General features: G+C 39.9%; 5 protein-coding genes across 5 annotated transcripts; all 5 read right to left on the bottom strand.

Moving 5' to 3' along the window:
- Window positions 1-6,658: 6,658 nt before the first annotated feature.
- LOC137093744 (uncharacterized) lies at window positions 6,659-7,414 on the bottom strand. Its single transcript, XM_067458590.1, has one exon. It carries the CDS (start codon window positions 7,412-7,414, stop codon window positions 6,659-6,661), a length of 756 nt encoding a protein of 251 aa, XP_067314691.1.
- Window positions 7,415-38,076: 30,662 nt separating this feature from the next.
- LOC137093479 (uncharacterized) lies at window positions 38,077-39,273 on the bottom strand. Its single transcript, XM_067458288.1, has one exon. The coding sequence runs from the start codon at window positions 39,254-39,256 to the stop codon at window positions 38,498-38,500; it is 759 nt and encodes a 252-aa protein (XP_067314389.1). The 5' UTR covers window positions 39,257-39,273; the 3' UTR covers window positions 38,077-38,497.
- A 6,083-nt stretch (window positions 39,274-45,356) lies between these two features.
- Window positions 45,357-46,141, bottom strand: LOC137093770 (uncharacterized). The gene has a single exon (XM_067458615.1). The coding sequence runs from the start codon at window positions 46,139-46,141 to the stop codon at window positions 45,374-45,376; it is 768 nt and encodes a 255-aa protein (XP_067314716.1). The 3' UTR covers window positions 45,357-45,373.
- Window positions 46,142-48,921: 2,780 nt separating this feature from the next.
- LOC137093769 (uncharacterized) lies at window positions 48,922-51,004 on the bottom strand. Its single transcript, XM_067458613.1, has 2 exons — window positions 50,934-51,004; window positions 48,922-49,516 (listed from the first exon to the last, which is right to left on the bottom strand). Exons 1-2 carry the CDS (start codon window positions 51,002-51,004, stop codon window positions 48,922-48,924), a joined length of 666 nt encoding a protein of 221 aa, XP_067314714.1.
- A 7,337-nt stretch (window positions 51,005-58,341) lies between these two features.
- LOC137093768 (uncharacterized) lies at window positions 58,342-59,288 on the bottom strand. The gene has a single exon (XM_067458612.1). It carries the CDS (start codon window positions 59,286-59,288, stop codon window positions 58,521-58,523), a length of 768 nt encoding a protein of 255 aa, XP_067314713.1. The 3' UTR covers window positions 58,342-58,520.
- Window positions 59,289-71,673: the final 12,385 nt, after the last annotated feature.

Genomic DNA, 71,673 nt, shown 5'->3' with positions numbered 1-71,673 from the left:
CATTGGAATAAAAAGTATATTCTCTGGCGAGTGGGTGTTGTAGCCTCCAACCATCACCAAGACCAAAATCACTCATGAACTGTTTTATTGTTTTGGAGGATTGCCAGAATTTTCCTATATGTTTTGACCTGTCCAATGGTGGATTGATTACAGTGTTATAGTCTCCCCCTATAATTATTGGGCAGCTGGAAAGGTTTGAAAGAGAGGAAAAGAAATTTGAAAAGAAGGAGGGGTCATCAGAGTTTGGTCCATAAATGTTGCCAATTGTGATTGGATTATTGTCGATTGAAATGTTAATAATGATAAAACGGCCTTCAGGATCTGAAATGGTTGTATGGTGGTTAAATTGTATTTTTTTTGTTAATTAAGATGCATACTCCTCTTTGTTTTGAGTTATAGTAGGAGGAAAAACAGTGGTTAAAGTATGTAGTTTTTAAGCAGTTTTGTGTTGATTGTGAGAAGTGAGTTTCCTGTAATAAACATATATCAGCTTGCATATTTTTTAGGTAATTTAGGACTTTGTTTTTTTTTGCTTGTGAGGCAACTCCACGAATATTCCAAGTTAAAAATTTTAATTGCATGGCCCTATAGTGTGTACCTCATAATTATGCTGTGTGAGTATAAGTCTCTCTCTCTGTGTGTGTGTGTGTGTGTGTGTGTGTGTGTGTGTGTGTGTGTGTGTGTGTGTGTGTGTGTGTGTGTGTGTGTGTGTGTGTGTGGATCTACAATACCAAATGATATACAAAACAGCACAAACATAAAAACCTGTAACCGACAACGAAACATATAAACAGTGAGCAAGAAGACTAATTTGGTGCATTTAATGTGTGTGTGCGTGGTGCAGGTAGTTTAATGTGAGAATATACATTGATGAGGGAGGGAGGGAGAGATAGAGAAAGAAAGAAAGAAAAAAAGAAAAAAAGAAAGAAAGAAAGAAAGAAAGAAAGAAAGAAAGAAAGAAAGAAAGAAAGAAAGAAAGAAAGAAAAAAAGAAAAGAAAAAAAAGAAAGAAATGTGTGGATGATACAGTTAGAATGAGAGAGGAGCATGAGTGGGTCTATTGTCTATACATCTTTTACAGTTTCTAGAATTAGTAAAGCCATGGAGTAGTGTCCTTGTCTCTGAATAGTTGTCCATCAATATATAGTTTGTCTACTGTAATGATTGCTTTTTTACCTTGACTGATCATTGTCTTGCGGATGGGGAAGAGTACCTTACGTCTGCGGATGATCTCTTGTGGAAATTGTGTTCGTTGAGTCCGTAATGAGTCCCTTTTAGCTGCCGGCCTTGTCGCTGAACCAGTACTTTCTGTTTGAAATGTTCAAATTTGACGATGATGGGCCGGGGTCGGGTAGAGTTGTGGAGTTTCTGTCCTAAACGATGTACGTGGTGGAATGTGATGTGCTCGACAGTCCCTGGTGTAAGTTTGAGCTGGTTAACCATGAAGTCCTTAACAGATGTTTCGGGATCTTCGGTGGATGATTCGGGAATGCCGGAGAAGATTAGATTGTCTCTCATACTGCGTGACTGTAGATCCAGGATGGTTTCTTGCATAGCTTTGTTTTCGGCGGTGACGGAGGTGAGTTGAGTGGTTACAGTCGAAAGTTTAGCGGTGAGTGAGTCCACGGAGCTTTTAAATGATTTGTTTTCTTCTGTAAGTGAATCGACTTGTTGTTGACTGTATTCCAGGCTATGGCGAAGATTTTGGAATTCCTTGTGAAGAACTTCGATTAGTGAGAGTCTGGAATCCAGGTTTGATAAGCGCTCGTTGATTGATAAAAGTATTTCGGAACAACAGTTTGTTTTGGTAGGAGTGGATGTTGGTGAAGATGAAGAATCGGTTAAACTGGGAGAGTCCGAACTGCGCGGTTTTTTGGCTTTGCGTGATGGGCTCATTGTACATAGTCTATTGAAGCATTTGTCAGTGTAATCCTCCAGGTGGTCCAGGTCTGAGTCGTAATCCAGGTTTTAATCGGGTGATGTCGTAGCGGGGAAGAAGAAGAAGAGAGAGAGAGAAAAAAAAAAAAAAAAAAAACTAACAGAAAGAAAACAGTCGAGAAAAAAAGCCGAGAAAAGTTTGTAGTCTTTCTAGCAGCGCGCTGCCATGTTAGATCACGCACCCCTCACAACACGCCAAGTCACATGATCATCACGTACCTCACATGATCATCACCCCGTGAAAGCGTTAATGTTTCTCCGTCTGATGCTAGTTTCTTCAGGGAGGCCATTGTGCATGGCTCGTCTGTATAAAACTCTTACGCAGCCTTTCAAGCAGCATAGCTACTGGATTCGTTTTCCAAGACATAAATACATAATGATACATTATAGATACAGATTAATATAGGTGTGGGACACTTACTTTTTCGGCGTTTTCTCTGTTTCGGTGTTTTCTGTTCTCTGTGATACGGTGCAAACTCCGTGTGCACCGCATCACGAGCCTCAGCCTACTCTGAGAAAGGTTTAGGCGCGTTATTAAAGCGTCAAGTTATTTATCGTTATAAAACAATATGTCCTAAAAAACATGTTGCAAATTAGGCAAAAAGACTTACTTTCGGTGTTTCCTATGGGTGTTTCCCTTATACAAGCAACCCTCCACATAGTCCGCTCCGTATCGCGAGTCAAAAGATGCAGCATGTGAGAAAAGTTGGCTCGTTTAAACGTGCAGAGCATTCAGACATCGCTTTAAATCAATATGTTATAAAATACAGATTGTAAATTAGGTAAACACTTACTTACGGCGTTTCCATGTTAAAAATCAACCGCGTCAGGTCTGCTCCGAATCACACATCTACGAAAATGCCTGTATGAGAGCTGTTTAGCCGGGCACAGCACATACATAGGTATAAAACAATATGATTGTTGTGTTCACGTAATACACACAGTATATACACAGTTCTAGTTCTGCTATTCAGGATGCTTGTTTTACGTTGCGCATTCTGACACTGTGAGGCCACCGTAGGTGCGTGCTGTGTTTGAGAGTTCCGGAAAATAAACGAGTCAGTTGATGCATTAAAAGTTGTAATTTTTTCATCAATATAACATTGGCGACGAGGATGGCTGATGCCCCAGTTTTTTCTCTTCCACCTCCGGACTATTTTCTGCCCCTCCCTGGCGAACCTGTCATTCCATGGACTCAGTGGAAAACGCGTTTGAACTGTACATTTTAGCCATTGGATTGGATGATGCCTCTAGCCAGAGGAAGCGCGCTATCCTACTGCACTTGCTAGGAGCGGAGGGGAACAGGATTTTCAACACACACGATGGCACTTTAGACACTTATGATGCTGTAAATACAGCTTTGAATGGACATTTTGTGAAGTCACAGAACATCCTCTTTCAGCGGCTGGAGTTCAGACAAAGATGTCAGCGCCCTGGTGAGTCTGCTAGGCAGTTTGTAGCAGATTTAAAAGCCTTAGCACAGCGCTGTAATTTCAGCGTCATGAGAGATGAACTTATTCGAGATCAGCTCATTGAAAAAACGTCTAATCCCAGAGTCCAGGAGGAGTTGTTACTCAAAGATGCAACACTGTCACTTGAGGATGCATTAACATTTGCCTTACAAGTGGAGGCAGCAACTCAATGTGCTGCTAAAATAGCAGAAAGCAGGTCTCATACTGCCGTTATTGAACAGCCAGTGCAACAGCAATCAAACTCAGATAACCTGGCTGACCCTGCTGCTATACAGATCGCTCGCCCCCAGCAAACATGCCAGCAGAGACGCTGTGGGAACTGTGGCTCCACCCGTCATGCCACAAGGGCTCAGGACTGCCCTGCTAGGGGTCAAACATGCAGACGCTGTCGGAAACCTAATCACTTTGCTAAATGGTGCCGGTCTGCTCCGGCTGACTACTCTGAACAGTCACATGACCCGGTGGTGCCAGTGCGCACCATAGGCCCCCACCCAGGGACTTTCTCCAGGTGCCCTGTATACCTGGATAGCCGCTGTGTTCCTCTTCTCCTTGACACTGGGGCCAAGGTGTCACTGCTGAACGGCGACACCTGTAACCTACTCTTCCCAAATAGACAGCTGCAGGCCCCATCCACTGCTCTCTGTGGCTATGGCCGCAGCAAAATTGATGTTGTTGGCCTACTTTACCTCCCAGTTCGCTACAACTCTACAACCGTGGACCGCTTCCCATTCCACATTACACGCCACGGTGAGAACATCATGGGCCTTGACCTCTTCCTCAGCCTTGGTTTTACCCTACAGGACAACAACGGAACACGAATATTACAAGTGGGTTCCCCTTGGCAACAAAGCCGGCCTGAACTGTTCAATGGCCTTGGGTGTCTCACCGCATTCACACACAAACCACTCCTGGACCACAGCGTGCCTCCCGTGGTCCAGCCCCTTCGACGTGTTCCTCTGGCTCTGCGGGACGGCGTTACACAAGAGCTCCAACGCCTCCAGGCTGATGGCATCATAGAACCGATTGACGCCTCTCCGTGGGTGTCCAACCTGGTCATTGCCAGAAAAAAGTCAGGTGGACTTAGAGTTTGCGTCGACCTTCGCCAGGTAAATAAGCCAGTGGTGCATGACAAGTACCCTCTTCCGACGACAGAAGAGCTCACAACCCACTTCTACGGCTCTCGGGTCTTTTCTAAGTTGGACTTACATCAGGGCTACTTGCAAATCCCTCTGCACCCGGAGAGTCGGAACCTGACGGCTTTTATCACACATACTGGCCTGTATCGATAAACAAGGATGCCTTTTGGGCTAAGTTCAGCACCAAGCTGTTTCCAGAAGATCATGTCCACAATCCTCGCCAGCTGCCCCGGTACTGTAGCCTTTTTGGATGATATTGTGGTACACGGGCCAGATGTTGGCCAGATGTTGGGCCACGCTAGCTGCCTGCACAGAGTGCCCTCCCCTTTTTACCACTCTCACCTGGCAGGGGTGGAGCAGAGCCACCCAGCAACTGAGCCGACCCCTCATGTGCTGGATTCCATTGCGTCGCCTCTCGCCCAAGCTGTACCAGCCACTCAGAACACACCTCCTGCTCCAGCTTCGCTGCCGGGGCCCCTTGTTCCTGAACCCCGCCCGGTCAGGGTTCGTACACGCCCTGGGCACTTCAAAGACTTTGTTGCTACTTTTCACGTTTGAACATTCGGGGGGGGGGGGGATGTTGTGTTCACGTTGTTGTGTTCACGTAATACACACAGTATATACACAGTTCTAGTTCTGCTATTCAGGATGCTTGTTTTACGTTGCGCATTCTGACACTGTGAGGCCACCGTAGGTGCGCGCTGTGTATGAAAGTTCTGGAAAATAAACGAGTCAGTTGATGAATTAAAAGTTGTCATTTTTTCATCAATATAACAATGATGTAATAAAATACATATGTAAATACGATGAAACCGCATAAAACACGCAATATCAGCGTTATCCCTCCTCGTGTGGTTCGCATCGCGAGTCAAAAAAAGTTTCAGCTTGTGTCGCCGAAATGCCCCGGATGTAATTTTACTCTCTCTCTCTGTGTTGAGATTTAACTCTACATATGTTCACCGGCCAGAGAGTGCGGTTTACACATGCAGTGTTAATTCAACACCAGAAATGTAACACTTTACTCTGAGAGTCCTTAACACCAGGATTTTAACACTGGAGATTTTGCTGTGTACATAAAGCATTATTTTCAAGTTACAACCCATATTATTGATGCGTCATCAGATTTTTCGCACCTTTTACACAGCACCCCTGCTCACCTCACCCCAGAATATACATTATATCCGAGTCCTGATCGGGATGTAACGTCCGATTCCAATCGAGTCTGAAATCACGTGACCGGGCCCGATTTCCAATCACGTGATCGGATCGGAACATCCCTAGTGAGAACCTCATATAAATAGCCCCAGTGATGAGTGCAGCAGGTGTCCGTGATCAGAGTGAGAGTAATCAGAAACCACGCCTCCAACAAACCCACACACACAGAAAAGGTGAGACGTTGCATTCACCCAACGTGACAGTCTGCCACAGATTCAGTATTTCAGAAAGCAGGTTATGACATACTAGTTACTCTAGTAAATGGATAACGTCTTCTTTCAGTTGCAAACACAGAGGTAACTTTCAGGCAGCATAGTGTCATATGAATTAAAACACATTTTTCATCTTTATTAAATTGTATTAATATGAAAGAAATTAATAAAAGCAACCATATGTCAAATAAAAGTATAGGCATACAGAATAAATCATATGTTTTCACACATTTTTCTTTACATAATCAATCACTGACAATGATTAGTTATATGTTACGTTTGATTAGTTACATTTTAGATGATTAGTTACATTTTGACTATACTTTAAAAAAATATAATTTTAAAATGACATGTTAGATATTAAACTGAACACTATTTTAATTTTACAATGCAAAGGATAATTTTCTGGTTCTGAATAATTAATTGAAAAGCAGATTAATCATCATTCATCTTATCAATATTACAATTGAGAAAAAAAATCAACCTTTCTTTACCATTGAGAATAGATTTTCAATGTGATTTAAGGCAGTGCACATTTTTAAAGGTAGAATAAATCAAATAGTTTCAACAACGATGAGATTTATAATTATGTACCTTATGTATAAAATGAACAATAATTACAACAATCCTCATAATCATCTGAGGAAAATCAATATAGAGGCAATCAGCTGGTTCTGATTCCTCTCTCACACCTCTTTCAGCAGAATCCCATAAGGACGAATGGACTTCTCCACGATCTCCTTCTCTTCAGCAGCAGAGGTGCCCTCAGGAATCTCAATCAGCCAGTAGTCCTTTCTTTGGCACACTGTCCTCATGTTTGGATTGATCCTGTTCTGCATCAGGACTCTGTATCTCTTCCCGGTCTTTTTAGATGTAAATTCCGTGCTGTAGCCAGAAGCCTGATCTATGTCGTATGTTGAATAGATTCCTCTCCCGTAGAGTTGTCTAGGTCCTGCTTTGTAATGGGTTGTGACGATACCTGTAGCACCCTGAACGCTGGTTCCATGATAGGACACGGGCCACTCGCCAGCCACTGAGTGACTCCTCCATCCGTCCGTGCCCAGCCAGGCGTTTCCATCAGGGTACTTGTCCAGAACTTTGAGAGCAAAGCGGTACCATCCGCATGGACGTGTATATAGCTCATTACCCCGCATGCATACTGACTCGTCACTTAAATGTCTGAAATCATAATCAAAGCGAGGTTCGAAGAATTCATCCATGTCCACAAACATCTCATTGATTAAACCCGTGCTCCTCACACCACTTCTGGGACCTGGCAGATTCAGTAACTCTAGAAACAACATGACATTAGCGATAAAATTGTATATATTGAGTTCAGGATCAGACTTTAGTGACCCCGTTAAGCCAGTGTAAGGCTTCAGGGTAGAACCTGTGAGAGCCGAGAGGGCCTCCAGAAGAACTTCTCCGTCTATCATAGACATGGTTCAGGCAGGTTGCACACAATGGAATAAGTTACAAAAATTCTTCTATTTATATGAACATTTTTACTTTCTGTTTGTATCAATACAGGTCAAACATGTTTCAAATGAATGCTGTTTTTCCTGGCAGATCAAAACATAGTAGATGGAGACACCCCTGAAAATATGCAAACATGCATAAAATGGAGACACACCCTATGTGCTGAATTAAATCTACACCTTAATGAGTTCCTATAAGGAAAGAGCTAATTTAGGCTAGATCTTTATAAATGAAAGCAAACAGGGCCCAAGGTTATTCTTTTTAACATATTTTTATGCAATTCAATTCCTTAAAGGGGTGGTAAAACACATTCTTTTGAAGGCTTGATTGTGTTTCTGGGGTGCAATGTAAAGTGTTCATGCTTTGTTTTTGTTTTTTTAAATTGCATTATTTTTCATATATTTTACCTTTATTCTACACTGCCCTGTCCCTCCTTGTAAAAACGGTCTTTCTGGGTTCTATGAAGCCGGTCCCTCAAAAATATGCAATGGACTCAGATTGGTTAGCTGGCCCAGTGTGCTGTGATTCACTAACCGCCTAGTGCACATGTTTCGGAAAACCCTTACCTTTATCGGCCGTAGACACTGCGGAACTATAGTGATTGCTACTGAATGGCCCTTTTTGTATTTTTAGAACGATTATAGCCAAATATCTGTCACAAGAACTGTCACAGGTCGAGAGTACGTATACACAGCTTTTAGCAGGCTCTTTACTGGACTCTGACAGGGATGAGGGTACGTATATTTCATAGCTTTTAGCAGGTTCTTTGTTGAACTCAGATGCTCACAACGGGGAGAAACCAAGGAGCATTTAATGTCCAAAGCCTCAACCAAAACTAAATTAGAATGAAATTCCAGGATTCAAACACCACTATATAAATCCATATAAAATCCTATACAAGCATACTGAATGTTTGCATATATTATGTTTAAATAAACTTACATATATAAATTCGACATATATTGTTTACATATATGGCATTAATATACAGCACCATATAAAAAGTAATCATATAAATAATTTTCATATATGTATATATAATAATTCTTCTATGGGTATTTCATACATGGTATACACCTATATCTCCATATATCGTGAGAATGTATATATGTGCTGATAATGTATTGCTTTATATAAAACATATATGACATCACTACTCGGATATAGGGACATATATGTATATATTTTACATTTCCGTATGGGGAGGCTGAGGGTACGTATACTTCACAGCTGTAGGCAGGCTCTTCACTGGACTCTGACAGGGAGGAGGGTACATATACTTCACAGCTTTTAGCACTTTCTGCAGCTGGGTGCAACAGAGAGAAAGGTGATTAATTTCAACCACAGCAACCGACATTCACAGTTTTAAGCGTCTTCTACAAACTGGTTCAAACAGAGAAAACGAGGAATACTTTCAACCACATTAACGGGTATTCACAGCTTTTAGCATGTCCTGTAGCTGGGTGCAGCAAAAAGAAAGGTGAGTAATTTCGGCCACAGCAATGGGCATTCACAGCTTATAGCGTCTTCTGCAACTGGGCTTAAACAGAGAGAACAAGAAATACCTTCAACCACATTAACGGTCGTTCAAAGTTTGTAGCGTTTCCTGCAGCTGGGTGCAACAGAGAGAAAGATGAGTAATTTCGGATAGAACCCCCACTTCTGCAATTCAATCCCACACTCGTCTACACTGCAACCCACAAAAAATAACCACATGTGACTATGTATATAATTAGCACCGCAAATCTCATAACTCACAGAAAAGGCATATGCTTGGGGTCTCATCCACCACTCGCTGATGTTGAATTAAATGGGAAAGCAGCTGTACAGCGCAGATCACTCAATTCAGTCACAGTCCTCCCCAAACAACTTTCACTCATCCTCCAATTCCATACACTTCATCAAGGCGTCAATTGTTCCATAATCCACCATGAATTTGACACTTATCTCACCTCTGGTGCTACCCTCACATCAATCTCTCACTCTCTCCTTCAGCCCATCCTCTTTCCTTGACCGGATTCAACTCGTTTTTCTGCTTCCACACAAATGAATTCCCCTCTCCTTCGAACTCAATCACAATGCTCCTTTTATATTCCCCTACTGCCGTACATGCCCCAATCACCACCCTGTTCCTTCGGCTGCCGCACCTGATGATAATTCCCATCATCAGTCCAATCATCTACACCAGTGTTTCTCAAACTTTTTCAGCCCAAGGACCACTATATCTTCCAATTATTTTTCTGAGGATCACCTACAGAATCCCACTCTAACACGCCCCCAAAAAACAACAAAATAGGAAGGATAAGCTAAATTTAAGTTTAATATGCAACTGTTTCAAGTCAAAAACGAATTATTCAAACACAAATCCAATGATATGATGAGAAATTATTATATACATTTTTATTTAATTTGAAAAAGTAAATGTGAAATGAGTTGCAGCTTAATATGAACAACAAACTGCACATGTGGAAGAAAAAAAACTGCAAATTTTAATAATAATAATAATAATAATAATAATAATAATAATAATAAGCGAATAATCCGCACGATAGTTTTATTTTTTGGTCAGCTGTTTGTGTAATGAGCGCTTCCACACCGAACGCGAATGTGTTGCGGTGAAAAAACGGCATTTATTTTTTTCGTTTGTTTCAATTTTTTTTTTTACTCTAACGGCGTCAAAAACTGCTTCAACCAATCACATACAAGGAAACAAAGGTGACGAAATCTCAAGTTGATGTCATGAGCTATTCACTCAACATTAACCATTGCCAGGTATGGCATATCTCATGAGATTACAGCTGTAGGTCTAGTCAAAGCTGTGCATCTGCAGCTTTGTTTACTACTGTGTTTACAGACAGCAATAACCTAAGTTAACCTTTTATATATCATTTTTTTTTTTTAAACCTTATGTCCGCGATTATGGAAAGTGAATGTGTTGCCATCAGTATGTCTGTGGCACTTAAATGGTTACATTGTGACTGAACTGGAAACAGACCGGATGGATTGGTTCCTGAAGAGCGCGGTTTGTCTCGTCAGATGCGCTGCTGTCTCGGTATGAGATCCTCAAATTGTCCCACAGACTTTAGAAAGTACTAAGTGCAGAACCGGCCATGATAAAGATTTAGCTCCTGTACATGATTAGCTTACTCCCCTTCAGACTCACTGTCCTTCAAGACTGGGTTGCACCCGACACCGTCTTTTAAATAAAATGAAAAGCTCATCTTCACTGTCCGTGTTTTCTCAGCTGACGTAGCAAATGTTTTGGAATGTTGGAGCTCTGAGCTTTGCAAATTCGTGTCGCGGCAGATGTGAATGGTTTTGACGCGAAGTATTCGCATGTGAAATATTCGCTTATTCGTTTCGCTTTTTCGTTACGCGTCCGGTGTGAAAGGGCCTTTAATGTCCAATATCACTGAAATTACTGGGATTTTACACGTGAAACAAAAACTACTACATACAAAACTAATAGATCTGTGGATTTAAGATTCATTTTTACGTTATTAAAACAGAATGGCAAGAACTGTTTCGCAAGTACATTAAAAATCTACTTAAATAAGTGACGATTTTATAAACACTTGCCTAGTTTAGGTCATCTTTTCGCGGACCACTAGGGGTCGATGGCGGACCACACTTTAAGAATTACTGATCTACACTTACACCCAGAATTGGCAGCATCTTCGGTCCCCCACCGGATGTGCTCCCCACAGAAACTCTGGCTCCATTTTGAGTTCCCTCCTGCTCGAAATTCATCACCCGTGACATCCTCTAGTCCCATTCTAGTCCCTAGATCCTGTGCATCGCGGCCCAATCGCCATACCTTTCAGGGGGCCGTCCCTGGGTGTCCTGCTGGGATTGTCTGGGTGGTGCTAGAGGGGCTACTCTCTGAGCCCCTACTTCAGGGTTTTCTGGAACCACTGCCCACCCCATCATGGGGCCCCACGAGATACAGAAACTGCCTCCCCAGTTTGCATTGGATAGGAAGGACAAGGCCGAAGCAAATTCTGATGGAGTACCCGCTCTGGGCCCAACCTCCCCTCGGGGCAGACGGTGTAAACAGGCAAGTTAGGCCCTTGTTGGTGTTCTACTACATAAGGCGTGGTCTCCCATTGGTCACTGAGCTTACCCTGAGCTACTGAGCTCCCTTGACATCGACTGTCCCTTACCAGGACCCACTCTCCAGGCAATAAGGGAGCTTCTCGAGCCGTCAGATCGTACAATTGTTTGTTCATAGCCGCGGCTGCACTTAAATGGTCCGCAAACCGCCCAAAAGCTCTGCCTGTAGTTTCTGCTTCCAGTCAGTCCCCTCCAAGGGAGTGGGCACACACACCCTTCTAGCCGCCATACAGACCGGCGAATCAGCTGTCTCCATCTGGTCACCCTCCAAGACCAAAGCCTCTTGTTGAAGATCTTTGATTGACAACGTGGGTTCCTGACGAAGCTGCAACTGTAAACTCTGGCAAACAGGCCCATCACAGAACCCTAAGACAAATTGATCTCGTAATATCGTATCTTAATCTCCTAAACCATGATCATGGCATCCCTTCAATGAACTTCTCTTTTGGCCTCACCCTCTAGTGACCCCAGCACGAACAGCACTTTCTGCTGTTTACTCAATACTTGTAAGTCCGCCTGATATTTTGTCTTTCAGTCCTGGAGACTTAGTTCCAACCCGGGACCCCCATACCTTTGCGCCCAAGGGGTCCCCATAAAGACTGGTGTGACTTGAGGTCGAACCACTAATACCTGGTTGTTTTGCCCTTTGTGAACTTATGGCTGCTCTAACTCGCGGTGGTAAAGGACCCTGCCGACTACGCCACTTTTGTCACAATGACAGCGCTACGTAAACAGTGACCATACCTGGTCAGAGGCGGGCAGAATATATATAGGCTCTTGCTGGCGTTTAAGCATGCGAACATGACAGAGAGTGATGACATAATGAGTGAGGACATAACATTTAGTCAAATTGAGACCCCTAGTGGCTTGCTATTATGGCTACAGGTCATCATAAGTCCCGCTCAAATACAGTTTCTCCAAACGTGCGTAATATTTTAGGTAGTTATTATCATGATGATCCATGATCCATGAGTCAATTTCCTCAAGTTTTTATTTGTTACTTATTTGACACGATGCTATAAACACACACAGACCTCCTCAAGCTTTTATTTTGGCACTTCCGGTTTTTGGCATTTTGAATTTGCATATTGGTTAAATATTTAGGTTTAATTGAAACAATTAGATTAAAGATTTAGATTTAACATTTAGATTTAGATTGAAATTAAGATTTAGATTTAACATTTAGATTTAACAATTAGATTTAACATTTAGATTTAGAATTCTTTTAAAATACAAAAAGTATTTATTATAAAGTTACATAAAATGTCCTTTGTTAGTTTTCATATATACAGTATTAAGGAATTAAAAGTTTTTACCTTTGCATGTTTTTTTATTTATTACAATAACACAACACAGGGGTACTTGTATCTCACAACAGCACATACAGCCATATAAGCTATATCTTACAATCTTTTTAGACTTGTTCACACGAGGACATATAAATTGCAAATTAAATAATAAGAAATAACAATAATAATAATAATAATAACAATAATAATAATAATACAGCAGGACATGTCATGTTAAGTAAATGAGGGGGCAATTTTATAGTCCAATATTTACGAGGATATATCAATCACTGAACATCTTTCAGAAAGTTCCACAGAGAAGACCAAGTGGGCCAGAAAGCATCTGATCTCTGATGCAGATCATACGTTAGTTTTTCCAGAGATAAAAGAGTGCTCGTGGATAGATTCGTCGAGACTGTTTTCCAAGATGGCGCCTGTCCGTGAACGCGTAATGCGCTCTGTTTATAAAGTATCTTCTTAATTAACTGTTTGTACACTTACAACTTTCTCAATGCTTCGGTTTGCATGTAGGGACCCTCATTATGCTACCGTGTTAGTGTGAGGCTATTTTGAGCCTTGTTAGTGGTATTAACTAGCGATTTAATTTTACTACCCTGTGTCTACCCTCTGCCCCATAGACAAGCGCTATAAGCTAATCTGTTTTTAGAGATAAAACTCTTTACATTCGATTTTCATGAAAACGCATCCCAGAGAACGATCTACTCGGTAACCATCTGTTAATTACCCCTAGGTTCATTTCTCACCGGAGTTGTCCTTTAAAGGATATCTTATTCGGAATAGCTAAATATTTCTTAATGTCCTAAGAGTCCACACCAAAAGAGTATTTGACACAGTAAAAATATTAGTCATGGATGCAATTTTTTGTATATTATAGATAAATGGCAGAGAGCATAGCATTCTAGGAAAGCATCTTGAATATTCAATCCCAGTCCATCGTGAATCAGATCTGTTAAAAAAAAAACAACTTAACATGTGTTTAATTTGTGCAGGCCAAAAATATAACTGAAAATTAGGGAGCGAAACCCCACCTAATTCCCTCGGTTTCATCAAAACAGAGAGTTTGAGTCTAGGTTTTTTACGATTCCAAATGTACTTAGAAATTGAAGAATTAATCCTTTTAAAAAAAAAACTACTTAAGTAACATGGCAAATTTTGAAACAAAACATTTAATTTAGGAAGAATGTTCATTCTTATAACATTGATCCTACCAAGAAAAGATTTTGGAAGAATCGACCAATCAGATTGATTTTTGTAATTAACTTGGGATATAGTTAGCCTTATACAAATCGATCAAATTGGGTGTGACATTGATTCCCAGATAATGAAATCCAGAAAGAGCTAAATTAAAAGGGGATTTTGTCATGGCTTCAGGGGGAACATGCAAATACAGAGCTTGAGATTTGTCCAAATTGATCTTATATCCTGAGAAATTACTATATTTTTCAAATTCGGCAAGTAATGCATCAATAGAGGTCTCAGGATATTTACAATAGAGCAGAACATCATCTGCATAAAGGGATAAACGATTTTCCTCTAGGCCTATTTTAATACCATGTATTAGTGTTAGTTCTCACAGCAATAGCCAGTGGTTCAATAACCAAAGAGAATAACAATGGCAAGAGTGGGCAGCCTTGACGAAAGCCTCTACCTACTGAAAATCTGTCAGACAACACTCTATTAGTATTAACTTGAGCTATAGGGTTGTAATAAAAAAGTTTAACTAAACCGATAAAATTAGATCCTAGATCTATTTTTTCTAATACCGCAAAAAGAAAAGGCCATTCCACCCTGTCGAATGCCTTTTCGGCATCGAGGGATACAATGAAGGCAGGTTCCTTTCGTTCTGCTCTTTTTTTAAAATGATATGCCAAAAGGCAACTTGGCTTGTTGCCAAACTCATAATAACATTTAGTAATAATTTACTGAATAGTAATAAAAAACAGTAATAATTTACTGAAAAATAGTAGAAAAAACATGTTCTGTATGATCTAGATTAAGCTTGGCTCTTGCATTGTTTAACAGAATCCAATTAGCTTGATTTGGGATTATTTGATGTTATTTAAAAAATATATATATATATTTCAGCTTCTAATACGACAATTTACCATGACGTCACAGCAGCAATAAATGTTCGGTCAGGGTCGGATCAGATGGCACAGACATGAGCTTCTGACAGTCAAAAGGATATTGTGCTGTAGACTAGCGGTACTCCGCTAACGTTAGGCATTCACTCAAACTAAACTTGCGGTGATGAAGAAGCCAATGTGGTACACGCATTAATCATCCATCAGCCTAAAACTATGTTTTGCTTTTCCTATTTCTTCCATTGACATTCGATCAGTAGCCTACATGACACTAGAAGTTTAGTCTCTTCCTACTTTTGCTTCAGGCAGTGCCTGGCAATGAGTTCAATCTTTAAAAGAGATCTAAAGTTTACTAATGTTGGTCTTGAATTTCCCCAGCTGAAGATAATTATGCTCTGCTGTGATTTTGTAGACAGACCGTTTTGAGAATACTTCTCTGTAGCGCCTTTTTTGACGAAGTCCACTCGCTTTAGCCTCCTCACCCACAGGTTTTGCTGGATATATTTACTTTTTTCTGAAGGATATCGATACAATCCTACACCTTTTTGCTGTATATCTGACGGCGCAACCCCAAACACAACACGTTTTTGTCATAGTTTCAACTTTATTCAACAACAATGTTCTTAACTATGTATCTGTTTACAGTAGTCGGCTGGATCTCTTCAGTTTGTCAGTAGAAACCACTCGCGTTCTGCCACCCGGAAGTATCTAGGTGCTGATTGTTTACAAAAATTTCTCAAATGCCGTATTGTTTCCTTTTTTGGGTTCTAAGTTTCTTCATCATCTGAAACCATCCAGTTATTCACGATTCACTCGCCCATGCATCCTATTATCTTGGGGCTTCCATGACTGGAGAGACATGACCCCCAAATCTCCTGGTCTGAAGGGAGGATTTCCCGGTGGTCCGCAAGCTGTCAGAGCGACTGCATGGTCGCTGTCCAAGGGTACTGAACCGCACAGCGCTTCCCTCAAGGCAAGGGAGTTGAGTTTCAGAAAATTCCCCCCGAATACCATGACTAGCTCTGGCTTTCAGTGAGACTGAGGCTTCTCATCTTTCCGCTCACCGGGCTGGCGACTGTGCTATTAATCTTTTGCCTGGAACGGTACCTCCATGCGGAAGGGTTTACCCGTTGTCACAACTTGAAACAGAGACCATAAGGGCGTACATTGACGAACAGCTGGCTAAAGATTTCATCACTACCTCTACATCTCCGGCCTCTGCCAGATTCTTTTTTTGTCAAAAAGAAGGATGGGGGTCTTCGGCTGTGTATTGATTATTGTAGCCTGAATGAAGTGACGGTGAAATATCGCTATCCTCTCCCGTTAGTTCCTGCAGCCCTGGAGATGCTCCGCACTGCCCACTACTTCACCAAGCTGGACTTAAGGAACGTATACAACCTGATTCGCTCACGGAGGGGTCATGAGTGGAAAACTGCGTTCTCCACTACATCTGGGCACTACAAATATCGGGTAATGCCGTTCGGCCTTTCCAATAGTCTGTCAGTTTTTCAAGCTTTTGTAAATGAGGTTTTCCGGGACATGTTACAGTAGAAAGTGATTGTCTATATTGATGATATTCTGATTTTTTTCTGATTCCCTCGAGGAGCATGTACAGGATGTCCGGGCGGTCCTCACGCGCCTGATTGAGAACCAGCTTTATGCTAAGCTCTCCAAATGTGAGTTTCACCAGACACGGATCTCCTTCCTGGGCTACATCATCAGTGCGAACGGCGTCCTGATGGATGACAGCAAGGCCAAAGCCGTGGTGAATTGGCCCCCACCCACCTCTGTGAAAGAGCTGCAACGCTTTTTGGGCTTTGCCAATTTTTACCGCAGATTTATCCGCAACTTCAGCGTAATTGTAGCACCTCTCACATCTCTGCTTCATGGAGGGGAAAAATATTTTAAATGGACAGCGGATTGCACTGCGTCTTTTGCCCAGCTCAAGGAGAGATTCCCTTCTGCTCCCATTCTCTGTCACCCGGACCCTGAGAGGGAGTTCATCATTGAAGTGGATGCGTCTAACACAGGAGTGTTAAACCTGCGGTGTGGTAAACCTGCAAAAATGTTCCCATGTGCCTTTTATTCTCGCAAGCTTACCTCTGCAGAACGCAACTATGATGTGGGGGATCACGAACTGCAGGCCATGAAGACCGCCTCTGAGGAGTGGAGGCATTGGCTGGAGGGAGCTCATCAGCCTTTTACGGTACTCACCGATCACAGAAATCTAGAGTTTATTAGGTCAGCGCCTTAACGCTCGTTGGTCTATATTTTTCTCCAGATTCGACTTTAAAGGTCCCATGGCATGGATTGTTTTATTATTTTATAATGTTTCCTGAGGTGTACTTATATTGATAGTATTGTTTTCACATCAAAAAATGTCATAATTTAGAAATAAAAGGCAATTTTTCTATACTGATATTAGCCCTCTGTTTAGAATGCTCTGTTTCAAGAGGCGTGTCTGCTGTGAGTCGTCAGTGAAAACACCCACTGTTGTGATTGGCTGACATCTTTGCATTTAAAATTAGATAACGTAGGGATGGGGGCGTGGTTTAGCTGGAGCAGCTGGCAGTCGAGAGAGACAGACAGAAACAGAGCTGGGGAAAGATTGCTGAGGAAGTGTTATTGTACCGAGTTTTTGAGAGCGCAAGTTTATTTTGTTTGTATCTGAGAGCTCTGAATAAAGACGAGTGAACTTTGCAACGTTATTTCTCTCACAAAATGCTTTCACCACAGCTAACAGCAAACATGACATCGACATGAATATAGTAAGAGCTTCTGTTGAGCATAATGAGCAGCATCATTCAAACGGCAGTTTGGGCAAGTGTGCACTGCAGATAAACACGTGACAGACCGATCCGAACATTATAAAGAGTGTTCTTTGATTGCTCTCTGTAGTTAAATCATTTAAATAACAGATTTGTTTCATGCTGCTAACAGAATCGACGTGAAGTTGATGGTTTTAGTCACTGGCTTGATTCACTGATGCATCAAGACGGCCAGCTGCAGGACTGACAGTTTTAAATGATTTAGAAAGAAAGTCTGTGTGAACTTGAATGATTAGCTACACATCAGAACTCACTGATCCCAGATCAGGCATTAATGAACACTGTTACTCACTGTTAGTGGTGGTGCTGTTGAATTCATATGGTAAAGCCTGAGCTGACATCGCGACTGATAAACGGACTCCTTTGTCTACTAATTCTCTGGGCGGGCAAAGCAGAGGAAGGGGCGGTAACCTTTCCTGGTATGACGTAATAACCGGAGAATTCAAGATCAGCTCATCTGAGCTCTCAGTTTCTCAAAGGCAGAGAAAGAAAGCCTGAACTCGTTTTATACTGATCAAAATTTCTAGAGACTTGGGGACAACATTCAGGCTAGGGGAACTCATATTAATTTTGAAAAACCTCATAAAATAAAAATGTCATGCCATGGGACCTTTAAGATCACCTACAGGCCAGGCTCTAAGAACGCCAAAGCTGACGCCCTGTCCCGATAGTTTGACGTGTTCACTTTTCAGCGTGTTCATGTGTTTACTCGCAGACACCGTGGCAAAATAAACTAGAGTAGATTTCCATGTCAAAGAAGCGGGAGCCTCAGAGCCACGCCTACCTGTCAGCACGGATTCGAGGTGTCTACTAGTCAGTGAACTTTTCTAGAAAGTTTGCTTTGGCACGCTCTTGCCAACTTTAGAAACAAATTACAAACAAACTTTGTTTTGGCGTAATTTAGTTCGTAATGACGTCACACCATGATTCTTTGATTTCAATATTGAGGCCTTTAAAATAAGTTAAAATGGCTCAAAATCAAGGTATAAGCCGGATTCATGTTTCTTATTTTAAATTGTCACCTATTGTACACTTATTGTGTGGCCAAAATCGCATAGTCTGAGCAGGTACTACATTTGAAAAATGTAAACAAAAGTAGTCTGTGTTCTGTATCGTAGGCTATGAATGTGTGTAGTATTAATGTAATCCAGACATACTACATCATGTTGTCATTATCATGGGACCTACCGGCGTCAGTTGCATCACTTCACTTCCATTCACAAACCCTCTCATGTGACCTCTTGGGATAGTAAAGTGTCGATCAATTGCGCACTTCAAATTCTCGCTGGAGGTAGTAGGTCATCCGGGGACTTTTCGCTTACTTTCTAATATGTATTTGTTACGACTTTATTGGTGTGCTTTTTTTCGCATACTGTATAGTAGGGACATTTTGGATTTTGAATGCAATGTATGCAACTTTTGGCACTCTAGCGGTTAATAAACTAAACTGGGTGTGTCTTGCTGAAATGCGCTCTCTGTTTATGTAAATGACGAGTCCACAACAGTTGTCATCTTGCTCTGTCTAAATATAAACACTTATTATAGGCATAACGTTACCGTAGTGATTTAGGATAAGATAAAAACACGATTCGGAAGATGGATTCATGATGTACGCATATGATTGTTGTATATGAACTTTTTCACACACAAAAAAAATTACATAATGTACCTTTAACAATTAAATGGATAACTAAAAGAGACGTGGTTCTCACTTAACATGATGTCAGTCAGACGGTGCTCTGTCTATATGGGTGGTTCTTGGCCAGAATTAGCTGACATATCCTCTCTGCCCCTCGCAGCCAATGGCGCTGCTGTGTTTTCTCCTTCTGCTGTCCCCCGAGAGACCTCCTATGGTACAGGTGGGCGTCATTTGAACCGCAGCCATTGGAAGAGTGGCAGTGCTTCTCCAGTTTCAGTTGGAGGTCAGGGCCCAAAACCCATTGTCACCATCACTAATGGACGGGATCCTCGCAGAGCACTGAAGAGATGAGAAAAAGGGAAAGTGTTATTTGTATTTATTTTTAAATGTTTTTTTTAATTTTATTTTTATAATTGAGCTTTTTTTGTTGTTGTTTTAGTTGATTGGTTACGATTTGATTAATGGATAAATTCTGGATTGATGTTATTTTGCAGAACAAAGTAGTGTTCAATAAAGCTACCTAAAATCATTGTCATGTTTGTGTATTCATATAAGTTTGGGCCATTAATAGATGTTGGAATTCTCAGATATTACACTAGATGCGCTTTGAATGTCAATCATCTAGCAAAGACTTTTTCACAAATGGATAGCACAACTTTCTGTATTAAGAGCCAGAATTTTCAGGATAAAACTAAGGCGAGGCTGACCTCTAGGGGTGAGATGGTGTAGCTGTAGGTTTAGATATTCAATTGAGGCTCTAATTGTGATGTTAATTTCCTTGTGTACAATAATATATAATTTATTTATTTATTTTTTTACCCAAAGAAATACACATCTATAAGTGCTTATGCCAGCTACTGGTGTTTTGCATTAAAATTGCATTGCATGAAATGTCAAGTCCTAGACCTAGAGTGTTTATAAATTAAAAGATAAAACTTCATGGAGCGGCCTGTTGCCCAAAGCTGGTTTCAGTTGCTACCCAGGTAAGTTCAAGATTAGTTTAAGCAAACTCTGGTTTTTCGGGCTCAAGAAGGTGTATTGTTTTTTAGTGGCGGTTATCACCATGGTAACTTACACTACTCAGCTAGCCTGCTCTGGAGCAGGTTTTATTCTGGGTTAGCAATACCAAACCCAAACTGCAGTTTATAGTGAAAAAACCTTTAGAGACAAAACTGCTCATCCTATGGCACTAATTATGATATTTATAATTATACGAATTATAATTACTTTGAATTAATATAATATATTCATATAATTATATTAATTGACAAGTAGACAAATAATAATATAAATATAAAACATGCATTATTTTAAACCATGTGTATTTGAGCTCTTTGTGAACCTATAATAATTAGGCATATTTCTTTGATTCACATCATGCATATAACAGTAACTTATCTTACAGTAAATGTAAACTATATTTAAAATTTTATAAACACTTAAATCTGAAATTGCATTGCAGAATGTCATAAACTAATGGCCAGAATTATTAGCACCCTTGGTAAATATATGTATATATATATATATATATATATATATATATATATATATATATATATATATATATATATATATATATATATATATATATATATATATATATATATATATATAAACTTTTTTTTTTAAATCACAAAAACCTAAAAATTAAAAACCGTAAAATGATTGAAAATGGATGGAAAATCTTATTATGAGATACTTGTTTTTCCTCTAATACACATTGGACACAATTAATGGCATATTTTTATTTAATACTTTTTGCCAGCCCCTTTTGCCAAGATAACAGCCCTGAGTCTTCTCCTAATGCCTGATGAGTTTGGAGAACACATGACAACAGATCAGAGACCATTCATCCATAAAGCTTCATGTTGATATGCTCTCTTCTTCAGTTTTCTGTATAGGGTTCAGGTCATGGGATTGGGATGGTTATGGCAGAACCCTTTTATCCTTTTATGCTCAAAGACCCATGTTGTTGAGTTTGTTGTTTTGGATCGTTTTCCTGATGAAAGATCCAGCCACGGCCCATAATAGTTGAAGCAGAGGCTGCCCAAATTTGGTTGTTGGTCTGTTGGTATTTGATAGAATCCATAATATTTGAACAAGATGTCTAGGACCTCTGATATAAAAAAAGGCTCACAATATTAAAGTGCCCCTATTATGCACATTTAAAGTTTTCTAATTTTGTTTTAAAGATTTCGTACAACAGGTTTACATGCATTAAAGGACAAAAAACACTTTAATTTTCTCATAAAATACATTGCATGACCACATTTTTCAGTGATTCTTAAAAGACCCCTTTCCGCAAGCTACTGTGCTCTGATTGGACAGATGGCCCACATCGTTATGATTGGTCTACCACTTGGAAGCTAAACGGCCATTACCATAACTGAACTTCTACAACTACTGCAGTATCGTATCAGTGCATTGTAGTATCCCTAAGGAATGTGTATGTAAAATTCTGGCCAAAACTGGTACTGCAATAGCTATCCCCTCTTCCCCTCCCGTCTGACTCGATAGGCTGCAGGATCCAGCAGGAACCTTTGTAGCTGCACCTATGGTAACTAGAGCAGATCTGGCAACCCGGATGCAGAAACACTACTGACTTCGTTATTGGTAGATAGGTGGAGGGCGGAGCTTCAGGCCAAAACACAACATGTCAACATCAACATCAGTTGAGGGCTAAACAACAACTTTTAAATGACAATATCCTGGCCGGACTACTGTTGTCAGTGATATAAGTATTTGAATTTAACATGATTTCTTAATGTCTAGTGACATATCAGGGTCATTTTATGATTAATTGAAATATATTTCTTACATACAGCTCCTTAAATTCATTCATTGCTATAGGAGAGGAAGAATTGCCTAAACTCGTTTAATAATCTAAATCAATGACATGTATGCTCAACAATACCGGCTAAGCGACTAAAAAATGCTACCAGAGGTCTCTTCTTAATTTCCTTAATTTCCTTTGTCAATAGGATAGCCAACCGAAAACTTTTAAGCTGGCTATGATTAAACCGTTTTTTTAAAAAAACACAACTTAATCCCACAAAATTAGTGTCTTGAATTTGTCTAACTTTGTTCCTTTTTTAGAAAGAAATGGAGCAAGGATATCTGCAAGGATTTCCAGTCAGGATTTAGACCTTATATTATAGTAGTCTGCATTATTTACATTACAGTCTGCTCTCATTAGAGTTACAAATGATTTACTCTTATCATCCGACCCTGGATGTATCTCTCCTGGATGTATGACTCAATCTTAGTGCTGCATTTTTTAATTTTTTAATTTGAAATAACAACAACATACAAAACTAAAATAGCAGCAAAAATACTGAAAAAAGGACATAAATACAGTAAAAAAAAGAAAAGAAAAAAGGGTAATGTAAATCGAACATACAATAGACCATAGCATCAAATTATCACATAGTCCAACTTCAGTTTAAAACAATTCTTTTAAGGCTTGGGCTGTTTTACTCCAATAGGTAACTATGTAAAAACGGAGGCATTTTAATACGATGACGCATTTTTAGCCATGTGATGCAGTCATATGACCAATTCAGCCAAGATGGTGAACGCCATTGTACAGCAGTTGTTTTGTATGTTTTCTGTTTTGACAGCCTTGTTAAATATGTCAGTTTGTACATACTGTTAAAAAACTCAGTGCCTTTTCTCGACATTGCCGCAAAATGTCAAAGAGTAAATAAACGAGTAGCGGAAATGACGCATGTAAGCGTTTTCAGTGTAGATGAACATATTTTGGAAAACGTTTGAAAATGATAGTGTGGACATGGAGCGTTTTTAGACGAAAACTCCGTTTTTAAATTTATCCGGATAAGTGTGGACGTAGCCTAAAATACAAAACCATGTATGTTGAACATCCGGTAGAAATATATATACAGTAATAATTATTCATACTTTCAGGTTGTGATTGAGGAGCAAGCTGGTCCAAATAAACTGGCACTGACCCATCTTTCAAAAGCAAGCATTTTGTGAATCCCGCGTTGAGATTTGAGAAGCAAGCATCATTAAAATGACATTTGAGGACGGGTTAAGTGGTTTGGGCAGATAACATACAAAATAGGCAGGCATGCAAATGTCTTTTCTAGTGACGTAGAACCACCAAGTCGGATTTAAATTACAGACAACTCTTTTAGGTGGTTCAGAGTCGATTCTTTCTTTTTGGAGACAATAACTTTATTTATCGTGCACTTTCGACTTTACAAGTTTGCAGACCGTTTACTTTAATAAACAGTTATAATATACATGAAAGGGAATATTCAAATGTTAATTTGTGAGTCCATAAATGTCTTGGGCAGTGTTGGGTAAAGTTACTTTCAAAAATAGAGGAGAGCGGGGGACAACCTAACGCTTTTACACTGTCTCAGTTATTGTAAATCCACTTGGGGTTTAGAGTATTTATTTTTTTCTCACATTAAAGGTGGGGAAAGTTAGCCTAGAAATCTAGACGCACCCTAGCGGCAGCAAATCTAATCTGCCTGCGAGTGTCGTCTAGCAACTCTCAATACCCTTCTGAGCTGTATTCCCCAAACTCTTGCCGGGCCAATCACATCGTTCATGTATAGACTCGGTGGGCGGGGCCATAATGACGGCGGCCGAGTTGCGTTTGCGTGCTTCTAGTAAACACAGAATCTGGCGAACGGCGGTCTTTCAAATCAGCTTTGACCGTGACTCTAGAGTTAAGCTTTTCTCTGAGAAAAAAGCAAAGAACGGCACTGAAGTCATTCTTAAAAAGGGAAGATGTGTTCGGAGTTTTGCCGACCGGATACGGCGAAAGTTGAATCTATCAACAAGCTCTGCTTCACCTTCGTTGCTCTGATTGTTGTAGCGCTATCCTATCGAGTGCAGAGGGAGTTTGAAAGACAACCGTTTATCCCGCCCCTCGGATTGAGCCCTGTCAATGGTGAGTTTCCAGACCAAACATCTTGATGTGGGTCTGGCTTGTCAGGCTTAGGGGTAAGTGCTATCTAACCGTTGTTGGTATTTCAAATCACCAAAACAATCACGCCCCTACCCCAAAAAGGGTCTCGCCCCTATTTTGATAGTGCCGCCCCACACATACGTAACCCAGAGGCATCAACGGCTATGGCAGAATCTCTGTGTATCTAATCCAAGGGGGTAATCTAGCACTCGGAAAGCGTTCCACCCATAGGGGCGGCCATTGCTAACCAAGCCATCACCTGCTGTTAGCATCCCATTGACTCCCAATCATTTTTGAGTCACTTTGACAGTGAATAACTTTACATCTGAGGCGTTTAAAGACTCCATTTGTCCATTGTTTATTTCTAAAGAAACACGACAATGCATAAAAGGCTTCATTACCTTGTATCTTACACTATCGCCCCATAGAAGCTGTTTTTGTAAAAATAGGCTAACGATTGCGTCATAACCAACGCGACCCTGTCGCACAGTTGAGGAATTACCGTATAGACAGGAGGAGACGCTCGGAAACAATCTTTTACTGTCTATGCAGTCGGGGGGACGTGGAAACATAAAGTCCGATAAAGTCAAGGGAGAAGAATGGGGAGAAGCCGATAGTGAGCCAAAAGCAACGGGAGAAAATATTTAAACGTGATTCAGATTTCACTTTCCACAACTACTAGAAGACCTACAACTGTCAGACAGGTTGCTTACGTCACATCTACGTCGTCAAGCTCAGTCTGAGCCTGCGCAGTTCGCTCAGCCATCAGGAAGTGAGTGCCTCTGATTGGCCTCATTTTTGCCGTTGAAGTCAATGGGATAGCTCTTTCCATTTCTTTTACTGTCTATGATCTAATCCAGGTCGAATATTCAATGAAAAAGTCATCCCTTCTATAACAAAAACACAAACCGTTTTTGTGAACAACTCAACACGAGCAAGACAGTCCAACAAACGACATATTACAATTATGACAAGATTAGAGTTACAGCAATCACAAAAACACACACACAAAGCGTTCTCATGAACAACTCGATACAATTATGACAAGATTAGAGTCATAGCGATCACAAAATCACAAACTGTTCTCATGAACTATAGCACGAGCCGACAGTCCAACTAACGTCATATTACAATTATCACAAGAGATAGCGATCAAACTGTTCTCATGAACAACTCCATAAAAAACAAGCACGACAGTCCAGCTAACGACATATTACAATTGTGACTGGATAAGGGTTATATAGATCATGAAAAGAGTAAGCAAACATATATGTATCTTACTTGTCGGAGACATTGTGTGAGCTGATGCGAGTAGTAGCTGCAGACTCGGAGCCTGCATCCACAGTCCCGCACTCAGAGTCCCGCATTTTTAAGACCCCTCGTTTGTAAGAAACAGCGCCTTCTGCTGTTCTGAAGACCGCACAACACCCTTATCCAAATAAGATATATTATTACGGTGTCGTTTCAATTAAAGTTTTCCAAAGAAATCTAAGCAAGTTAGCCTAACGATTTTGCAAACATCTTTGCATTCCCTAAAAATGTCATTGTTTTCTCTGACTAACAAAGTACCCAGTAGTTTTTTGTTTTTGTTTATTTAAATAAAAGAAAATTACTGATGGAAGATATACAATTACAGATTGAACTATCCTTTGAAAAATGTTATGTGATATTATATTGCTACAATGTTTTTTTAATTCCAATTCCAATGTTTCTTTTAGGTCAACCTATGCTAATGGTCTAATTAACATATTATACATTGCTAGCATTAAAACACCTGTTGATATCTGGAATCCAAAGCAAAACTCAAACAAGAATAGACAAAACACCAATAATAAACAAATCTGTACAATTCAAAAATGGTATTACTAATTGTAAACTGTATTATTTACAGTAGTTATTATTTTACCTTATGCAATTGAAGATACAAAGCAAAGTCACTAACACGATTCTTTCTTCCTTTTTTCTTTGCTTTGTCCTGTTTATCGCAATATGATGTTTAGGTGATAGTTAAAGTACAGACTCGTTCATTATTGGTGTTTTGTCTATTCTTGTGTGAGTTATGCTTAGCATTCCAGATATAAAAAAATATGGTTTTGTAATGTTAGCATTGCGTATAACAATATGTTAATTAGACAATTAGCATGTGAACCTGAAAGAAATATTGAACAAAAAAAAAAAGAATTTTAGCGATATATCACATAATATTTTTCAGAGGATAGTTCAATCTGTAATTTGATTGAGTATTCATCAGTATTTTTCTTTCAATTACCCACACTTTTTATTAAATAAATAAATAAATCTACTGCGTACTTAGTCAGAGAAAACAATGACATTTTTTGGGAATGCAAAGATGTTTGCAAAAGCGTTATTTTGTGTACATTTATTTTTAAATGAAAACTTTAAATGAAACGATAACGTAATATTGCATCTTATTTGGATAAGGGTGTTGTGCGGTCTTCAGAACAGCAGGAGGCGCTGTTTCTTAAAAACGAGGGGTCTGAGAATGCGGGACTCTGAGTGCGGGACTGTGGATGCAGGCTCCGAGTCTGCAGCTTCATAATGTTGAGCCTGATGGCCTGGGGGAAGAAGCTCTTCCTGAGTCTCATGGTTTTTGCCATCAGACTACGAAAGCGCTTACCAGATGGTATAAAGTGAAAAGATGTTTACTGGGGTGGATGGAACCTTTGATGATTTTAATAGCTCTGCTTTTGCAGCGTTTGAGGTAAATGTCCTGTAGAGAGCGGAGAGCCGACCCTGAGATGCGCTCAGCTAAGCGCACAGTCTTTATTTGATCTGTTCCCATACCACACTGAGATACACTGAGTCAATACACTCTCTATGGCCTCTGAATAGAACGTTTTCAGGATTGCTGGTGAGACCCGGAATTTCCTCAGCTGTCGCAGATGGTACAGTCTTTGCCTGGCTTTCTTAACTTGTGTTTGAATATGGGTAGTCCAAGTCAGGTCCTCAGAGATGTTTACACCACGGTACTTGAGGCTGCTCATGCATACTGAGCTTTTTACACTGTTAAAGACTTGGATTCCCATCCTAAACATAGACAAAGTTTCAAAAACTAATGTTGGACGTTTGATGGAGTATTTCTGTGTCAAAAATACTCCTTCCGGTTTCTCACAAGTTTCTGAGAGTTTTTTTCGAGTATGGGTCTGCTGACTCGACAGAGCAGAAGGTCCTTGTATGGGCCGTACGGGCTCTTCTCCCGGTAGGGTGCGCGCGCGCGTGAGGCGAGAGAGGAAATGCGCGCCCATAAACACTGCTCTCAGGTGCAGATCCAATCGTCCGTGCAAAACTTCTGTTGCGCCGCCCGGGTTGTCTAGCAACTCACCGTTGGCTTGCGAGCTGAAAAAACAAATTCTGACAGGCCAATCACATCGTGTATAGAGTCGGTGGGCAGGATTAACATAATGACGGCAGAGACGTTTCCGCGTGTTACTTGAAAACTAAGAAGCTGGCGAACATCGGTCTTTCAAATCGGATTTGGCTGCGACTCTGGCTTGTCAGGCTACTCCAAGATCCCATTTTTCCTTGATTTACGCTTCCTGTTTACATCTCTGCCTCTCCATCTCCAAGTTTGCCTCTCTGTTTCTACATCAAATATGACCTGGACAGCCTTGCCCCACTCCTCCACTCTCAGTCAAAGTTTGGATCAGTCCACATTTATGTGCTAACATTGCAGCCATTTCCACATTTTTATCAGACAAAATGCGTCACCAACCTGTTTTTATGACGTATGTTCATTTTACACCCATGATGCAACGTACAGTCATACAGCCATTAACCTACAGTCATTTCAAAAAGCCTTTTTTCCTTTTCATTTCACTGTAAATGATTATTTGTTGTTTCCAAATGATATTGCTGCTGTATTTCCAACAGTGTCTGACTGCAGGGACGGTAACACTTTACAGTTAGGTTTCATTTTTTTAGTTAGTTGATATTAACTAACAATAAATAATCAACCGCATTTATTAATCTTAATATCAGCATTTACTAACACATTTTGAAGATCAAATGTATCTGATAACATGATACCTTCACATAAAATCATCTGGGTAATACTCTGAGAACAGGTGACTGTTGCAATGCAAAATATTTTAGTGTAAATGTTGTTTGTAAGCACTGTAAGTGAAGATCATCTTAAAGCTATCCCCCTTTAGTTACTCAAATGAACCAGCAAACATTTAGTTTAGTTTGATCTGGTTCTGGTTCTCCATGGACTAATGCTCACATTGTCCTCTGGTGAAAAACATATTCAGACAGCCTTAAGAAGCTTGTGATTGTCTGATTTACTGTGGCTTATGTAACAATAAGGTTTCTTTCTTTGAATACAGTCCAAAGGTACTGTTACTACCTCTATTTTTGCAACAATAGAAGAAAATCATTACAACATTATATTATTATAAGCTTTTAAGTTTGAGGCAGTTTCACATTGTGCTAGCCTCCCTGTTTTATTTTCATCTCTATGACCAAATAGACCTGGATCAAGTTAAACTTTCGTGAGTTGTGCTGTTTTTATTTTCTCCATCAACATGCAACACTTTACTTAAAGCTTTTATAATGCATCATATATAATGTACATTATAATGCACTATATCTTGTGGTAAATATATTATAACCAAAGTTAAAGTGCATTATTATATTTGCAGATTCCTGAAACTGGTTATAGTAATTCCTGAGATCCAAAGCTTGGCGTCCGAGATGACCGTCTGGATCAAGTCAGGCAATGTACAGCAAGTGTGGGTAGCTCTCTACTTAACTTCTTTATATATAATGCATTATACAAGTATTTGAATACATGAATAATAATACATGCATGCCCCTGCTGGTAGATGCTGTAACTACACTGTTCGTGGGATAAAAGCATCTTCATCCATTGATGGACATTAAATTTTGACTCTAAGGGATTTTCTGCAAGCTGTATAGTTTACAATATGGGCTTTGAGACTGTGTGTGATGCCAACAGTGTTGCCACGATGTATAATTTTGCTGAGATTCATGCGATTGCTCATTGACAGCTCTCAGGTATTTCTACCAGTCTTGACACACACACACACACACACACACACACACACACACACACACACACACACACACACACACACACACACACACACACACACACACACACACACACACAGCTTTAAGCTTATACTGCCATCTGCAGTCAGGCCAGGAGCCCATGTGGAGACCAGCACTAACCAGACACAATTCAACACTGAATCACGATTATATTCATGTGCATTTACATATAGTCACTCAGGTTAATGAATATGTTTTTTTGTTGGCTCATATATTGTCATGAAATTATTCTATTTTAAAGCTTTAAGGGTAATAATACAAACATCATATTGGTCTTTCTATAGTTAGAGGGTTTCTATAGAAGGGTTCTATAGAGGGTTTCTATTAACTTAAAAATGTAAGTAACCTGGTTGCCTTAAAAATGTGAGTGTATTGAAATATAAAATTTGAGTTGATATAATGAAGGAAATTAGTTTAATAAATAGAAACTCAAAATATTATTGTATCTGAACCACATAAAAAATGTGATAAATCATGAAAATAGCACAATTTGTTTCACTGCGTCATCAGAAATAAAACAAACACAATTACCCAATATGCTTACAATTTTTTTTTATAATATTTGAATACAATTTGTAGATTCTCAAAAATCTTCATTGTATTAACTCAAATTTTTAATTTCAATGAACTAAAAATTATGGCAACCAGGTAACTTATTTTTTTAAATAAATTTTTACAGTGTAGAGTTTTAGCCGGCGACGGTGAATTGCACGGTGGATTGTGTTCACCGTTTTCTGGAAGTATTCCTGAGCCCATGTTGTGATTTCCATTACAGTAGCATTCCTGTGATGCAGTGCCGTCTAAGGGCCGAAGATCACGAGCATCCAGTATGCTTTTCCGGCCTTGACCCATACACACAGAGATTGTTCCAGATTCTCTGAATTTTTGGATGATTTCATGCACTGTAGATGATGATAACTTCAAACTCTTTGCAATTTTCCTCTGAGAAACTCCTTTCTGATATGGCTCCACTATTTTTCACCGCATCATTGGGGGAATTGGTGATCCTCTGCCCATCTTGACTTCTTGAGAAACACTGCCACTTTTATACCCAATCATGTTGCCAAATTGACCTAAAAAGTTGCACTGATCTTGAGCTCATCTGAAGGCCACATGAAAGTTTGGAGGTCTGTAGCTATTGACTCTGCAGAAAGTTGGTGATTTCTGTGCTCTGTGACCCTCAGCATGTGCTGACCCTGCTCTGTGATTTTACGTGGCCTACCTCTTCATGGCTGAGTTGCTGTTGTTCCCGATTGCTTCCACTTTGTTGTAACACCACTCATAGTTGACTGTGGAATATTTAGTATTGAGGAAATTTCATGGATGGACTTATTTCACAGTTGGAAACCTATCACGGAACCACACTTGAGTTCACTGAGCTCCTGAGAGCGACCCATTCTTTCACAAATGTTTGTAGAAGCGTCTGCATGCCTAGTGCTTAATTTATACATCTGTGGCCATAAAGTGATTAAACACCTGAATTCAAAGATCTGGAGGGGCGTCCCAATACTTTTGGCAATATAGTGTAATTATCAATTAACTCTCATTAGAGTATTAATAGACCGTTAGGGTTAGTAGAATAAGTTGACATATAGTTGCAATGTTATAGTTATTAGAATGTCTAAAGTATACAGGTCCTTCTCAAAAAATTAGCATATTGTGATAAAGTTCATTATTTTCCATAATGTAATGATAAAAATTAAACTTTCATATATTTTAGATTCATTGCACACCAACTGAAATATTTCAGGTCTTTTGTTTTAATACTGATGATTTTGGCATACAGCTCATGAAAACCAAGGCATACAGCTCTCAAAAAATTTACATATTTCATCCGACCAATAAAAGAAAAGTGTTTTTAATACAAAAAAGGTCAACCTTCAGATAATTATGCCCAGTTAGTTTAAAATCATCTTTAATTTAAAATCATCTTTACAAAACAATGAGATGGGTCTCCCTCAAGGGTCAATTTTAGGTCCACTGTTGTTTTCCTTGTATGTTAATGATTTTCCAAATTGTTGTACAGAAACTAAATGTCAGTTATATGCAGATGACACAGTCATTTATGTATCAGCACAGACTCCTCGCTTAGCTGCAGATATATTAACAAATGAAATGACTGGTGTGTCACAGTGGCTGCAAAACAACTGTTTGACCTTGAATTGTTCAAAAACTGTCTCAATGTGTTTTTCAATTAGAAGGAAGGAAATTAACGGTTTTATAGTTAAGATCAATCAAAAGGCAATAGAGAGAGTTAATGATTTTAAATATTTAGGTGTTATTTTAGATTCTCAATTAAAATTTGATGTGCATGTAAAAAGGTTGTGTAGAACCATCAGAACAAATCTGAATTGTTTTTATATGATTAGGCCGTATATACCCCTAAAAGCAGCCAAGTTATATATGCATGCAATGGTATTCTCCCATTTATCTTATTGTGTGACCGTCTGGAGTCAGGTTTCTCAGTCGACTATTAAACCTGTTAGATCTTTATATAAACGAACATTAAAAATATTGGACAAGAAACCAGTCAGATGGCATCATTGTAACATTTTACAAAAGTATAATTTGCTTAGCTTTGAACATTTCATTAATTTTTCTCTTATTAAAATGGTTTTTAGATGTATAAACAATCTTGCTCCAGCTATCATATGCCAATTAATAACAAAACAACGCAGTAAGGGAATGACTACAAGAGGTACAACTAATCAGAATTGCACAATACCGAAAAGGAAAACTACATTTGCACAATCCACATTTTCAGTTCAAGGTACACTGCTTTGGAACAGCCTGCCAGTTGAACTAAAAATGCAAACAGAGTTAAAACTCTTTCAAATAAATCTAAAAAAGTGGTTCAAACAAAAGCAGGTTTGTGAACATTGATGGTCATACAGTCTTAGTTTTCTTTTCTTTTTTTTTTCTTCTTTTTTTTCTTTTTCATTTTCTTTTGTGTGTGTGTGTGTGTGTGTGTGTGTGTGTGTGTGTGTGTGTGTGTGTGTGTGTGTGTGTGTGTGTGTGTGTGTGTGTGATGTTTTCTTGTTGTTTTAAAAGCCTAACCAGGGACTGGGGCTGCAAATTAGCCTTTGGCTATAAGCCTATATGTGGAGCATCGGCAGCATGAAATTGTAGCAATGTTTTTTTTCTGCATTGTCCCTGTCAAATAAATAAATACATACATACAAGTAAAGTAAACATCATTTAAATGTGTCTTATCTATGAAGGGCCTGAATCAGGAAGAGTCATGAATCTTTCAACTTTAAGTATGCAGACTTTTTTATTTACACCGGGTAAAGGTGAGGAGGGAGTGAGGGACGGTGAACTGCTTTAAGAGGAGTTGTAGATGCGGTTGTGTTTGTTGATCCACAAGTGCTTTAGACACGGATCGTTCATGTACCGATCAAGCAGCAACTCTTTTTCTCTTTGCTCCTTCTCCTTGATTATTTTCTTCTCTTTCTTTTTCTGGGCCTTCTTCTCTGCCCAGGTGAACAGAGAAAATGGCACTTTTCTTTTTCTCTTTGTCTGGAGATTCATATTGTTCTCGGTCTCGTTCATGGGACCGTCAGGAGAGGCTTCACAGAAGAGCTTCCTCATGAACTCTGCGATCTGAGGGTCATCATCCGAAGGGCCTTCTATGGCCTCAGAGTCTCCCATTTCACTGGGGTCATAGTCCTCTTCCTCAAATGCCCGGACCACTTCAATTGACCATGCATCCTCCTGCACCTCGTCCTCGTCCTTGTCCACCTCCAACCAAGCAAGCACCTTTCTCTGCCTGATTTCAGCCTCCGGCGTTTGGGGGCGTTCAGACTTGTGTAAGTCACTGGCCCAGAAGGTCTTCCCCGTGTACTCCACATACTCGCTCTCCTCATCCTCTATGTCGATCAGCATGAGTTCTGGAGGGGGCTCAAACTGGGAAGAAGGGAACGGCTGAGGCTTCCGGCTGGGAGGGCGTCCCAGAGCAACGGCTTCATCGGGTGCAGGAGTGGGGCTCGGAGGAAGTCGTTTGGGATGACGCACTTGGGATGAAGAGATGGAAAAGCGTTCATCAGGTTCTGGATCTGAATTCTGAGGACGCTCAGGTTTTGTCACTGGCGGCAGGGGTTTGAGGTGAGCGGCTGGTAGAGCGTGGTGTCCGGAGACACTTCGGAGCATTGGTAGTTCTCCCTCTATTGGCTTTAAGGGACATCGGATGGTTGAAGGGAGAGGTTTGACCTCCACAAGAAGCGGCATTGGTTCTGTGACCTTTCGCTGCTTCCGTTTTCTCTTCTTCCTTTTCTTTTCTCCATCTTCCCTAAGCTCACTTCCTCCCTCCATCAACTTTTCCAGACTGTGCATCTCTCGTTTTTTCTGCTGTGCACATCCTCTCTTCTTTATCTTGTCGGGTGTTATTTCAGCCTCATCTTCATGACGGCCTCCCTTATTGACCTTCACCTCTCTTTCCTCCTCTCTCTCTCCAAGCGGGTACTTCTCAGGCACCTTGCGGCGTCTCTTCCTGGACTTCTTGTCATTGGCAGTGTAGTCGAAGGCCTCACACTGCTCTGGAAGTTTCTCTGCCGCAGGTTCTGACTGCTGTGCTCGTGTCTCCCTTCTTAGCAAGAAGTGAGCAAAACGGTCAAAAAGTCGAGATACACTGCAAAACAACGCCATTATAGACACTGAATGCTGCGAGTGACTTCAGTATCTGTCGTGGATATCTGCTGAAAGTGTCGAAATTCTTTCGATCTATTCGCTCTTCAAACACCGACAGCGAACGAGAGTCAGATTTGCAGCTTTGTGCTGAACGGAATCTCCACTATGATGTCACAACAGTGAGCTCACTGATGATCAAATCAAATCAAATCAAATCAACATTTATTTATATAGCACGTTTAAAAACAACACAAGTTGACCAAAGTGCTTTACAGGCTCCACAGTTAAGTAGCGTTTAACAGACATCCATAGACACAAAGCATTCAAACCACCTATAACTAAGGACAACTGAAAGCAACTGAAAAAAGATGTCACAACAGTGAGCTCAGCCACACTGAGAAAAGTCTAGCATTGCTGTTGTTCGTTTAATGTGTATTTTCTCATTGAAATAGCTTACAATTATTATTTTATTCCTTTAAAGTTAAGTTTTAGTTTATATTTATGGCTGAATCCATTTCTTTACATGGATACAATATAAATTGGCAGAGGTACATTAAGTTCAATTTTTATTTATTTGCCACATACACAATTATATAGGCATATATAACCAGCAGTGAAATGTGAGTCAGGTCCGTTCCATGGACAGTGCAATTATAAAAAATAAATAAAAAAATAAAAAAATAAAAAAATACAACACAGCACAGCTGAAAATATACATAAATATAGAAATAAAAAAAATAAAAAAAATTATCTAAACAATAAGACTATGTAAAAAACATTATGTATACTGTAGAATTAAATATAGGAAATATGGAAATAATTAGCATGAGACTAAACTACAGTCCTAAATAATAAGATACCCAGGCATATACAAGAGGCAATCTGCATATGTGCATTACTCTTAAATATTAAGATACACGGGCATGTACAAAAGGTAAAAGTGCAAACAGGTGACACTGTCAGAATGTCAAAGTGAGGTAGTGAAAGATGGAGATCTTACTGACTAAGTGGAGACATAAAAATGTTAAGGGGCTAGTTTTGAGTTTAGGAGCCTGATGAGTAGTATGAAGCTGCAGACTCGGAGCCTGCACCCACAGTCCCGCACTCAGAGTCCGGCATTCTCAGACCCCTCGTTTGTAAGAAACAGCGCCTCCTGCTGTTCTGAAGACCGCACAACACCCTTATCCAAATAAGATATATTATTACGGTGTCGTTTCAATTAAAGTTTTCCAAAAAAAATCTAAGCAAATTAGCCTAACGATTTTGCAAACATCTTTGCATTCCCTAAAAATGTCATTGTTTTCTCTGACTAACAAAGTACCCAGTAGTTTTTTGTTTTTGTTTATTTAAATAAAAGAAAATTACTGATGGAAGATATACAATTACAGATTGAACTATCCTTTGAAAAATGTTATGTGATATTATATTGCTACAATGTTTTTTTAATTCCAATTCCAATGTTTCTTTTAGGTCAACCTATGCTAATGGTCTAATTAACATATTATACATTGCTAGCATTAAAAAACCTGTTGATATCTGGAATCCAAAGCAAAACTCAAACAAGAATAGACAAAACACCAATAATAAACAAATCTGTACAATTCAAAAATGGTATTACTAATTGTAAACTGTATTATTTACAGTAGTTATTATTTTACCTTATGCAATTGAAGATACAAAGCAAGTCACTAACACGATTCTTTCTTCCTTTTTTCTTTGCTTTGTCCTGTTTACCACAATATGATGTTTAGGTGATAGTTAAAGTACAGACTCGTTCATTATTGGTGTTTTGTCTATTCGAATTGGAAACGAATCCAAATGCGATAAACTCATTTATTCGACAGAACTGCACAATGTTTACAAAGTCCGAAGACCACAAGGAAACTCAGAACACGGCAGGAAAGGTGCAGAGCGATCAGGCAGTCCCAGAAGACGGAGAATGACGGTGAGCTGGTCAGCGGCTCGTGACGCAGGGGAAGCAGTGGGCAGATGAACATCAGGAATCCTGGAATCCGGAACAGAGGCGATCTCCCGGGAGAAACAAGGCTGACACCAAGGACCACAGAAGCCTGCAAAGATCTGACAATGAGTGCAGTCAGTGACACGTATAAGAAGGCAGCGGTGATGAGTGCAGCAGATGATGTTCAGGCAATAATCAGAAACCACACAACACAAAGTGAATGAGACGATAGATTGATGAACCGTGACACAATCAGCCTGTGGCACTGCTGAGGTGTTATTGAGGCCCAGGATGCTTTGATAGCGGCGTTAGCTCATCCAGAGTGTTGGGTCTTGCGTCTCTCAACTTTCTCTTCACAATATCCCGCAGATTCTTCAATGGGGTTCAGGTAAGGAGAGTTGGCAGGCCAATTGAGCACAGTAATACCATGGTCAGTAAACCATTTACCAGTGGTTCTGGCACTGTGAGCAGGTGCCAGGTCGTGCTGAAATACGAAATCTTCATCTCCATAAAGTGCTCCAAAATCTCCTGATAGCTGCATTGACCCTGCCCTTGATAAAACACAGTGGACCAACACCAGCAGCTGACATGGCACCCCAGACCATCACTGACTGTGGGTACTTGACACTGGACTTCAGGCATTTTGGCATTTCCTTCTCCCCAGTCTTCCTCCAGACTCTGGCACCTTGATTTCCGAATGACATGCAAAATTTGTTTTCATCCGAAAAAAGTACTTTGGACCACTGAGCAACAGTCGAGTGCTGCTTCTCTGTAGCCCAAAGTGGCTTGACCTGGGGAATGCGGCACCTGTAGCCCATTTCCTGCACACGCCTGTGCACAGTGGCTCTGGATGTTTCTACTCCAGACTCAGTCCACTGCTTCAGCAGGTCCCCCAAGGTCTGGAATCGGTCCTTCTCCACAATCTTCCTCAGGGTCCGGTCACCTCTTCTCGTTGTGCAGCGTTTTTTGCCACACTTTTTCCTTCCCACAGACTTCCCACTGAGGTGCCTTGATACAGCACTCTGGGAACAGCCTATTCGTTCAGCAATTTCTTTCTGTGTCTTACCCTCTTGCTTGAGGGTATCAATGATGGCCTTCTGGACATTTGGGTTTTCATGAGCTATAAGCCAAAATCATCAGTATTAAAACAATAAAAGACCTGAAATATTTCAGTTGGTGTGCAATGAATCTAAAATATATGAAAGTTTAGTTTTTATCATTACATTATGGAAAATAATGAACTTTATGACAATATGCTAATTTTTGGAGAAGGACCTGTATAGGAGAAGAAAGATTAATTAAACCAAAAAATGAAAATTAATTTTAGCTTATGATTTAACTGAATCAAAGGTCAGCAGCAAGTACATTGGTTTTTATAGTATTCTGATTTTGCATTTTAATGGTTTTATTTATTTTGAGAAATACTGAATATTTTTTGTTCAAGTGATATTAGTAAATTATTTAGTACAATATCCATCATGTTTACACACAATGCCTCTTCACTTCTAGCTTTCTCAACAATGGGACAAGAGAGCTGTCAGTCAATAAATGGAAAAACAAAGTAACTTGCATTACTTCTTTGAAAAATTAACTCAACATTTTAATGTACAATTTAAAAGTAATGTGCTACTTTACTCATTACTTGAAAATGTAATCTGATTATGTAACTCAAGTTACTTGTAATATGTTACCCCCAACACTGGGCTTGCAGAGCATTCGCAGCTTATGGACCGCACACCTCTGTACAGTCGATTTTATTTCTTAGTTTAAAATTGAGCAGCTGGGCAGGCTTTGGCTTCAAGATTACTTCCTTTCATAAGCAGGGCCATTCTTATCAGCAGTGATTGTGATCAGGCACTGAGAGCAATCGCTCAACATTGAAATCTCAACATTATGCTGAATGCCATCATGAAAATAAAATGATCATCTTAAATGTTATCAACATAGGAAACATATTTAATTTAGACAAACTGTTCAAACGTATAATTTGGATGTATGTCCAAAAGTATACATAAAGAAAAGCTGTTCACATACGTGTGTTTACCTGCATTGATCATTACTGATGATTAATCATATGCATCTTAATTATACTTTGACTCATTTGAATGCAACACTTGAAAACAGAATGCAGAAGCAAATTCAACAAGGATAACAGTCACATTTCCCCTAATTACATTAAGTGCTAACAATGTATATTAATGTAAGTTAATCATTACTGGTTCTGATTAATTGATTGAAAAAATGTTTGTAAGTTGTAATACAGCCTTTCAATACTATTGATGATACATATCAGAGCAGAGCAAATTTAAAGAGTATACCATTTGATAAAAAACTGTTCTGTTCCAACACTTATGTACTTTAGAAATTAAAAATAATAAACATCATAATGAAGATATGAAGTCAGTAAAATGAAGTCAGTCTGTTCTGGTCAGCTGGTTCTGACTCCTCTCTCACACCTCTTTCAGCAGAATCCCATAAGGACGAATGGACTTCTCCACGATCTCCTTCTCTTTAGCAGCAGAGGTGCTGTCAGGAATCTCAATCAGCCAGTAGTCCGTTCTTTGGCACACTGTCCTCATGTTTGGATTGATCCTGTTCTGCATCAGGACTCTGTATCTCTTCCCGGTCTTTTTAGATGTAAATTCCTTGCTGTAGCCAGAAGCCTGATCTATGTCGTATGTTGAATAGATTCCTCTCCCGTAGAGTTGTCTAGGTCCTGCTTTGTAATGGGTTTTGACGATACCTGTAGCACCCTGAACACTGGTTCCATGATAGGACATGGGCCACTCGCCAGCCACTGAGTGACTCCTCCATCCGTCCGTGCCCAGCCAGGCGTTTCCATCAGGGTACTTGTCCAGGACTTTGAGAGCAAAGCGGTACCATCCGCATGGACGTGTATATGGCTCATTACCCCGCATGCATACTGACTTGTCACGTAAATGTGTGAAATCATAATCAAAGCGAGGTTCGAAGAATTCATCCATGTCCACAAACATCTCCTTACATACATTTAAGTTGAAACCTGCCACTGTTGCTAGTTGCAGATCTAATACATCTGCAATATGTTTGACCAGTACATTTGACAGATAATTACATATATTGAGCTCATTAGGATTCATCTTTCCTAATAATCCATTGTAAGGCTTCACAGTTGTTTCGAGGAGGGCAGACAGCACCTCCAGAACAACTTCCCTGTCCACTGTAGACATAATCCCGATTTGCAATCTTTCTGCTTATACAAACTGGTCTAGCTCTTCCTCTGCTCTGCTATAAATATGGACTTGACTATGACAAAAAGGAAGGGGTGTTTCTTTTTTACTTTCGGTTATGACGTATCGGGGTCTACAAAAGTTCAAGTGTCTGCCATGAACAACATAGTCGTTACATTTTTTAGTTTCACTATTTGAATAACTTAAAAATTTGACAAATAATTAATAAAAAAGGTAATAAATAAAGAAATACATAGCATATTAGTAGAGCATAAATTACATATATGTTGTGATTGATCTCTTATTTAATGGTCATAGGAAATTATTGTACTTAGACAATATTTTGTTTTGTACCAGGCCCAGAAATCAGTAATGCCCCAGATGCATTTTAAATTCTGCAGATAAAAGACAGTATAGCTCTAGTCAGAGGGTTGTTAAAAGTGATGTTTTCTGCCAGTGTGACTAACTTTGAAAGACAATGGACCCTATTTAAATGATTTGAGCGCATTGCTGATTGCAAATAATGAAATAACACTCATTTCTTGATCTCCGTTGTGTTTGAAGAGTGCATGTGTTGATATAATCAAATGTTTATTTTAAACCACTGGATCATTATTGAATCGCGATTCATCCGATTCTTAGCATTTAAAATCGAGTATCGGCCGAAATTTATGATTCATGATTCAAAATACATGTTTCAAGATTGATGCATATGCCTTGTCAGGATTTTTAATCGATACATCGAGAAAACGAGTGAATCGTTACAGCCCTAGTCTGTAATTCTCCAGCGAGGCATGTCCATCAAAACCCAGCGTTTTGGAGAGAGCCTCAAAAACAGTGTAGAAAATAGCCTATTACATATTAGTTATGATGTTTTTGATTGTAAAAACCATGCAAATGTCATAAGTTGACCTCAGACAACAGTATAAAAAAATAAAAAAATCCAGTTCATGACAACTTAAAAAAAAAAAAATCAAATCAAATCAAAAGATCAACTAAATACCCCATTTTTTTTTACAGTTTCCCAGTTTGTGTGTGTGTGTGTGTGTGTGTGTGTGTGTGTGCGTGCGTGCGTGCGTGTGTGTGTGTAATTTTTGTGGTTCATCAGCATTCAACATTTTGCCTGAAACAACCTTTCATTTTCTACAGAGTCAAATAAAGTCATATGGGTTTGGAATCATCCATTCAAGGGCGCAGGATTTCCTTTACGGCTGTTTACGTCCTGTCACAGGATGTCTGTGCTCAATCAACACAGTCTCCACATGTAGTGTACAACCACCAAACTGAATGTAGTGAATCATTATAATGTGCTTTGTAACATTGACGTGTCGTTTCTTGATATCTTTCAAAAGTTCACACTTACATCCAGGGGTGTAGCCATCTTTTCAGAAGTGAGGGGGACAGAAATGTCGTAATTTATTGCATCTCTTGCTTTCGGTAAGATATTAAATACACTGCTGAACAATAACCACTAAGACATATAATATTTTATGCCAATTTTATGATTGGTTTATGTACTCCAAACACTTGTGCATTAAGTCTCCATAGATTTTATGCAATGGAAAAAAATGTATCATCATTACTCCAGTGTTCAGTGTTACATGATCCTTCACTAGTCACTCATATGAGGATTTGATGCTTAACAAACATTTATGATTATTATCAGTGTTGAAAACAGTTGTGCTGCTCATGTGGCTTCATTTTTGTGGAAACCACCATACCATTCAAACATTTGTGGTAAAAATTAAAAAAGAGAGAATTTAATACTTTTATTGATCCGACGTGCATTAAATTGATCACAAGTGATATTTGTAATATTACAAAAGATAATAATTTATTTAATAAATGCAAATAAATGCTGTCCATTTAACGTTCTATCCATCAAAGAATCCTGAAAAGTAAAATGTATCATGGTTTCCACAACATTTTTAAGCAGCACAACGGTTTTAAACACAGATAATAATCATAAATGTTTCTTGATTATAAAATCCTCATATGAGAATGATTAGTAAAGGATCATGTGACACTGAAGACTGCGTAATGATGATAAATTCAGCTTTGATCACAGAAATAAATTACACTTTACTTTATATTCACATATATAGTATGCTGTTTTAACTGTATTTTTGATCAAATAAATGCAGCCTTGGTGAGCAGTCATTTAGCGCTACATTATTGATATACTTTATTGTCAGTAATAGCCTACCTTGAGATGGCTTGAACAACACACATAAAGCATATATTGTCTCAATGGTCTGAGTGTGTTAGATGTATACCTGTCTGTTGTGTTCTTTGTGTTTTGAGCATCCTTGTTAACGTGGCTGCCTCCCACGCAGAACGCTGGTTCGAATCCCGCTCGGAGCGGGTCGACTATTGGTGAGACCCAGTAAAAGTGCAAGGGATGCACAAAAATAAAAAGCACACTAATGTTTGAAAACGTTAGAGCAGTGGAAACGTGTTCTCTGGAGTGACAAATCACGTTTCTATATCTGGCAATCCTATGGCTGAGTCTGGGTTTGGCAGATACCAAATAGATCTTGCCTGACTGCTTGTGTAAAGTTTGGTGGAGGGTGGGCTATGGTGTGGGGTTGTTTGTTCAGGGGTTGGGCTTGGCCCCTTAGTTCCAGTGAAAGGAACTCTTAATGCTTCTACATTCCAAGACATTTTCCCTTCCTGTTCCGAAATGACTGCACATTAGTGCACAAAGCAAGGTCCATAAAGACATGGATGGTGTGGTATTTGGTGGTCTTTATAAAATAAAGGCAGGCAGGCTTCCCAAAACTTTTGGCAATGTATTGTATGTATATGTGTATTTCTGTTTTTGTTTTACCCCTTTGTATTCATTTGTTTAACTGTGAAATGTTAAGAAGGCACTACTATGTAAGTGCTTCATGCATAAGTGTGAGGTTAAAGATGAGGCAATTTTCAAGCGCACTCTCTTTCTCTGGATGGCATGGAAAGACGTACGCTTTTATCAGCTGTGATAAAAATGTGCTTGACTTTTTTAATTAATTATCGTTTATTGGATATTATGTTTAAAATGTGAGTAATTTTATTTTGTAAAACTGAGGTTACGTAAGTAATTGGAGACGTTCCCTTTTGATTCAGTTCACTTCAACATTGTATTTACTAATACTTATGGGGAATGTATAAAATCATGCCATGTTACCGTGAGGGATCTTGGCCCGACTAAGTATGTCAATCGTTCACACACAGAGCCATAATGAGTGTGGAATGAGATGTTTGTGCCTTCTGTTTTGCAACCATGAAATCGAAAGTAGGCTGTTAAAAAAGGACAAAGGGGTTTCAGTTTAAAAAAAAACATTCCTATGTCACGAACAGAAACAATTAAACGACAGACACAATGTTGATCAACACACCACACCCTAAGTGCTAGAAACAAAAAGTGAAATTATCTAGACCAATAGAAGAATTAGTTAGAACTAAATACAAAAATGTATTGCATGTTACATGAACAAATCTGAGAAAAATCTTATTGCTTTGTTTTCCACTCATCCAAGTCTTTTCAAGAACAGGATGCCCATCTTTGAACTTCATATTTAATTTCAGTGTTTTTTTGTTTGTTGTTTTTTTACATTTTATTGTCAGAACAAAAGTAAAGGGTTATGTTACAGAAAATCCTTGCAAAAAGTACAAATAAGAAACAGTATCTCTCATAGATAAGTGGAGTATTAGATAAGTAAAATCACATTTTAGAGAGTTAATGGATAAAGTGTTATAAACTATTGGCCACGTGAGCTTAATAGTTTCATTTTTCGTTTCAAAATGAGCAGCCTTTGCCCCCAGGACAGCAACAAAGATTTGTGGAAAATCTCTGTACTTTTTTTTTATGAGTCATCAAGCAGTCAATTCATTATTGAAATACAATATAGCTGTAACAGTTAGTCCACTAGAGACAAGTTGCAAGTTGCAGAACCCAAGTGCAGTTTTATTTACAACATCCCAAAACATGAAGACTTTGACTTTGCTAAAACACTAACCATCAGCAGGTTACAACAAATAACACTTGATCAGGACCGAGGCAAACATGAGGGCTTAAATACACAAGGACTAAGGACTAGACAAGACACACCTGTAAACAATGATAAGACAATGAGCCAATGAAAACATGACAACAGAACACAAGAGAGCTCATGCCAGGATCATATGAGGGCAAGAAATTGCATGCAGAGGTGGACAGTAACCAAGTACATTTTGAGTACTGTACTTTACTTGAGTTAAGGGACACCCTGTGGTCTCCTGGACACATGCACGCAGCGGCCAATGGCCATAGTCCACAAGAACGAAAGTGCACATAAAGTGTGCCATTTGAAATAGTAAGAGTGTAGCCTAGAAATCTAGACGCACCCTAGCGGCAGCAAATTTAATCTGCCCGCAAGTGTTGTCTAGGAACTCTCAATACCCTTCTGAGCTGTATTCCCCTCACTCTAGACGGGCCAATCACATCGTGTATAGAGTCGGCGGGCGGGGCCATAATGACGACGGCCGAGTTGCGTTTGCGTGCTTCTAGTAAACACAGAAACTGGCGAATGGCGACAGTCTTTCGAATCAGCTTTGACCGCGATTCTGGAAGACTTGGAGTTAAGCTTTTCTCTGAGAAAAGAACGGCACTGAAGTCATTCTTAAAAAGGGAAGATGTGTTCGGAGTTTAGCCGACCGGATACGGTGAATGTTTAATCTATCAACGAGCTCTGTTTCACCTTCGTTGCTCTGGTTGGTTGTAGCGCTATCCTATCGCGTGCAGAGGGAGTTTGAAAGACAACCGTTTATCCCGCCCCTCGGATTGAGCCCTGTCTATGATGAATTTCCAGACCAAACTGTCAGGTCTGGCTTGTCAGGCTAGTAAGAGTGTGCAATGTCGTGGAATGTATACGCCAAAACTCATGTTATGGCGTATATATGACACGCTCTTGGGTAGGATTAGGGTGGTGGGGTTCATATGTATAATACGCCATTAAATGCGTATCATATGCACGCGAAAAACAGCGTATAGGCACGCCAAAATGAGTTTTGGCTTATACATTCCACGACATTGAACACTTGTACTATTTATTCACATTTTGTGGAGATCTGCCTGAAGAAACATGACAGTGAACATGATAAACTTAAAAACATGAACATGAACCAACCAAAAGACAGTGACAATAGCCTATAAAAATGTCACTAGTTGCATTCAAAAATCTACGATGTGTGAGAAAGAAAAAAGAAAAACGTTTACAACCTCATTTTACTTGAATTTTTTTTTTAAAGTCAATCCGTCTCTCTTTTTTAATTTATGTATTAAGCATCAGACGAACAGTGTAATTCTTGTTACTGAACCACCAGTAGGTTGATATATTGCCATTAAACAAAAAAGACATTTCTTTAGCAGACCCATAAGCAGCAGCATGCAGTGGTTTGAGTTAGAACATTTCACACTAGCCTCAAGTCACTGAGTGCAATCTCTCGACACTTACATGACATGATGCTGAATACCTGTCTACATTTTTTTCATTATAGTCTGTGAAATAAAACACATTCTCATCTTAATTCAATTGTATTAACATGAAGGAAACTTATGTATTTAGACGAATATCAAAAGTATAAAGTGGAAACAAAGGCACAGTATATGACTAATAAAAGTAGGCCTATAGGCGTACACAATAAAGCATATCTTGTCAAACATTTGTCTTTACATAATCATTCACTGACAATGATTAATCACATACATTTTAACTATACTCTTTATTTTTCATTTAGTGTTATTTAAAACGATAAATTGCAATTGGATATTAAACTGAATACTTAGAAAATTAAACATACAATTTTAATACTTGAAATCCTGAAACATGAGGTGTTAGCAATGCAAATAAAACAAATTCTGGTTCTGAATAATTGATTGAAAAGCTTATATCATTTTCATCATTCATCTTATCACTATTGTACTTGAAAAAAAAAATCACAACCTTTCTTTACCATTGAGAATACATTTTAAAAAGGTAGAATGAATCAAATAGTTTCAACAACAAAGAGATCCTCATGTAATAATTACAACAATCGTCATAATCATCTCAGGAAAATCAACATTGAGGCGGTCAGCTGGTTCTGACTCCTCTCTCACACCTCTTTCAGCAGAATCCCATAAGGACGAATGGACTTCTCCACGATCTCCTTCTCTTTAGCAGCAGAGGTGCCGTCAGGAATCTCAATCAGCCAGTAGTCCTTTCTTTTGCAGACTTTCCTCATCTTTGGATTGATCCTGTTCTGCATCAGGACTCTGTATCTCTTCCCAGTCTTTTTAGATGTAAATTCCTTGCTGTAGCCAGAAGCCTGATCTATGTCGTATGTTGAATAGATTCCTCTCCCGTAGAGTTGTCTAGGTCCTGCTGTGTAATGGGTTTTGACGATACCTGTAGCACCCTGAACGCTGGTTCCATGATAGGACACGGGCCACTCACCAGCCACTGAGTGACTCCTCCATCCATCCGTGCCCAGCCAGGCGTTTCCATCAGGGTACTTGTCCAGGACTTTGAGAGCAAAGCGATACCATCCGCATGGACGTGTATATGGCTCACTGCCCCGCATGCATACTGACTTGTCTGTTAAATGTCTGAAATCATAATCAAAGCGAGGTTCGAAAAATTCATCCATGTCCACAAACATCTCATCGCGTAAACTCATGTACTGAAGAGTGCTCTCCACATCAGCGCTTACACCTAACAGTTTCAGGAATTCTTGACCCAATATGGCAGCAGCGATAAAATTGAATATATTGAGTTCAGGATCAGACTTTAGTGACCCCTTTAAGCCAGTGTAAGGCTTCAGGGTAGAACCTGTGAGAGCCGAGAGGGCCTCCAGAACGACTTCTCTGTCTATCGTAGACATGGTTCAGGCAGACTGCACACAATGGAATAAGTGAAACTGATTGTTGCTCTTATAGTTATTTGGGCCAAAAGGAAGTTGATATGCATTATATTTGTTTTACAGCAGAGCTTGTAAACAGGCAACAATGCAATAAAACATTATGACACACATTCTTGACCTTGTTTATAACGCACTAAATGTTTCAGCTGAGATTACAAAAGAGAAACCAGTGATCATATTTTCGGGGGGTTTAGGCCTTCAGAAAAAATGGCATTATACATAATTACAAAGAAATAAAAGAGGGTGTGACATGTTCAATACTCTGACACAGTACTTCTCAAACACTGACAGAACTGTATATTTGCATGTATTTCAGTTCTACTGTACATTCTTCAGTTTCCTGTAAATCACAGCCAATATTTTCCCTCTGGCTCAAACAGTGTATTTATTACAGTTATTACAGAGTTTTTGGAGCACTTGACTAACATTCTAAACACTTGTCAAAATCTGCTAAGGGTTAATAATGGAACAACAGATTAAAAGGGATTTTCACTATTATTTACAACACACATCTGCAGTTTTCATGGGTTTAAATCATATATATATATATATATATATATATATATATATATATATATATTTTTTTTTTTTTTTTTTTTTATATTTTTTTTTTTGTAAAAGAGGATAAAAACAGCTTGCATCAAACCCACTCTTTTGGTCAAAAAACAAAACAAATTTGCGACAGCTGAAAGTAACATTTTTGACCAACCGAACGTCAGTCTCTGAGGAACATGTCCTTTATTTAACCCACAAAATAAACTTCAGTAAAAATAAGCATAATGAATTGGTGTGTGACAAAACAATTAGCTCACATGACGAGACATGAGATCGGGTTTACGAGAACAAGATGAGATTTTGCACAGTATTTTTAAGAAATCTATTTCATGACTGGATAAATAGTGTGCAGGTGCATTTTGAAATATTTTAACTTATCATTGTGTAATTTCAGTTCTACTTTCTGAGTATGAATTATATGCACTGAAAGATATAACAATATACAACCACTGTAAAAACTTCAGAAAAGACTTCAGTACTGGGTGTGTTTAAACTGGGTCATTTGTAGCAGAAATGTGAAATTATTTTTGAATGTAGTGCCTTAGACCAGACTTAGAGAAAAGCCAGAAAATGCATTTTTGTTTCATGTGGATGAAAGACAACTCCCTGAATGCACTTGCTTCGCAGCCCTACGAGGCCACTCCCAAAGCCACCGCCACTGGATCACTTACCCACCATGGCACTGCCCCTACCATTCTGTTAATTTTCATAATAATAAAATCCTTTAGTTCAGTTAGAGAACAGACATTACAATTAAACAAATGTATGTGTCTGTTCAATATAATGTGAGTGAGCTGAGCGAGTGTCACGGCAAAAACGCAGCCGGAGTCAGATTACATTCATCACGAGAGCAAAGAGCTGAGAGGAGCTGAGGTGAGTGCGGGCGCAACATACATTCAGTGTGTTCAGTCTGACGCGTTTTCAGATTGAAAAGTTAAATCACTCACTTTGCCCAGCACCGCTCCGTTTACATGAATGGCCGCGGCTGCCTGAGCCGAGCATTGTGAGTGCGATCCCACACCCCATGCTCACACCCGAGTGTTTGCTTCATGTTATCCGTTATTCATTCATTCTGTGTTATGGGTTTATTTCGTGTCTATTCACCGATAGTGTGCGGATGTATATGACTTAATGACTATGAGTATGTATTTGAGTGAACTTGAATGTACATACATGGCATGAATAGAATACACTGCTCAAAAAAAATTAAAGCAACACTTTGAAAACACATCAGATCTCAAATGGTGGAAAATATCATATTATACCAACCTATTCTGCACTGAGACAACGCAGAGCCTGGCAAACGACTGACGTAATATGACGCGTAAAAAAACATTTCCTTTTTACTAAACAGCCATTTTATCTACTAAATTTGTGGTCTTATGTCTTTTAAAAACATTTTAAATCCTGCATTACCTTTTCATATGGTATTTTAATAAAAGTTTGTATTCATTAAAAAAATGTAACCTGCAATATGGCCTTTAAAGCAGTCATAAGCAGCAGCAGGCAGTGGTTTGAGGGAGAAGATTTAAAGTCTCAAGTCTGTGGCCAGGGGAAGGCCCCAAAACCCAAGAGTGTGCGATCTCTCAACACTAACATGACATGATGCTGAATAGCTGTCTAAAAATAAAATTATTATTTTTTTAAATAAAGCACATTTTACACCTTTATACAATTTTATTAACAAGGAAACATCTTGCATTTAGACAAATTATTCAAAATTAGGCTATAAAGTGATAAAAACAGCAACAGCAACACAAGGCAACACATATTGGTTTACATAATCACTGACAAAGATTAATCATATGCATTTTAACTATACTCTTTTTATGTTTTATTTTATTTTTATTATTTAAAATGAAAAAAAATGCATATTAGATATTAAACTGAATACTCAGAACACTAAGCACAATTGTAATACTTGAAATCTTGAAACATGAAGTGCATGAAATTAAAAATGTCTGGTTCTGAATAATTGATTGAAAATCAGACTTGGAAAAGAATCACAACCTTTCTTTACCTTATTTGAATTAAGGAAGAGAAAATGTTAAAAAGGCAGAATAAATCAAATCAAAATGTATCCAGAAGAGATCCTCATGTATAAAAATGAACAATAATTACAACAATCGTCATAATCATCTCAGGAAACTCAACATTGAGGCGTTCAGCTGGTTCTGACTCCTCTCTCACACCTCTTTCAGCAGAATCCCATAAGGACGAATGGACTTCTCCACGATCTCCTTTTCTTTAGCAGCAGAGGTGCCGTCAGGAATCTCAATCAGCCAGTAGTCCGTTCTTTGGCACACTTTCCTCATGTTTGGATTGATCCTGTTCTGCATCAGGACTCTGTATCTCTTCCCGGTCTTTCTAGATGTAAATTCCTTGCTGTAGCCAGAAGCCTGATCTATGTCGTATGTTGAATAGATTCCTCTCCCGTAGAGTTGTCTAGGTCCTGCTTTGTAATGGGTTTTGACGATACCTGTAGCACCCTGAACGCTGGTTCCATGATAGGACATGGGCCACTCACCAGCCATTGAGTAACTTCTCCATCCACCCGTGCCCAGCCAGGCGTTTCCATCAGGGTACTTGTCCAGGACTTTGAGACCAAAGCGGTACCATCCGCATGGACGTGTATATGGCTCATTACCCCGCATGCATACTGACTCGTCACTTAAATTTCTGAAATCGAAATCAAAGCAAGGTTCAAAGAATTCATCCATGTCCACAAACATCTCATTGCGTAAACTCTGCATGTACTGAAGAGAGCTTCCCACATCACCGCTAAAACCAAAAAAAATTTAGGCACAGTATGGCAGCAGTGAAAAAGTGATATATACTGAGTACAGTATAAGAATCCAGTGATCTGTTTGATCCAGTGTAAGGCTTCAGAGTAGTAACTCCGTTCATCGTGGTTCAGGCAGGCTGCACACAATGGAAAAAGTCAGTGTTGCTCTTATAGTTACAGTCAAACCAAACATTATTAAAAAAGACCAGTGGGTGCAGAATACTATAGTTCATTAAGTGAAGATAGCAAAATAAAGCATTCTGTGACATATTATACCCAAATATTCTTCATACAGTGGACTACCAGTTAAATTTATTTTTAAAAAATTGGGACCAAAATTATTTAGACATTTTGACCTGAGGATGTTTTATTTAAGTGTTTTTTTTTTCTTTAAAGGTGCACTATGCAACTTTTCCATCCGCTATAGGGCGCCTATTAAAAACAAAGGAGTAGTTCGATGGCCAAGTTTGAGCGCAGCATCTTGGGATATGTTGTCTTTACCTCACAGCCGGTGGGAAAGAATCGGGATAGGACTGGGGCAGAAATTGACGGATGCTGTTATTACAGTTTTTCTCGATTGCTTAAACACATTTCTTGAAACTATGCCTCATATTCTCAAAACTATAAACACAAATCCATAACGTCTCACCCAGTTTCCCAAACAACCTATTTTCAGGTCAAAATGAAGCTCTACACTCAAAACCATTCACTCTTGCTGAAAAACCAAACTTTGCCCTCAGACAAGACACACAAGCCCTCAAAATCACACACACTACAACATAGTCTAACACACTGGTGCAATAAATTCAAAACAACATTTCCAAAACTTGTAAGTTATGTTACTTGTGGTTCCCCTCCTCTCAAACCTTTTCACATGATGAACAAAAGACACAACCAATGGATACATTGGCACATTTTTATTCATTCATTCATACTACACAGTACAAAAAAAACAAAAACAAAAAATTGTATTCCGCCTCAGCCTCCCGTCTTTGGTCTGGGTCAGGCCAGAGAATCTCATCCACATCACAGGCTATATTAGCCCTAGCCTGGCAGCGGCGGTAAAATCCTCTTGCATGCCTGATCCACCCCTGGCACGCATCTACTGACACATGGCCTGGACGAGGTGAACAAGCATCAAGGTTCTCGATCATACACTTTCCACTAGTGTTGTAGTCAAGACCACCTAAACCGAGACCAAGACAAGTCCAAGACTTTAAAGGGCCGAGACCAAGACAAGACCAAGACTTTGAAGGGCCGAGACCAAGACAAGACCAAGACTTTGAAGGGCCGAGACCGAGTCAAGACCAAGACCAGTGCATGTCCCCACACTTATGATAAAATGTGGAATATGGATATGATTGGCACTTCTCTCGTATGATCAACTAAACTGGCTCTAATTTCATCCGAGACTGCTTGTCGTCTTCCTCCTCCTCCTCCTCCTCCTCCTCCTCCTCCTCCTCCTCTCCCTCCTCCTTCACCATGTCCTCTTCCTCCTCCTTCACCACCCACGCCCTTGCGAAAGGAAAATATATTTACCAATATATTATTTTGAAATATATTATAATATATTGTAAATACATGGAATAATATATTGATGGTATAATACAATATATTTTATAGTCCTGTAATATATTGCAAAATATACAAATGATTGCCGCTTTCATATATTGTAATATATTGGAGAATATAAATATTAAATCCCATATATGTGAATATATTGCCTAATGTATTACATGATATTTTCCAATATACTGCAATATATTTTTGTTTCGTTAGGGCGTCCTCTTCCTCTCCCTCCTCGACCTTTTCCTTCATTTCTTTGAGGATCCATTGTTCCAAATCTCAAATGAACTGACTCTGGCACTTTTATGTATCTTGAAAGTTCTGATTGATGTGTGTTCAATTTTGACTCTTAGTGTTTTCACCTGGGTAATTGTGTGCTAATTGAGCTGAAACTATGCTGACTTGAGTGAACAATATTGAATGCTAGTGCTTTCTAAATGACCACATGGTCTAGGCAATGAGAAATTAAGGGATTTGTGTGTAGAGTTTTGCAGTGAGAGTTCAACAAATCTGACTCATGTGTCAAAACAGGGAATAGTGTTTATAGTTTAGTGAAATGGGTGTGCTTTTTGATAAATGGCGTTATGGTTTTGAAATTTTAGTTCAAAAGCCTGGTTATAGTGTTTAAGCAATCGAGAAAAACTGTAACATTACTGTAGCAGAGCAGGACAGTGTTGTGGAACTGTGCAAGGCTGCTGGAGCGATTTTTAATGAGCTGAACAACACACCTCGCGGGCAGCAGGACTTTTATTATGACGGGACACAGTCACCGGGCAGCGATATTCTATGGATAGTAGGGGAATAGCCTGACAAGCCTGACCCACATCAAGATGTTTGGTCTGGAAACTCACCATTGACAAGACTCAATCAGAGGGGCGGGGTAAACGGTTGTCTTTCAAACTCCCTCTGCACGCGATAGGATAGCGCTACACCAACCAGAGCAACAAAGGAGAAGTGGAGCTCTTGATGGATTAAACATTCTCCATATCGGGTCGGGAAAACTCTGAACATATCTTCCCTTTTTAAGAATGACTTCAGTGCCATTCTTTTCTCAGAGAAAAGTTTAGCTCCAAGTCTTCCAGAACCGTGGTCAAAGCTGATTCGAAAGACCGCCGTTCGCCAGCTTCTGTGTTTACTAGAAGCACGCAAACGCAACTCGGCCGTCGTCATTATGGCCCCGCGCACCGACTCTATACACGATGTGATTGGCCCGGCAAGAGTTAGGCGATTACAGCTCAGAAGTGTATTGAGAGTTGCTAGACGACACTCGCGGGCAAATTAGATTTGCTGCCACTAGGGTGTGTCTAGATTTCCAGGCTAGTAGGGGAAGGTACCGATCCTTTGTCTATGATTGGCTAGAAGGGCTCTCCTCCGATTGGGTACATGGCAGGCTGTCAGCTAGTCTGCTTTGTCTGTTTTGATCATCTTTACAACAGAAGTAAACAAAGTCAATCCAACATATACCGAGCGCCGGCGCTATTTCCGTATGAGGTAAGGCAGCTCTGTTTAGATACATTTGAGTGTGGTGAAAATTATGTTATGACGTTGCTCTGTGCGTTCTCTCGGCAGCTGCTTTGACATTTGTTGCACACTGCTAAAAGTAAAGCATTCTGCAGAATAAAACCGGAAACCGAGGGTAACGCAGATATGACGCAATTGACAGGCGTCATCTGACCTCCCGGCTCCTTGGTTAAAATAGCAATTTTCTCACAATTTACAAATAGTTGGAAACATTTGGAATGTTGTAAGTAGGACATTTTACTGCAAAAATACTACATAATCCACCTTTAATTGTCAATGCGACGTTTTACACCACAGACTGTCACGGTTTATGGGTTCAGTGATTCATTCTCTCCTTGGCCCTCATTTATCAAAAGTGCGTACACCAAATTTCCAGCGTACACCTTGTGTACACCCAAACCCACGGTGACTTTGAGATTTATCAATATGGACGTTAGCGTACGGCACGCTCAAATCCTACGCCAGCTCAGGAGGTGGTGTACGCACGTTTGAGTTAGTGGGGAAATGCGCAGAAAAGCAATTCCTAACACCAAAACGCACTGACAAGATATGCTATATGACCCACTGTTAAAAACCACAACAACAACATTCAGTGTTGATTTTTGTGCAACATGAACGTCAATGTTTAATTTGTGTGACTTTACCAAAGCGTTTGATTTGTAGGCATATGTATTCCTCCAGTCGCGAGCCTGTGCGCTTTATCTGACGGTTCAGGCCCGCCTGGCCCGGCAGCTGCGCACGGACTGGGACTAAAATAATTCAGACTGACAAAATAATAAAAATGACCTTCTTCTTTTAAATAATATTAAAATCAATAATAACGAAATTCTTCTTCTAAATAACAAGCGTCGTTAAGAATAAGAATAATAAGAATAAGAATCATACTAATTGTCATGTAATTATTAATGTGAATGAATGGTACTCCACATCACATCATCATCACTGTCGTACACCCCAATACATGCCGTGATACGAAATTAAATGCTAATTGTTTCAAAACGTGCTGTAAAATAATGCATTGTGATGGTAATTTATCATCGAACAGCAATTTAAACTGCTGGAGTGCGCTTCTCAACCCCCACACTATTAACAGTAGGCTACTCGTTATTTGGGTCCATATTTTGTTTTTGTAGGTGCCTTTATTCCCACTCTTTAAACTCTCAAATAAAACAATTTCGGGTTTTTTTTTTTCCACTTCCCTGGTGATGGTCTCGATGGGCACGTCTCAATCATCTCACTAGTTCACGAGTCAGAGCACTGATCCGAGAGTCAGCCCATTGACTTATGTCCTAATCAGTGCCCTGACTAGTGGACTAGTGAGATGACTGAGACGCGTCCGATCTCCACGTCGGAGAAGTTTCGCTTCTTTGCCGTCTTCTTTTGTCCATGGCGTAAAATGAGGGCGTGGGGGAGGCGGAGACTTGAATATATAGGGGCGTGTTATTCTAATGACGATCGTTTTCAGCCGCCGCATTTATCAAGGGCAGGTATTGCGTACACCTGGATTGCAGAGGTGCGCACAGCTTCATAATTCAGGCGGTGAGAGGAGTGTAAGCATAATCTTACGCCAACACACCAGTTTCTACGCAAGATTGATAAATGAGGGCCCTTGTGTTTGTGTGGTGGTGTTGGAGGCGTGGCTACTGATTGCTCATCTCCTCACCATCCCCAGCTGGACCTGATTATCTCCCCTATTTGTTCACCTCTCTCTCTCATTATCATTGTCACATCGTTACAGACTTCCCTTGTGCGCGCGCGCGCACGTTCCTGATCTCTGAGGTTCTTGGTCTGGTCTTCTTCTTTCCTGGAGGCTTGTTCGTCGTTAAATTGCCAATTGCGTCCCTGCGTCACAGCCTTGCACGCCTGCATCTCCTGCCTGAGATCCTGTCTGACCTGCTGCTTGAGACTTCCTGTTAATCTTCCTTTTTGTGAGACTTGTCAATAAACATTCTAAATCGCTATTGGGTTCTGTGTATTTTTCCCGTACACCCAGGCTGACACAGACTGAACAGAGTTTAGCATTGCTTGGGAATTGGTTGACCTAAATTGGTATTATCTAATTGTGTACTTAAAGGGGTACTTCAGCGCTGGGAAGATGAATCTGTATTTAAACTGGGTCATTAATGTAGTAGAAATGTTAAATTATTTTTGAATTTGGTGCTTTCTAGACTGAGAAAAGACAGAAAATGTATTTTTGTCTCATGGGGATGAAAGACTACAATTCACAGAATGCTTCGCTGCCCTGTGAGGCCATTCCCAAAGCCACCGCTGCTGGATTACAGTGACTGAGTTCAGAAAGTACAATTAAATACTGAACGTGTGTTCAATATAACGATCGAGTTGCCGCGTGAGTCTCACAGCAGACTCAGATTAGGAGTCAGATTACATTTAACGTCATAAATGAGTTGATGAGCTCTCATGATGAGAGCTGAGGTAATCGCGACCACATTCGCGGCATACATTCACAACGCGTTTTCAGTTCATGCCTTTGGAAGCTTAACTTTCATAGAAATTAATTTGAGAAGTTAAAACACTTACATTGCTTAGCATCCGTTTAAATTAATGCCTGTAGCTGTGAGCTGAGCTGTGCTGTAAGTGTGATCTCCATTTCCCATGCACGAGATGAAAACATGCGGAAATGGCTCCCTCTGCTGGCTGTAGTCTTTAGCCTCTGGGCAATCATTCCTCTCGTGACGCAAATATCGTCAATTTGCGTCACGAGAGGAATTTTTCCAGAAATAAAATGCATAAATCTGTCTCAGGGGGATATAAGACGGGGGAGCATGATCATTTGAATATACTCCAGGGTTTCTACTGATACAAAGCCATATGCTAATCGCTGAAGTAACCCTTTAAATTTAACTTCTGACAGCTGATTGTAATAAATTACACTTTTCTATCAAAGTTATCTAACAGCCAAGATGATTTTGTTCTGACACAGTCTAACTCATGAGTTCTTGTCATATTTTATCATTTTCTAAGCTATAGCGAATAAACAGTGATGTTGAAGGTGACCGAATACATTTTGGTTTTACTGTATATTAACTGAAAGGAAGTTAAGGAAATTGATATGTATTACGTTTGCTTTACAGCAGAGCTTGTAAATGTGCAATAATGCAATAAAACATTATGACACTCACATTCTTGATCTTGTTTATGATGGACTATGTTTCAGCTGAGATTACAAATGAGAAACTAATTATCATATTTTTCTGGGGATGGTTTTTAATGCATTCCTCTCTCTCTCTCTCTCTCTCTCTCTCTCTCTCTCTCTCTCTCTCTCTCTCTCTATATATATATATATATATATATATATATATATACACTTCTCATTTCAGTTTTCTTTTTTTTTTCACTATTATTTTTACACAGTTCTGAATTTTCATGGGTTGTTGGTTTTGTAGTATTTTCTATGACTAAATAATCCAGTACACATTTCCAAACCCAGCACAAATCAAAGATCTGCCCATACCTTTAAGTTTGAGAGCGCTGCCCGAAATATCAGGGGGCGACCGTACCAAACTTAGCCAAGGTCCGGTCCTCTATGGAGTTTCAGTATTCAGGTTCAGATAATAGGTATGAAGAAAATAATCTTTAAAGATGTAAAAAAAAAAAAAAAAATCTGCCCATTTAAAGGCTTTGGTTTACTTGCAGTTTCAGAATAAAAATTCCAACATAAAAACAAGTAATCTTCACCTCAAGGTTCAGCCTCAAACACAGATATTTTATAGTTCATACAGAAGCACAGGATTAAAACCCTCCCATCATAGATCTTATTTGGACACACAAGCTTAACTACTTTCTACTAGTCATGGCTTGTCAAAAGTCAAAATTTCCAACTACCTCCTGGTATTCTTTTTTGTCTTTGCTGTTTCTGCAAAGCACTCATGTCAAATGCAAATGCATCTGTTTTGCTCAGAATTTCTGCAATGGATTTATTGTGAGAATGCACTATATCATTTGGGTCATCTGACCTCACAATAAAAAAAATGTACATTAAAACCACTCATTTAGTTAAAAAAACACCACATTAATTTTTAAAAATGTCAACACATTTGCAACAGCTGAAAGTAACTATTTTTGACCAACCAAATATCAGTCTCTGAGTAACGTCCTTTATTTAATCCACAAAATAAAATGAATTCCGTTAAAATAAGCATAATAAATAGATGTGATGAGACAATTCGCTCATCCTCAATGACGAAATTCATAACTGAATCTTGTAATGAATGTCATTTCAGATCTACTTTCTGAATATGAATAATTATATGCATTGAAAGGCAACAATACAAGCAGCGTAAAACGGTTCAGCCACAAATTCAACTGACATGGCTTCTCTAATGTATGATTTCACAGTCTCTTCAGACGACACTGTACGTGAAGTATAATCTTCCAGAACTTCTGACTGAGGCTGTGGGGACTGGGGAGTTCAGGAGTCACAGGTGTGTAGTCAGGTCGGCACACTCTCTTGCAGGGACTGAGGAGAACGGACAACAGAGGAGTGTGTGCAGTGTTCTCATGAAGTGCTAATACTCAGGTGAGAGGGAACAAGTGGATGGAGCTGAAGGATCAATCTCTTTAGTGCTTCATTCTCAGTTTTATACTGAGACACCACATTTTTGAATTTTATATTTAATTTCAGTGTTATTTTTAGATTTTCTAGTCAGAAAAAAGTAAAGGGTTATATTCCAGGAAATCATGGCACACAAAGGAAAAAAACAGTATCTATCTTGTATGATAGATAAGTAAAATTGCGTTAAGAGTAAATTGAAAAAGTGTTATAAACTAATGGCCACATGAGCTTAATAGTTTCATTTTTAGTTTCAAAATGAGCAGCCGGGCAGCCTTTGGCCTCAAGCCTGCAAAAGTCATTTGTTGGAAAACCCAGGATTTCCTTTTATAAGGAAACAAGCAGGTCGATTTTTAACATTCATTCGTTTCTAACAGTGATAAGAATAACAGAATACACAGAGGGTGAACCAACTGCAAAATGCAAAGGAGGTACTGCACATTCCAGCATAAATGCTCATGTTTACTACTACTTTAAGAAGAACATTCCTCTGTGTTTTTGAAACCAAACCTGTATTTTGACAGGTTATTGTGAAGTCCATTCTTCTGTGTGTAGGCCTTTATAAGATGGTGAAATCATATAAAGTTTTATAAAGTGAAAATTTTGGTGTGATTTTTACAAAGTGACTCCAGACTCAGTATTGGAGAAAGCAGGTTATGTGACATACTAAGTTACGGAGTTACTAAGTTTTGATCATGTCTTATTTTAGTTGCAAACAGAGTAAACTTTCAACTTTTTAAGCATAGTCTCATTTGAAATAAACCACATCTTTATTCAATTTGTTTATTAATATGAAGGAAATTCATATTGTATTAAGACAAATTGTTCAAAAGTATAAAGTGGAAACAAAAGCAACTATATGTCCAATAAAAGTAGGCTATAGGCGTACACAAAAAAGCAAATCAGGCAAATATTTGTCTTTACATAATCAATCAAACAGAGATTAATCATTTTTACCATATTTCATTTTACAAAAAAAAACAAAAACATTTTATTTAAAATTATAAAATTGCAGATATTAACCTGATTTCCGAGAAAAATAAACTTACAATTTTACTTTGCAAATTACAATTTTCTAGTTTAGAATAATTGATTGAAAAGCAGATGTATTTTCATCATTCATCTTATTAATACTGTACTTCAAAAAAAAATTCACAACCTTTCTTTACCATTAAGAATACATATTCAATTAGATTTAAGGCAGATCAAATTTTAAAAGGTAGAATAAATCAAATAGTTTCAACAAGAAAGAGATGTATTTAAATGAACAATAATTACAACAATCGTCATAATCATCTCAGGAAAATCAACATTGAGGCGGTCAGCTGGTTCTGACTCCTCTCTCACACCTCTTTCAGCAGAATCCCATAAGGACGAATGGACTCCTCCACGATCTCCTTCTCTTTAGCAGCAGAGGTGCCGTCAGGAATCTCAATCAGCCAGTAGTCCTTTCTTTTGCACACTTTCCTCATCTTTGGATTGATCCTGTTCTGCATCAGGACTCTGTATTCCTTCCCGGTCTTTCTAGATGTAAATTTCGTGCTGTAGCCAGAAGCCTGATCTATGTCGTATGTTGAATAGATTCCTCTCCCGTAGAGTTGTCTAGGTCCTGCTTTGTAATGGGTTTTGACGATACCTGTAGCACCCTGAACACTGGTTCCATGATAGGACACGGGCCACTCGCCAGCCACTGAGTGACGCCTCCATCCATCTGTCCCCAGCCAGGCGTTTCCATCAGGGTACTTGTCCAGGACTTTGAGAGCAAAGCGGTACCATCCGCATGGACGTGTATATCGCTCATTACCCCGCATGCATACTGACTTGTCTCTTAAACGTCTGAAATCATAATCAAAGCGAGGTTCGAAGAATTCATCCATGTCCACAAACATCTCATTGCGTAAACTCATGTACCGAAGAGCGCTCTCCACATCCCCTCTAGCACCTAACTGTTTCAGGAATTCTTGACCCAATATGGCAGCAGCGATAAAATTGTATATATCGAGTTCAGGATCAGACTTTAGTGACCCCTTTAAGCCAGTGTAAGGCTTTAGGGTAGAACCTGTGAGAGCCGAGAGGGCCTCGAGAACGACTTCTCTGTCTATCGTAGACATGGTTCAGGCAGGCTGCACACAATGCATAAGTTTCAAAAACTTTTCTATTTATATGGAAAGAAATGAGGAAGTTTGTATCAATACAGGTCAAACACGTTTCAAATGAATGCTTTTTTTCCAAGCAGATCAAAACAGACGGAGAAGATGGAGACACCCCTGAAATATGCAAAAATTTAAACACACCCTATGTGCTAAATTAAATCTAGACATTAATGAGTTACAATAAGGAAAGAGCTCATTTAGGCTATATCTTTATAAATGAAAGCAAACAGGGCTTGGGTTTAATCTTCTTTACATACACTTTTGAACAAAAAAAAAAGAACATTTTCTAGTGACTGATCACATATACATTTTTTAGTTGGCCAAATTGAATTTGAACTAAAGTGCATCAATTCACAGAAATTCAATTTGGCCAATTTAGATGTGATCAGTCACTAGAATATGTTCAATTGGCAACATTCATTTGTTTTTACAGTGTATTTGTATGCTATTTCAATTCCTTAAAAGGGTACTTTAGCGCTGGGAAGATGAATCTGTATTTAAACTGGGTCATTAATGTAGTAGAAATGTGAAATTATTTTTGAATTTGGTGCTTTCTAGACTGAGAAAAGACAGAAAATGTGTTTGTCTCATGGGGATGAAAGACTACAATTCCCAGAATGCTTCGCTGCCCTAGCTGTGAGGCCACTCCCAAAGCCACCGCTGCTGAATCACTTTTACTTTCCTACCACCGCGTTCATCTTCATAAAATCAGTTCAGTTAGAGAACAGACAATATATTGTGATTTAGCCGCTGAGGAAGTGTCACAAACGCAGCAGGAGTCAAATTAAATACATTCGTGATGAGCTGAATGAGCTCTCGTGATGAGAGGGCAAGTAAACGCGTCCACGCTCGCGGCAGTAGTTCTGAGCGCGTGTTCAGTCTGGCGCATTTTCAGTTCATGCCTTTGAAAGATAAACTTTCATTGGAATTAACTTGAGAAGAAAAAATACAGACTTTGCTCTGCTGGCCGCACCGTTAATATGAAAACCATAATAAGTTGACTGAACTCAATTGATTTGAGTAAATTCGTTTCCTCAATTGAATTGAATAATGGAGTCTCCCAAAACTTGTATATTTAAGCTCACTTAACTTGGTGCTCACGTTCACTGTACTTAAATTGTTAAGTTCACCAAACTGGGTAAACCAGAAGTTCAGTACATCATGCTGGGTACAACCAATCAAAACTTCAACATGCATTGCAGCATGAATAAATTATTCATCTGAATTGTGACACATTTTCTTTGATTTTTACTATTTGCTTTTACTTTTGCTCATTTGTTCTGATGTTTTTGTATCTTGTTTTATGTTCAGAGTTGACCTGTTTATCGGATTTTTTTTTTGTCACCATTGTAGATTCATATGCGGATTCTTGATGTCTGTGCATGTCTAACTTATGCCGTAGGTTTAAACATTTTGTGCACAAAAAATAAAATAATAAATTGTTCAATTGCCACTAGAGAGTAAAGAATCTCATGGATATTTTTATTAATATTACAAAACTGATTTGACAACCAGAGCATTAGACTCTGCATGAGATCAGGGATGATGTAATCATAATCAATAAATAAACAACATCACTTGATTATATTTTCTCTTGACTTTGTGTTCCATAACAAATGTGCCTCAAAAACACAAAGCAGCCAAAGAAACACTAATATTACATAGTCAAGGGTCAAGAGCCCAACTAAAGCAAACACTTATCTCAATCATGATGACTTCAAACGAAATTATTATTTCCATTAAAAAAGAAATAAAGTCAGTCTGGTTAGTTATAAGTTAGTTCACAGATTATTATTATGTTTAGTACTTACGAATTTTTACTTACCGATTTTAAGATTGCACACAATGAAAAAGTCTCCATCTTAATTTGAATCAGCAACAAAAAAGGATCACCTTTTGTAAATGTCCTCCAATCAGTGAATTAGTTCTTGTTGCCAGACAGAACTCCTTGCATGGCCAATCACATCAAAGCAAGACCAGAGTAAGCTATTTTAATTAATTATGATTTTGAGTTCATTCAACTTGAAATCTTAAGTTTATGTATTTTGTAGGTTAATAAGTTATACTAACTTATATTTTTGAGTTTTTGGACTAAACTAGTAATATTTAGTCAAGATTTCTTGATTTGTTTAAGTAAAGACAACATTAGGGTTTACAGGCTGTGAGCTGAGCTGTGAGTGCGACCCCATCCCGTGCGAGTTGAAAACATGTGGAAATGGCTCCCTCTGCTGGCTGTAGTCATTAGCGTCTGGCCAAGCATTTTACGGATGACGCAAATTGATGAAATTTGCGTCACCGGAGTAATTTTTCCAGAAATAAAATTCATAAATCTCTCGTCTCATGGGGATATAAGAGGGGGGAGCACAATTATTTGAATATACTGCAGGGTTTCTACTGATAGAAAGCCATATGCTAATCACTGAAGTAACCCTTTAATTTCCAATTACTGCTGGCATCTTTATTCACTGTATTTTTTATTTATTTTTATATTTCAATATTTGCCACACTGTGATCTGGGAAATGCCAGGTAGAGTCTGAAGAGTTAAATAAAAATAATTTCAGCCAGTGATCACCTTTTTGGTTAGCCTGACAAGCCAGACCCACATCAAGATGTTTGGTCTGGAAACTCACCATTGACAGCTCAATCCGAGGGGTGGGATAAACGGTTGTCTTTCAAACTCCCTCTGCACGCAATAGGATAGCTTTTCAACAAACCAGAGCAACGAAGGTGAAGCAGAGCTAGTTGAAAGATTAAACTTTTGTCGTATCCGGTCGGCAAAACTCTGAGCACATCTTACCTTTTTAAGAATGACTTCAGTGCCGTTCTTTGTTCTTTTCTCAGAGAAAAGCTTAACTCCAAGTTTTCTAGAGTCACGGTCAAAGCCAATTCGAAAGACCGCTGTTCGCCAGCTTCTGTGTTTATTAGAAGCACGCAAGCGCAACTCGGCCGTCATTATGTATTACTTTTTGGATGTATTTCAATGCATGTATTTTGGATGTATTTCATACTTTTTGGATGTATTTCAATAATGATTTTTATACATTATATAGAAATAAAATAGGGTGTGAGACATTGTGGCGACTGTCGCGAGAGCAGTTGTGCGAACACAGGGACATGGTGCTCAGTCACCTTAGCCAGTTGGGGCTTCGGGTCAGCTGGGAAAAAGTAAACCCTGCCCCACGCAGAGGATCTCTTTTCTCGGGTTGGAGCTGGATTCAGTCGCCCTGACATTGCGTTTCACTGAGGAGCATGTCCAGTTGGTGTTGAACTGCTTGAATTTGTTCAGATGCAAGACAACGGTCCTACTGAAACATTTTCAGAGGCTCCTGGGCATATGGCATCCGCAGTAACACCACTCGGATTGCTCCATATTACACTGATTCAACGCTGGCTACACAACTGAGTCTCGAGATGGCCATGGCACAGCTGTTCCCTCTGTGTCTCAGTGATGCAGAGGTGCCGCCAAACCTTCAGCCCGTTGTCGGACCCTTCATTTCTATAGGCAGGAGTGCCTCTAGAACAAGTGTCCAGGCATGCGGGCTTGCAGTTTCAGGTCTGTGGATGGGGCCTCAACTGCAATGGCATATCAAATGCCTGGAGTTGTAAGCAGTTCGTCTTGCTGTAGGCCGCTTCAAAATGCCGCTACATGGCAAGCGCTGTCTGGTCCGTACGGACAGCACTGTGGCCGTTGCGTACATCAACAAACAGGGTGGTCTACGCTCCTGTTGCATGTCACAACTCGCCCGCCACCTCCTGTTATGGAGTCAGAAGCATCTGAAGTTGCTTCGTGCCATTTACATTCAGGGCCTGCTCAATTGTGCAGCCAACAAGCTCTCACGACAGCCAGTGCTCCCGGGAGAGTGGAGTCTCCATCCCCAGGTGGTCCAGCTGATATGGAGCCATTTCGGGACTGCACGGGTAGACCTTTTTGCCGCCCCAGACACAGCCCATTACCAGTTATTCTTTTCCTTGACCGAGGGGACCCTCGGCACAGATGCCCTGGTACACAGCTGGCCCCGGGGCCTACGCAAGTATGCATTTCCCCCATTGAGACTTCTTACACAGACTCTGTGCAAGGTCATGGAGGACGAGAAGCAGGTCGCTCCGTATTGGAGCAACAGGACTTGGTTCCGGGACTAGTGCTCCTCGCAACAGCACCTACTTGGCCCATTCCTCTGAGAAAGGACAGCCTGACTCAAAGACAGGGCACCCTGTCACCCGCGTCCAGACCTCTAGAAACTCCATGTCTGGTCCCTGGATAGGACACTGAGGTTCAAGGTGACCTACCACAGGCTTTGCTAGACACTATCACTTCCGCTAGAGCGCCTTCTACGAGGCACCTCTATGCATTAAAGTGAAACCTGTTCATCGACATGTGTTTCTTCTCACTGAGAAGACCCCCGAAGTTGTTCGGTCAGTGCTGTACTTTCTTTCCTACAAGATTGGTTGGAGAGAAGGCAGTCTCCTGCCCCCCTTAAAGCCTATGTTGCTGCAATTGCCGCTAATCATGATTTGGTAAGTGGAAAGACTTTAGGGAAGCACGTCCTGATCGTTAGGTTCCTGAGGGGGGCAAAGAGACTAAATCTGCCTCGCCCTCTCTCTATACCCTCTTGGGACTGGTCTCTGATGCTGACTGCACTGCAGAGACCTTCCTTTGAGCCTTTGCAGTCAGCCGGGTTAAAAATTCTGTACCTGAAGACAGTAATCCTGACTGCATTGGCCTCTATCAAGAAGGTAGGGGACCTGCAGGAATTTTCGGTCAACAAATCGGGCCTGGAATTCGGGCCGGACAACTCTTGTGTGATCCTGAGACTTGGATATGTGCCCACAGTTTCCACCACTCCCTTCCGGGACCAGGTGGTGAGCCTGCAAGCACTGCCCTCAGAGGAGGCAGACCCAGCCCTGGCTTTTCTCTGTCCCGTCCATGCCCTACGGACTAACGTAGACAGAACGCGGACAAAACGCAAAGCTTTAGGACCTCAGAGCAGGTCTTTGTCTGTTATGGAGACCAGCAGAAGGGAAAGGCTGTCTCCAAGTAGAGGATAGCCCACTGGATAGTGGATGCCATCGTCTTGGCGTATGAATCCCAAGACGTGCCCTGTCCACTAAGGGTTAGAGCCCACTCTACCAGGGGTGTGGCCTCTTCCTGGGCGCTGGCTCGTGGCGCCTCGCTGACAGATATTTGCGCGCGATCTCATGCAGCATTCAATCAGTACATTCGTGTCTGCTTTTCCACACACACTAGTGAATCAGTTCACCAAATCGGACTGAACCGTTCTAAACAGTTTGCATCTCTAGTAAGCACTAATCCACAAGTTTTTCACTTTTTGATGTCTCTCTCTCTCTGACTCGAAATAAACCAATATCCCAGTTATATTGGACAAATACTTTGTTACTTTACTTAAGTACATTTTTCACATATCTGTACTTTACTTAAGTAGAATCAATAGTGCATACTTTTTACTTTTACTTCGTTACATTTTGCAGCAAATATTTTACTTTCTACTCCACTACATTTCTACAACGTTTCGTTACATTTTCATTACATTTTCTGATCGGTTTTAGGGCTCGAGATAAGGTTTGTTCAGATAATTAATGGATAATAATAGGCTAATATATGAACTGACGGTTGTGCTGTTGTCAATCGCACAGCCTCTCGAGGAGAAATGGAAACAAACCAACGCTGCTCGTACAGAGAAACTCAGTAACATACGGCAGTAAATATTCAAAATGTGAAGGTTTTTATATTTTATAACGTATAATACAGTTAAAAAAAACATCACATGACAACCAAGAGTGCTGTTTTCCTGACTACCATCACGACTGAAAATGTGACACTGATTTCATGACAATTAAGTTCCATAAACAATTAATTAAAATTAGTCACCTACATTTTAGATGCAAAATAAACTGCTTTTGTTCTATTAAAGCAGCGAAAATAATTCCAAGATGAGATCATATTTTCACATCAGAACCACAACGCATCTCACAGCAATAGTGTGTTAATGAATGATTCAGCGTTTGAATGAATCGGTTGAATCAAAGATTCAATGACCTGTTCGTAAACGACTGCCTCATTCATGAATGAATCAGCCGTTTGAACGAACTGACTCAATGACTCACTCATTAAGACCTGCCGCCACCTACTGGTAGTATAGTTTCATGTTTAAACATTCTTTCCAACGTTTCTTATTGTATTAAAAATATATATTTAAAACAATCTCATAACATTATTTAATGCAGTTGTAATTTGTCAGTGTAAATTATTTAATTTAACAACCATATAGCATTATTCTAATTTAATTTATTGATTAAATTTAAGAATATAAAAGGAAAGCTGAAGCATATCCTATATTTAAGATTAATCCTCAAAGCTGATGAAAATGTTACTTCTGAATATTGATATTTAACTCTGCAGATCACCCTAATATTGTGAGTCAGAATGTAAACTGGGCAACAGATGATACGCCCAATTAGCCTATTAACCCAAAACTAACTTAATTAAAACGCCACAGCCCATACTGTTTTCTTCTTTTTAATTATTAAAATAGACATTAAGAGAATAAATTGTTATACAAGTACTTTTACTTTTAATACTAAAAGTACATTTAAAATAAAGTACTTTTTTACTTTTACTTAAGTAGGATTGTCGTTGTAGTACTTCTACTTTTACTTGGCTCTGGTTATTTGTACTTTTACTTAAGTACTGAGATTCAGTACTTCCTCCACCACTGCTGTTAAGGTTAAGAGAGAACTGATGATGATAATCAGAGATATATACTGAGCATGCGTGCAGCAGAGGGAGCGACGTTGTTGTGTAATATTAGTTCCCTTTTGAGAGTTATCTCGTATTGCGTTTGCTAACGCTATGGGTGAATTCCTTTTCTCGAGATATTGAAGCCAAAATTTTATCCTAAAATTTACCTTATAACGCGCAGTGCAGCTACACAGCTCTCAGCAGGAAGCGGCTGCGTGCTGATTGGCTGTGCTGCTGCAACTGCAGCAACCTATGGTGAGGTCGCTGGGCGGGACAGACCAATCAGGTCCTACTAAATTCCCGCCACAAGGGGTAACAGAATTAGCATAGCCACGGGTATATAACCCCCTGTCTTGCCAAGTTAGTCAGATTAATTCTTCTTCAGCGACGCACCTCGCTGAGCTCTGGATCGAAGCCTGCCGTCGACACGCACCCAGCGGAACTATGCAGCCTGAGGACGTCGGTCTCTCCGCCTTCAGCCTGCCTTCCAGCTGCGCCATCTGGCACATATCCTTTACTTACCTTTCAGTATGCCTCGTTCCTGTGTCTCGTGCAGAGGTTTTCTTGCGGACGAGGATCGACACATCATCTGCGCCCTATGTCTCGGACGAGACCACACGCAGGCTGCACTCAATCAGGGCAGCTGCCCGGAGTGCGACGAACTGGCGCTGCAGACCCTTCGGGTTTGACTCGGCTCGCCAGTTTCGACCCTAATCCCGTCCCTTGCTCTCAGCCTCTCGAGCCACGGAAAAAGAAACGTTGCGACCAGAGGCCCCCGGAGCGCTCCGACGAACACAGGCCGGTCATTTCTCTGCGTGCCTCGCCATTGCCTGTCATGTTTGCCGAGGAACAGTACGGCTCCCCTCGTTGGCGGCTGCTGCTGTTTTCTTCGGCGGACCGGAGGAGGAGGAGGAGGAGGAGGAGGAGGAGGAGGAGGAGGAGGAGGAGGATGACAGTCTTTATCTTGCTGCATCCGAAAGCGGGTGGTCGGATACAGTCTCGGAGCACGCCACTTTGATGCGGACTGCTAGCGGCGGCAAAACCTCAATGGATGCTGAGCTTAGGCCTGCTCAGCAACCCGAGGAGCCCACGAGAAGCAGACTGGACGAGTGGTTTTTCGAAAACCGTCGCCAACCGACAGAAGTCCACGAGGAACTAGTTAAATCGTGGAAGGCACCATTTTCTTCTCGCGCCAAATCCTCCTTTTCTCCAGTGCTCTTGGTGGTCGATGGCGCTCAGAAAAAGGATACAAAGCCCTTCCTCCCCTTGAGGAAGCCGTTGCTGCACACCTTTGCCCGGCCTCCACCACAGGATGACAGTCAAAGGCTGTGCACCCTTCCAAGGCCTGCCACACCACTTCCAACCTCGTTGTTTGAGCATACGCCTTCGCCGGCCAGGAGGCCTCAGTGCTACACTCCACGGTATTGGAGTGCCATTTGTGGCTCAACCTAACTGAGATGAAAGACTTGGACAAGACCGCTTTTCTATAGGCACCTATGTCGCCTTCAGGACTATTCGGTCCCCCTGTGGTTGGGTCACGGAACGCTTCACAGAGGCGCATAAGGCTTCGCAGGCAATGCAACATTTCCTGCCCAAGCGTTCCAGCTCCTCTGCTAGCCAGCTTCACTCCCCCATGTTCCCCAGCTCCCTGCACTCAGGTGGCTGGAAACATTATCCTCACAGCCAACGAGCCCGTGCTTAAATGCGCTCGCCTGTACACAAGCACCAATATCCCATATCCCCAGGCCCCCTGTACTCCTGCACATTCGCCCAGGAGATTGGTTTTTCACTGTGGATCTAGAGGATGCCTATTTTTTACATACAGATAGCCCCTCATCACAGGCCATTCTTGAGGGTCGCCTTCAAAGGGAAAGTATACCAATACAAGGTGCTACCCTTTGGTCTATCTCTAGGAAGCAGCACTAACACCGCTGAGGCTTCGGGGAATGAGAATCCTTCAACTATCTCGACGACTGGCTCATTATAGCTCAGTCAGAGATACAATTATTAAACCACAGATCTTGGCTTCTCAACCATTTAGAATGCTTGGGCCTCAGAATCAACGTGGCAAAGAGCTCATTGTCTCCCACACAAAACATTTTGTTTCTGGAAACAGTATTGGACTCACTGCAGATGAACGCGCGAATGACGTCACAGCGCACGCTCTCTGTTCAGAACCGAGTGGGTCAGACTTGGAGAAGAGCTTTTACATAAACTGTCTAGAGATGAAAGCGGTCATGTTATCGTTAAGAGCTTTCCTTCTGTACATAAGCACCACCATGTCCTAGTCCGAACGGACAGCAGGTCGGTGGTAGCCTATATAAATCGCCAGGGCGGTCTAAGATCGATCAATCTGCACACAATAGCTCGCTGAGAGCGACTCACGTGCCAGGCATTCTGAATTTGGGTCCAGACATGCTGTCCAGGGGCATGTGTCCCCAGCAGAGTGGTCTCTTTACCCACTTACGATTCAGACAATTTGGGGCAGGTTTGGGGAGGCAAAAGAGGATCTTTTTGCCTCACAAGACAATGCTCAATGCCTAACATATTTCTCCAAGCACAAGGATGCGTTGGCCCACGAATGGCCCAACCTCCCTTTTTAAGCCTTTCCCCCAATCTCAATGTAACCTCAGGTCATAGAGAGAATCAGGGAGAACAAGTGTGCTGTGCTTTTAATAGCCCCGCTTTGGAGGAATCAACCATGGTTCTCACTGCTGAGTCAGATGTCAGATACAGCTCTGTGGCCGATTCCGCTGAGGAGAGACCTCCTCATGCAGGCAAAATGGCAAATCTGGCATCCCCGTCCCGATCTATGGGCGCTTCATGTCTGGCCCATCAACGGGTACATGAGAACATCTCTGAAAATGTATTATACACTATTACTGAAGCTAGAGCCCCCGCAACCAGCCGGCTCTATTCAGGCAAATGGTCAGTCTTTTCGGGCTGGTGTAAAGCACGAAGCCTGACCCCACATAATTGTGAAGTGTCAGAAGTGCTCATTTTTTTACAATAATAATATATATATATATATTATGGCTGGGCAAGTTAAGGCGTTATTATCGCATTAACGCATGAATTAATTAACACTGACATATATTTTATCGCGCATTAATGTAGTTATATTATTATATTGAAAGCCTGTTGCTCACTGCCTCTGAATAGCTACACATACAAACAAACCATTGACAGGAGAATGCAGGGATGTCTGTAAGCCAAGGGCTTGACATTCTTTGTCTGGGAAAATATTAAATAACCAGAAACGCGAGAATAATTCAGATTTTGTTGTTGTTATTATTATATTCAATGTAAACAGCGACTGATAATGGAGTGTATCTCTGCCTCTGCAGGTGATGAAATTATAAGAATTGGTTTTACTTCGAAGACAAAAGCTGAGATCCAACGCGCTGCGATAAAGCAATAAAACTTGCTAATCTGGAGAGATCTTGCAGAAAGACTGGATGACACTGCCCTGCCCAAAGAACCTCTCCTTGCCCCCTTCCCCCTGATTGAAGTCAAAGAATGCATACTACAGATGATGTATTTTGTGAGTCTATTGTTTTATCCCTTTCATTTAACCCTTTTTAAAGATCTCAGTGTGACTGGTGAGTTTTTCTCAATTTCACTGCAATCACTAGTAGAATGAGAAGGATTGAAACTTTTGAGGATTCTGTTATCCTTTTTGTGTGCATGGTCTCTGAAAGATTTCTAAAACCTCTCCCCTGAAACCAGGTTTTGTGTTGCAAATATTTACAATCCTTTGTTCTGGTCTGGGTATTTAAGGAAGGGTAACAGAGCTGCCATTTGGGACAGAGCCCCCATGCCATGTTGTGTCCGTGTCATAATGGCACTCACACACGTGGTATACCGGTATATTGTGTCAGATATCATGACATTCATTTGTAATGGTATTTTATATTTTTATGCTGAAGGTTGTGTATCATGGATTGACATTTAATTATGTTTACTTTAATTCTGTCTGGCCAGAATAATCTTGATTGTTTTGATGCCAATGATTTACGACGTCATAAAGCCATGTTGATCAATAGTAACCCAAGTTGATTTGTGTGTGTGTGTGTGTGTGTGTGTGTGTGTGTGTACTTGTCTACCTATCTAACAGGGGACCTTGGCGTCGTTACACACTCACCAACAGGGGACCTCTGAGCCAAGAGGGGACATTTTTCAAGTCCCCTGTTGGTCATGCTTTAAATCATGTGAAAAGGAAGTAAAACACTAAAGAAATGCTCTGGTGATTTTTTAAATGTTTGACCAAGTAGGGACCTACAGGTGTGTGTGTTTAAATCATGTTAAAATCAAGAAACAACACTCTGGTGAATTTTTAAAAATTTTGACCAAGAGGGGACCTAAGAGTGTGTGAGTGTTTAAGGCCATGCTCAGCAGCTCCCCTGTAGGCTGGAGCAGGAACTGTAATAGCCCTTAAACACACGTCGTTCACACACACACACACACTCCTCTATTGTTTGAATGGCCTGCTGTCCTCTGACTCTAGAGCTGCTGTTTAACAGACTGCTTACTAAAGGAACAAACATCATATAGATTATATCTCTTTACTAAACACCCTGACTAGTTTCAAACTTTGCATTACTTTAAAATTAAATACTACAGGATCCAAGAAAAAACGATTAAAAAAACTTTATTAAATTATAAAGGGATCTCATTCAATGCTTTTGTAAATATTTTTTGTTTCTGTATATATATATATAAGGCCCATCTTACCACCTTATACATTTATGAGCTTTTTAAACTAACCACTTTTGATTTATTTATGTTTAACAAAATGAATCAGGTCCCCTGTTAGATAGTAAATCACGACGCCTGTGTGTTTGCTGTGACATTTCTTATCATCACAAACACACTGCAAAGATTTAGAGTTTTTACAGCAATACCTGAGTTTATAGGGTTAAATCAAGCAGAAATAGCTCTCTAATGTATTAATTGCAGGTCATTATTGAATAGTGATTACGTTACACACACACTGACTCAGGTCCCCTGTTAGATAGTAAATCACGACGCCTGTGTGTTTGCTGTGACATTTCTTATCATCATAAACACACTGTAAAGATTTAGAGTTTTAACAGGAATACCTGAGTTTAAAGGGTTAAATCAAGCAGAAATAGCTCTCTAATGTATTAATTGCAGGTCATTATTGAATAGTGATTACGTTACACACACACTGACTCAGGTCCCCTGTTAGATAGTAAATCACGACGCCTGTGTGTTTACTGTGACATTTCTTATCATCACAAACACACTGCAAAGATTGAGTTTTTACAGCAATACCTGAGTTTAAAGGGTTAAATCAAGTAGAAATAGTTCTCTAATGTATTAATTGCAGGTAATTATTGAATAGTGATTACGTTACACACACACTGACTCAGGTCCCCTGTTAGATAGTAAATCACGACGCCTGTGTGTTTGCTGTGACATTTCTTATCATCACAAACACTCTGCAAAGATTTAGAGTTTTTACAGCAATACCTGAGTTTAAAGGGTTAAATCAAGCAGAAATAGCTCTCTAATGTATTAATTGCAGGTCATTATTGAATAGTGATTATGTTACACACACA

This window comes from Pseudorasbora parva, chromosome 12 (assembly GCF_024679245.1).
Source record: "Pseudorasbora parva isolate DD20220531a chromosome 12, ASM2467924v1, whole genome shotgun sequence".
Lineage (NCBI taxonomy): Eukaryota > Metazoa > Chordata > Actinopteri > Cypriniformes > Gobionidae > Pseudorasbora > Pseudorasbora parva.
This window is presented reverse-complemented; position numbering and strand designations above follow the sequence as displayed.

Excerpts from the sequence above, each read along its gene's own strand:
- LOC137093744 (XM_067458590.1), bottom strand. The coding sequence starts at position 7,414 with ATGTCTATGATAGACGGAGAAGTTCTTCTGGAGGCCCTCTCGGCTCTC.
- LOC137093479 (XM_067458288.1), bottom strand. The coding sequence starts at position 39,256 with ATGTCTACAGTGGACAGGGAAGTTGTTCTGGAGGTGCTGTCTGCCCTC.
- LOC137093770 (XM_067458615.1), bottom strand. The coding sequence starts at position 46,141 with ATGTCTACGATAGACAGAGAAGTCGTTCTGGAGGCCCTCTCGGCTCTC.
- LOC137093769 (XM_067458613.1), bottom strand. The coding sequence starts at position 51,004 with ATGGTGAAGGAGGAGGGAGAGGAGGAGGAGGAGGAGGAGGAGGAGGAG. Across the intron at positions 49,517-50,933 it reads GAGGAGGAAGACGACAAGCA|CGGTGATGTGGGAAGCTCTC; the intron begins GTCTCGGATGAA and ends TTTTGGTTTTAG.
- LOC137093768 (XM_067458612.1), bottom strand. The coding sequence starts at position 59,288 with ATGTCTACGATAGACAGAGAAGTCGTTCTCGAGGCCCTCTCGGCTCTC.